General features: G+C 34.6%; 1 protein-coding gene across 1 annotated transcript; it reads right to left on the bottom strand.

Annotated features, from left to right (window-relative positions):
• Positions 1 to 1,790: 1,790 nt before the first annotated feature.
• Positions 1,791 to 24,979, bottom strand: LOC136797860 (myotubularin-like). Its single transcript, XM_067054440.1, has 26 exons — positions 24,936 to 24,979; positions 23,536 to 23,664; positions 22,934 to 23,107; positions 22,532 to 22,662; positions 21,928 to 22,085; positions 20,270 to 20,412; positions 19,603 to 19,677; positions 19,325 to 19,421; positions 18,764 to 18,814; positions 18,342 to 18,438; positions 16,631 to 16,813; positions 15,962 to 16,008; positions 15,507 to 15,609; positions 14,949 to 15,099; positions 13,993 to 14,052; positions 13,462 to 13,584; positions 12,596 to 12,646; positions 12,275 to 12,331; positions 11,172 to 11,287; positions 9,763 to 9,832; positions 8,784 to 8,849; positions 6,415 to 6,730; positions 5,500 to 5,598; positions 4,986 to 5,060; positions 4,105 to 4,184; positions 1,791 to 3,371 (listed from the first exon to the last, which is right to left on the bottom strand). The coding sequence occupies exons 2-26, from the start codon at positions 23,611 to 23,613 to the stop codon at positions 3,159 to 3,161; spliced, it is 2,814 nt and encodes a 937-aa protein (XP_066910541.1). The 5' UTR covers positions 23,614 to 23,664; positions 24,936 to 24,979; the 3' UTR covers positions 1,791 to 3,158.
• Between the last annotated feature and the right edge of the window lie 36,240 nt (positions 24,980 to 61,219).

The raw sequence follows: 61,219 nt of genomic DNA, 5'->3' as shown, positions 1-61,219 counted from the left end.
AATAGTGACGATCTATTAAAATTAGTCGTTTGTTTCTTATAAAAAAACACGTTTAGAAACCAAAATTTCATACTCTTGAAGAATTCTTTCATATTCAAGACTTCGAGTGCAAAAAAACATCTCATCAAAAAATTCAGTAATTTTAAGAACATCGATGTATGCTTACAGTGATTCTTATAGATAAATATGCGTTTTTTGAGCTGAAAATTCTTTTTTTACGAAAATCTGCTGAAGCCATCTTTTACCTACTTTCATGCAAAAAGTCAGAAAACAACAAGTCCAAAAAACCCTTTTTTATCCGTTTTTTAGCTGAAATTTACCCCAAAATTTTTTTCCAAAAATCTAGCAACGTCACATTCGAGGGTTTATAGTTATGCATCTTTGTGCAAAAAAATCATAAAGAATGAAAGAGCCAATCTCGAGAAACGCTAATACCTAAGTAATTGATAGTGTGCTTATAAAAAAATATCGAATTTGGCAAGTTTCTCTATAAAAACAAGTCAAACAACCAAAATTTCATGTCTAAACACATATATTCTTTAAAAGTAAGCCCTCATGAGCAAAAAAAACATCTATCTAATAAAAAAAATTGAGTAATTTGACTAAGAACATTGATGTATGCTTATTAATAGTGATTCTTATAGATAAACATGCGCTTTTTGAGCCAACAAATTTTTTTTGCAAAAATTTGCTTAAGACATCTTTTACCTACGCTGGTACCCTACTTTCATGCAAAAAATCAGAAAAAATTAACGACTTAATTTTTCACAAAGTCCAAAAAACCCGTTTTTTAGCCGTTTTTTGGCCCAAATTCGCCCATAAAATTTTTTTTTGAAAATTAGGCTCCGTCACATTCGAGGGTTTATAGTTATGCATCTTTGTGCAAAAAATCATAAAGAATGAAAGAGCCAATCTCGAGAAACGCTAATACCTAAGTAATTGATAGTGTGCTTATAAAAAAATATCGAATTTGGCCAGTTTTTCTATAAAAACAAGCCAAACAACCAAAATTTCATGTCTAAACACATATATTCTTTAAAAGTAAGCCCTCATGAGCAAAAAAAAACATCTATCTCATAAATAAAATTGAGTAATTTGACTAAGAACATTGATGTATGCTTATTAATAGTGATTCTTATAGATAAACATGCGTTTTTTGAGCCAACAAAATTTTTTTGCAAAAATTCGCTTAAGCCATCTTTTACCTACGATGATACCCTACTTTCATGCAAAAAATCAGAAAAAATTAACGACCTAATTTTTCACAAAGTCCAAAAAACCCGTTTTTTAGCCGTGCAAAAAATCAGAAAAAACTAACGAGCCAATCATGAGGAAAGCTAATAACGAACGAACGAACAGACGAACAGACGAACGAACGGACAAAGGTTAATTTATAGGACCTCTACCGGGGTAGGTCCAAAAGATTTGATTTATTTGATTTACATATTGATGTATTCAAGAGGATGAGCAGAAAATCTTCTCAATATTTTCTCCTTTATAAAGATCGACTTTCGATTTTTGGCTCAAAAATCCTGTCACCTAAGTGAACCTTATATTGCCCCTAAATTTTCTCTAATAGCTTTGCAGCTCATAACTTGTGGCATGAAATCTTGTAGCTTTAGAAAAAAAGTTTTTATATCATCGGAAAAATATTTCGACTTTGGAGTTGATTTTGAAGATTTGGAGTCCCCCGAAGCCCCCCCCCTCGTGTATTGGCTAATTTTTAATAAAACACGTCATCCGGATTTGAAGGGTAAAGACCGAAATCTATTTATATCATTTACTTTTTGATATGTGTCTCCGATATATTTGTAATAAATTTACTAATTTTAAGTTTAATCCCTATAAGTTTGAATGATAATCAAACATGATGAAGAAGTTTACAAAAAAAATCCACAAAATTTTACATCAAAAGTATAACAATAACAGTTCATATTTACAATTTAATAAAATTACATTTTTAGAGCTATTTGTACCCTAGCTCCTAAGAAAGCAGTCCAAAACACCATTCATGTCATTCATTAATCCTCTCTCGCCTTCACATGTAGAGTGTCCGGTATCCGAAAAAGCGGGACAGATTTTATACGAAGAAAAACCCTCAAAACGCATTATTCTCGCTGGAGTTTAGAATTTTGTAGTAATAACGATAACGATGCAATTTCTTCGTCCAACAAAAGATATCCAATCCCTAAGGTAATGTTGCCACGGAAAGTCATGTGATATGCTTTTCAACCAATAAGATTAAAATATTGCGAGGGGAAAACAAATACTATGGTTTAACTCACTAAAAGATTTTGTTTAATGATCACACATAATTATCTTTAGTGAGTGTTCTGTTTTCCCCAATTTTGACGTCATGCCGTGGCAAAGAATAAATCTTATCTATCTTGAAAGGTATTATTTTTCATTATATCGTTTTCCCTCAAGAACAACGTTTAAAAAAGTACGGCTTGTCCAGTTTTTAGTGGGACCGTTCATAACCCTTTACAAATTTGCGAACCCTGTTAGCGTTTAATCTATTGAGAGATCTGTACTCGGAATGTTGTTGGCTATCTAACGAAACTTTCTTTCCCGTTAGAGCTTTGAATAACCGCGAGCCTACCATAGAACATGGGAGATCTAGACGCTCTTCGGAATGCAGAAACCAAATGTATACAAAAACCTTTGTACAAAAAATTATAATAAAAAATATGAAAAATCAGAAGATAAGCGTGTATAAAAATAGAATGAATGTGTATGAAAATAAATCTCTATCATATTACTATTACGGTCGAAAATCAAGTATTGATACATTGTAATTGAAATGAATATTTTCAGAGGAGCCTTAGATATCTCAAGGAAAATAATCATTCAAATCAAATTACCGTCGTTTTGTATAAGATTCCCATTTCCACACTAAGATTCTTGTTTTCACTTTTCCGGAATCTTTCCATTATTTTTTTCCGGGATAACCGGCATGAGATTGGAAATGGTTTGTTTCTAAAGGTACGGAAAATCTTGTGTTTACTCACGAAACTGCCTAACTTTCCGAAGCTTATTTTTCAACAACACGAAGTCCTGGTCTTTTTCCACTAGAAAAGTGGCAAAGGAATCTTAGTGCTGCAATGAGAATCTTAACAAAACGTCGGTACCAAACCAACATAGAAATTGCCAGCAAATCAAGTCGGTGCTAAACATGACACAGGAATTGAAAAACAAGTCATCCATAAGTTCATAGCTTTCTCACTCGGTGCCCGAATGTAATAAGTCCTATCGAACGTTCGTAAAATGAATGTATATTTGTCGTTTTTATTATTTGCATCATCCACGTATACGGATTGGATTCCCATATAACTGAAAGCTCCTTTCGGGTTTGTTGACTGTAAACAAGCCTAGAGACGAGAAATAAAAAGAAGAAGTGATAATTGGTAAAATTATGCATAGAGTTAGGCATTCCCTAATTTGATCTTTAAGGGACCAAGTATTCTTTTCGAATTATATAAAGGTTCAGACTAGGAGAGTTTATAAATAACTTTCAGGCTGAGGAAAGCATACAGTTTACAAATAGTTCTTTTATTCGAAATAAAATATTGGTCCCTTCAGCCGGAAAGTAATTAATTTAAACTACTCTGTAGTTATAATCTTTCTCTAATTCGAAGAAAATTTTTGATCCCGTGAAGATCGAATTAGAGAGAGAGTCAACTGTTTGCAACGAATTGCATAAAGATTCAAATAACAGAAGTTCAAATTAATAAGAGTTGACTTTATTCGTGATATAACTTCACGAAATTGGGTAGCTTTTCTAGTTGTTCAATAAACCAATTGTACTAACCCAATAACCAACCAATCAATACTCGATGCCGAGAGAATCATGCAAGATTGGAAAAGTACCTCACCCAAATGATAGTGAACCGTAAAAACACTTCAGGTCACGGCCACTCTTCCCAAAAGTTTACGAAGTACAAGAAAATAAACTGAACTTTTTTAAAGCTGATCAGTATTTCTTGAAATAAATAGATTCAATTAGCTTTGCTTAGTCTATGATTTGCGAAAAATAGTCTTTTAAGTATATTTGAGAAAATTCTGTCAAGTCTTCGGTAGTCAAAAAAATATTTTGTATAATACCGTTTCATCTTCGTAATAACCGACAAATTTTTTATTGAAATCGATTTGAAACCAACGGCGACGCCATGTCCTGTAATTGGCTAAAAGGTATATAAAATATATATGACGATAACAAAATCATTAACAAATACAAGATACAGCGTGTCCGAAAAAAGATCATCAAACCCTATTAACATAAATTAACCCACATCGAGAAGTGCTACCATTATGGTACAGCAAGTCACACTGACCTTTATATAACCCTGGACCAAGCAATATCTGCCATCTTTGATTGGAGTTTTTTTGGAATTGGTACCCGAGGAGAAGCCATTGCAATGTTAAAAATTAACGTCTAACGCCGCTACATCATCAAAAGAATTTGAGGAAAAGTAGACCTAGCGCTCTCGATGCATTTACACCGCTATCGAGTAGTGCCGCCATTAGGGTACCAATTTTCAAAAAACTCCGATCAAAGATTTTGCTTGGCTGGGATTGAGAAGCTTGGTCCAGGGTATATAAAGGTCAGTGGTCGGAAACTCTAAAACTTTTTGTCCAATACGTCAACGTAAGAAATACAAAAGGTGACGCATTTAGTGGGAGATTTCAGGGACTTTTCGGTGGTGAGTAGTCTTCAATACAAGACTTTGATGTTCACTTTTGCTGCGTTGGGATAATACTGGATGAAATAACAAAGTCTTTGGTGATGGTTATAGGATTCGGTTTCCTAGTAACAAATTATACTGTTTCAAAAGAGGTCCAACCATCTAAAAGATTGACCTGACTTACGCCCTTAGTATTACAGGTATTTTACAGGAGCATAACAGTTAGTTTCTGTCAAGCAATCCCTCTAGACTTTCAAAGAACTAGGAGTCCACGATTTTCAAACGTTTCACCGCCCTTACCGCCTTTCTTGGTTAGATAGCCGGAACACATCATTTTGGAAATTTCGACTTCTTTAACATCACTTGACTGGATACCTATTAAAGAGATAGTCAAGAGACAAAATCTAAAGTTTTCTTTATCAAGCCAAGACGCGAGTAGTAGCAAAACTTCTACCTTTTCTTCTTGAAACTGAAGAGTAACTCTCAGCACAATACCATTTGAGATTGTATATCTTTGGGAATATCAGTTTTACGCCGGCCCTTAGCAAACATCAGTTTCTTCTATGCTGTCTTTGAATTCGCCATTACCAAATTCAAAGCTTGAGCAAAGAAAGAATATCTAAACCAATATCTAAATGTCAGACTGCCGCATTGGTACAACGTCGAAACTTCCCTTAAAGACATCTCGCTAATTCGCGCAGGGTATTTAATTTATTCAAATAATATAAGTTAGAGTTAGAGTTAGCGAGGATTCCTGTAGTTCCTTTGTCAACACATGTTTCAAAAGGAAATTTTCGCGGAACAACAAAGGTACCTTCACTGATGAGATAATCGTCAAGCGAATGAAATCTTTCGGTAGATTTCCAATCTTGTGGCAGTTCTTCTTTCTTTAGTTCTTTTAATAAATCCATAGCTGAGGATGAAGAGGATAGATAAATATTGAATTAGAGTATTGATTGATAAAAACCACACCTACTCAACGGAGAAAATATTTGAAATAAGACTATCTAATAGACAAAATAGTTCATACAAAGGCTTAGAATCTTCACCGTTTTTGGTTTTCTATGGGCGACTTTTCCCCTAATATTGGTCTCTTTATTATGGTCAGGGTGCGGACATTCGATTCGCACAAAACCGATAGTCTCCCTCTTAAGGTTTATATTTAAATCTTAGAGCTTTGGATGACGCGTGTAATTCTCCTGTTATAGCTTTTCATAGATAGGTGAAACAAATATTGAATTAATGAAACGTATCCATGCCAATATCTATCACACACGATTAGGTTGCTAATTTAAATTCGGAATGTTCTGAATGAGTTATACAGTTTTATAAGAACGACAACATTTTTTAAGTCTTTGGGTATTCTTCACCTTCTTTAAGCCTAAAATTGTTCTTAATTTCAGCATTGTTTGATCATTTTAGCGTAATTTTCAAAGATATTGCATGTTCTAAAACCTGCGTGGCAAACAATGTTCTTAGAATGTACTCATATTTTTTTCCCGAACCTTATGTGCTTATAGTTTGAGCATATTTATAGATCCACTTTCTTGAACATGGTGTAGACGCTATGCCCTCAAAGGGGGGGGGGCAAATCAGCAAATTGGGGATTATATAAGAGCCACAATAATGCTTTGAATTAGAGGAAATAGAAATCTGCTTCTTATAGAAATTCCACTCTTTCCCCCGATATGATATCTTGTTAACAAAAAAAAACAAAATGAAAACTCACCACACATACTGTCTTCTTTCACTGCAGAATAAAAAGAACTTTGACCACATTTGGTGATCTCTGTTTTTGGTATGGGGTCAATAATATCAAACTCGTCACTGTGCAAACTCTCGCTGTCAACTGCAATAAGGTTTTCTATGGATTGTGCTTTGTTGCCAAGAGCTTCGTTGAATAGACCAAATTGTGGTGAATCTGGTGAATCTTTGGAGATGAGATCCGGTGAATGACAGAGTCGTGAGTTGAAAGATGAAACATTTGATGCAGCATCGATGTCGGAGAGTGAGGACAGAAGGCTTGTATGTTTCTCAAGTAATTCCTACAAAATTTGATACAAGGATTGCAACATTATACCACATCATACCATTATACCGATTACTTGAAAAAGTTCACGTGATATTATTTCCTTTTGGTTTAGCTACCAGACATAATGATTATATTTGGCTTGAAAATGCGCAACCTTGACAGATTACCATTTGCTGATAACAAACTGTGAAAAAAATCGAATTGTAAGGCAAGAATCATTGAGTAGAGATGAAACTATTGGATGGGGAATAAAGCTTCTTGATTCCCATCTGAAACGCGTCACTCACAAACACGCCGGATTTCCCAGTTATAAGGGTACACCTTTTCTTACCTGAGAAGGATTGCAGAATTTACTTTAATGCTAATAGGTACAGTGGACTTGTACTAATTCAAACTTCCATTATTCGAATCTTTCTTTAATTCGAACTTATTCTCAGACCCCGCAAAATGCTTTCTATAATGGGTTTTTCCAGAAAAAAACCGTGCACCCCCTGTTGAAGAGTCCATTTCCATTCCAAGGGGGTATGGTTTGAAATGCAGTGGAATTTCATAGCAGTAGACAAAAATCCGTCAAAAATAAGTGGATTTCCATGGGGGTAATGATTGAAAATCTGTAAAAATTCGGAATTCCAGAGGGGTATGATCCTAAAATTGCCTGGAATTCACAAAAGGTTGGAGCTCCTCAACAGGGGATGTACGGTTTTTTTCTGGAAAAGCCCAATTCAAATCTTTTTTCAATTCGAACAAATTAGACTTCCCGTTCGAATTCCAATTAACCCGATTAGTGATAACAGGGGTTGACAAAAGGGGAACTTCGTCAATCCCTAGTTAGAGCATTTTGTTAACCAACTATATGAATTAAAGACGACAACAAAAACAACATCTTACGTGACATTCATAAAGATAAGATCGATGACACTCTCGAGAAAATCAACACATTGAACCCAGAGTTTCTTAAATTCACCGTCGAACACGAATCTGACGATAAGATCGCGTTTCTTGACATGGAAATACACAGAACTGTTAACCGACTCCAGTCCACTTGATTTACCAAGTCGACCGATACGGGTTTGATGATGAACTATCTTGCCCTTGCCCCAATGAAATACAAGAGATCAGTTGTTTGTGGTATGATTCATCGAATTTTCAGAGCTTGCAGCAATTTAAAACTTTTCATGAAAGTATCGAAAAAGCAAAGGTGATTTTGGAGAGAATTCAGTACCCCAAAGAGTTCGTTGATAAAATTGTTGAGGAAACTTTAAATAAACTAGTTGGTAAACAGGAATCAGTTGAAAAAGAAACAACTGATGAGAATGATGAAACTGAAAAGCATTCGTTCAAAATTCAATATCGGGGAAAAATTTCTGATGAGTTCAAAAATTCTTTGGGAAAAATTAATGCTCCATGTCAAGTAGTTTTTAAAACTAAAAAATTAAAAACCGTTTTGCCAAGTTTAAAACCATCCGTCCCGACTTGGTTAAAAAGCTCTCTGGTTTATCAAATTAAATGTCCACTCTGCAGTGCGTGCTATGTCGGTTTCACACGCCGACATCTTATCAGCAGAGTAAAGGAACACGGAAAACCGAAAAAACCGGTGGCAAGACACATGGATGCTTGCAACCACACCCTAGATATGGTACGTCAGTATTTTAGCACGTAGCACTCGTACAAAAAACGTCGAGGCTCACTTATTGACTCTTGAGGCTCTTTTTATTGCACAATTAAAGCCTTCAATTAACACGAGAGACGAATACAAAAGCCATGAATTGGTCATAAAACTATTTTGATTTTTTTTTTTTTTTTTTTGTCACTTGAGAATTAGCTCTCATTTAATTAGGTTTTGTAGGTTTTTTTTCAATCGAATTTTTTCAATCAATTTTTTTTTTCTCTTTACAGTAGGTTATGTGTAGTTGTAGTGTGAGATGTATATGATGTTTTTACTCTAGAGTTTAATCTTGTTTTTATTCTAATTTTTAGCCTGATGATGATCTTAAAAATGATCGAAATATATTAAATAAAAATCAAAAGGATTGTTGGTTCCTCTTTATGAAACAAAAACAATGTACCTGATATTCTTTCTGTAATTTTTCCAACTCCATAGTTTCCAACATCGACGATACATAAAGTGTTTTCTACAAAACAAAGTAAAAGAAACTAAGAGTTAAGACACTTTGAAATTGAAATAAGTTAGAAGGGCGCAAAAAATGTTTACGTCATCAGCTGGCAATGCTTCCATCGTTAATGACAAACAATTAATGCATCCATAATTTAGTCATATTTTCCTTAAATATACTCTAATTAGGATTTATTTTTTAAAATACTTGCAAGCCTCGTTCGAAAGCAGAGAATTTCTTCAACAGCAATGATTTACCGTATTACTTCAGATAAACGCCCCCTTATTTTAAACGCCCCCTTATTTTAAACGCCCCCTAAAATAAACGCCCTTTTCTAATAAACGCCTCTCCTTTAAAAGGGCGCTTATTTGAAACAAGTAGCTGAAAGGAAGTATAATTAATAGGGGGCCAAGTCTCAGGTCCCGTGGCAGCTTTTATAGGAATAAACGAAACCTGTTCCATTTCAAAGTTTAGTATATAATTAGAATTTTTTTGAGACTTGGCCCCCTACTAAATATAAAAGAAAACTTAGATATACGATAATAATTGTGTTCTGATTTTGACCCGCTTCTACATCCCTAAATTGACGTATTTGATTAATGGAAAAGCATAATAAGGTTCCAATTCACACTATTTAAGTGACCTCGATTCTAAATCATTTAATAACCGCCCCTTCTTTAAAACGCCCCCTCAAATAAGCGCCTGTCCTAAAAATCAAAGAATTTAATTAACGCCTGGAGGATTTATTCGAAGTAAAACGATATGTGTTGTATTGTACGAATTTTATGCATTTAAAAATAGCGGTAATTCATGACAAAAATAAATTTTTAAAACAGTTATCAAAGGGATTGAAAACCCCTGGAAAAGCATAAAGGCACTTTGGTTTGCAAAGGAAATTTATAAAAATACAGACAAAAATAGAAGAACTTACATCTCTTCGATACCTGTTGAACCATGACCATATTTGGAGATGAGGTATACCAATTCTCGGCTGAAGAACACTATAAAAGAAATAAATATTGAAATTTCGGAGGAGAATTACCTCGTAAGAAAACGTGTCTCTTTCAATCTCTTTTTAAAGTAAATAAAATTAAGAGCTGAACATGTTGGGTCATAAATAATTACCTTGTCACATTAACATTTCTGACATTAAACTAAAAAGTATCTGGTGCTAAAGACTACCCCACTATAGGGACGAGCTCTCCTAGATTCGAACTCTTGTCAAAAAATCGTCCCGGTGATAAAAATACAGTTTGCTCTCACTGATGTGAATTGAATGGGAAATATAATTTATTCCAATTAAGGAGAGAATTATAGGAAGTTTATATTGATAAGAGTACGAATTAATGAGAGTCTACTGTATCGACTGACCTTTATATAACTCTGGACCAAGCAATATCTGCCATCTTTGATTGGAGTTTTTTTGGATTGGTACCCGAGGAGAAGCCATTGCAATGTTAAAAATTAACGTCTAACGTCGCTACATCATCAAAAGAATTTGAGGAAAAGTAGACCTAGCGCTCTCGATGCATTTACACCGCTATCGAGTAGTGCCGCCATTAGGGTACCAATTTTCGAAAAACTCCGATCAAAGATTTTGCTTGGCTGGGATTGAGAAGCTTCGTCCAGGGTATATAAAGGTCAGTGACTGTATGAGAAAATTTATTTTACCACTCATATGGTTATTAAATCATTCTCACCAGTTTACTTTGTCTACAGCTGATTTTAATAATACTTTTAAAATACAATTCATATCGCGAAGCAACCAAAGAACCAACTTGCCACTGGCCTTTATTATATACCCTAAGCCAAGCTATATCTGCTATCTTCCATCGGAGTTTTTTTAAGCGATACCCTCAAAGAAGCCATTGCAGTGTAAAATATTAACGTGCTATACCATCAAAAGTATTCAAAGAAAAGTAGATATAGCGCTCTCGATGCATTTACACCGCTATTGAGTAGTGCTACCAATGGGCTTTTCCAGAAATAGTTCGTGCCCCCCTGTTGAGGATATCGGATATCCAGGGGGTTAACGATTTTTGTTCAAAAGTGGATATCTAGGGGGTTAAATATCTACAAGGGAGCGGATAAAGTGTCTTTCAAGTAAAAAATACGATATCCAGGGGGTTGAGCATATTTTTAAGAGTGGATATCCAGGGGGTCTTTACTAATAAAGTAGAATATCCAGGGGGTTCGATAGTTCGAAAAATCAATATCCTCAACAGTTGGGGTAAAATTTTTTTCTGGAAAAGTCCACTTAGGGTACCACTTTCAAAAAACTCCGAATAAAGATTTTGCTTGGTCGGTATTGAGAAACTTGGTCCAGGCAATTATACATACCCTCGATTATGATGCTGATCGTAGTTATAATTCAACAAATGATCACTGACGGAGATTTTCAATTGAATGTATGACCAGATGGATAATGTGCTACCCGGCGTGTTTTCATCTGTTTCCTTAAAAGCAAAAAAAGAGCGAAAATGAAAATTCATTAAATGCACTTTAGGTCTGGTTGAAGTCATTTCATTTGTACACTTCATAGTTCGAGCGCTATGCTTATACTCATACATTCTTTTTTATAAGAAACAAGAAGCCCAGAGGGCATGAAGGCCCAGCGAATAAAAAAATGAACTGAACAAGACTTAAGTAACAGAGAGGATTTGAACCTAAAGTCGCTAGTACAAGCCAAAGGCGACTTAAACCAATCGCCTATCTCTTATTAGCAACAATGAGAAATAAATCAAAATATTTAATCTTATATACAGAAGTGTTTTGTTCCTAGCACGTGAACAACTGAACTGTTCACTGAACTGTTCACATGATAGAGAAATGTAAAAACAACTTTTTTAAAAGAACTAAATCACATTGTTTTTCTTAAAACGTACTACATCTGTTATATTCTTATAGTTTTAGTAGTTAATTGTATTTTCTCCTTTTATGTTTTAAACCAATAAAGACGATTGCAATTGTTTTTATTCTGCCAATCATGTTCTAAAGAGACATTGTTTCAGCCAATCAAATTTTTCACAATATGTACTAGCCTGTGCTTGAAATAAAACGCGTATCGCCTAGTAAATTGTTACACACTGACACCGGGCAGAATGCTAATGAAAAGCCCACTACGCTAAATCTAGCTGGGCCAAAAATATAAGAACAGAGGCTGAGAATTGGCCAAAACGTAACAACAGTTTAAGAACAGTCATGAGCCTCAGATTTCAGTAATTATTAAGAAAGTACTGATTTTAAACCCATTTAAAGGTTTTTAAAGTAAAAAAACAAAGCGTATTAAGAACATAGTAAGAACATTTAAGCATGAAAATTTCAAAAATTTCAGAACCTGTAAGAACCCTGCCCAACCTGTATGTAAAAAAAACAGCATCATAGACACAATTTTTAACGCAAGCCCCTTTTGCTAGATTAGCATCTATTTATTGAATTGTCACCTTTTCTTCATTTAGGAAGGTTCCAAATCGACCGGAATATGAATGTTCAGCCAGCATCTGAAATAAGAAAGTAAACATCAATAGAAGAAGAACTCTGAAACCGCTGAATTTTCCAAACTAATGACGAGCAAAGTTTTACCCAAGATGATGCACAGTGGGGTTCCCGGTCCCACCAAAAAAGAGGTCCCAGCACTATTACATCTACCTAAAATGTAAAAAATCTAAAGTCCCATCTATAGATTCGAAACCGAAATACAGGTTTATATATACTCCGAGCAAACATCTCAGTTTTGAGGTATGCTTATGAAATCAAAGTCTCACCTCCAAAAGTGATTCGCTGAACTCGAAAGATAGTGGGTATTGTTGTGTCAGCTGAAAAGAGAACATTAATAGGAAGTGGTACACAAAGGTGGGCATTATAGGAGCGATGGCACAGTGATCAAGGTACCACCGCTGAAAACAAGTGGTTCGCGGTTCGAATCCCCTCACATTCCAATGTTCCGTTTGGTTAATAGATAAGCGAGCCGGCTGGCCGTAGACCCCGTGAAAACATTCGAAAGACTGTCAAAGTCATTGCTTCCTAGTCCCTATAGCGTTCTATATTTTCGTTTCATAGAAGTAAAAATACAAGTTTTAGTAAATGTATCGCAAAAGGTTTCACATTTTCATATCTATTATATCCAATTAGAAAACTTAAAATGTAAAAGCAGCAAATTGGTAGAGCAGAACAATGAAGCGACTGCTTATGTAGAAACTTTTGTCCTCTTTACGTGAATTCATGAGCATATAGCTCAACAAAAAATCTTTTTGTTCCATTAGAATACTTTTATCGCCAATAAGAGTAATTCTAGACCAATTCATATGGATACACGAAACTACGAATAAAGCAATCTTTCCTGTTCAAATTCAACAAAAATTTAAAAGGAGCAAGTTTATGCTACGTTTCACTCCGAAACAAAATGGTCTACGCACTTGTACGCAGCAAAAAAGCTAATATGCAAGGAAAAAAAGCAGAAAGATCCCGGAAATACGCCAAGAGTATTTCCCCGGGAATGAGAAAGTTTAGCCATCCTACAGTAGTTACGGATGCCACTGAATAATCGAGAAAATACAATAATATTTTTTCGTTTATTACAGATAATAAAAAAGTTTCAAGCTTCTTAATAAAAAAGCTTCAAGCTTCTTACCTGCCAAACACAATCAAGAAATTGGAGAAACAAAGGAGATAGGTCTTCTTCACTGCTGAAGTCAACCAAGTTTCTTTTCTTGAAAGGAAAAGCTATCGAACACCACTCCTTTTGTAATAGAATCTGTAAACAAAAGAGGCAGAATTAAGCAAAATCACCGTCAAAACAGAAGCTGATAAAAGAGGCACAAAGATGATGGATATATAAGACTAGTGCGTGCATGTATGTGTATATCAAAATCAGCATTGATAAGAGTAGAATTCACGGAGAAAAATTCATAAGAATCAAGGTAAGCATCAAGAACAAAGTGGTTTACTCTTTGACTCGACTCCACTTAAATTTGTAAAGGTTTTGTTATCTACGCAAAAGCATTATTTTGAAGAAAACAAAATTTTATGCGTGAAACTTGTTCCAAAACAATAATCTGAAATTTCCCGAATGTTACTTCACGAGAATTTTTTTCCCTTGAACGTAACAAAAAGTTGATTCCCTTTAATCATTAAAAAAGACGTAGAAAACTGAAAGCCACACCTGGAAGCCATCCATAGTGCGGTAGAAAGGATCCATGATCAGTTGGACTAGACTGGAAAGCTGTAATAAAAAAGCTGGGATTAATGAACATTTTTACCATTAATTGGTATACTTTATCGGGGAAAAATGTCGGGGGAAAATGACGAAAACTTTGAGGGGGTGACGAAATTTTCCCTCGACGAACTATTTACCCGATATTACATCACCCGACCAAAACTTTTACCCGATTTATTTATCCCCGACCACAACTTTTACCTGATTTTTTCCCCTGCCCAAAACATTTACCCGGTTTTTTAAACCCCGACAAAGATTCTTTTACTTCAACAGAAAAAAGGAAATCCATCGTAGTTTTCTATTGTAAACGTTTCCAGGGACGTTTCTTAACATAATAAATAAAATGATTTTCTTTTAAAACGAGTGCTTTTGCCTAATAAACACAACAAACTAGTATAAAACTACAATGGTTTGATAAAAAATAACAATAGTAACACAATGTCGGTCGTCGGTCAAGTCTTTAAAAAAAATGTTTTTCCCCGATTTTGGTCGGGGAAAAGTGATGAATTTGAAAATTTTGGTCGGGGGAAAGCGACGAAAGTGCCTCTAGGTGACGAAATTTTTTACCGACGAAAAAAAACCCTGACTAAATAAAATTCCGACATTTTTTCCCCGATAAGGTATCTAACCAGTTAGAGAAGCGAACTTTTTCGCGCTGCGAGAATTGTCATAAAATGGGACAATCCATTAATCATTTTAAAGAGTCATTTTGTTCTAAGGTGACTTTGGGGAGGGGTGGTATGATGCTGGAAAGCTTTACTCTTGATGGAAAAGTTGCGAGTCGAGACAAGGGTTACAATGAATTCAGACCCTAAACTTAAATCGTTAAATTAAAACTTACATACATGTAATAGCCAAAGTGTTTAAAGTTAAGAGTTTAAGCCAATGGAATACTCCTATACCTGAGCTGCCCTTTCTACACCAGAGCCGATGGAGAGGAGAACGTGATTGAAATTCAGCGTGTTGACAACACACAATGCATAGTCCAACAAGAAATTCAGTTCTTGTAAATATCCTGTTTCTTCAACACATTTCATGTATTGCAAGTCGTCACTGGAAAATGGAAGAGTTTTATAGTCAGTATCAAGGTCACATATTCTAACATTTTCCCTTTCCTCTTAAACGTAGCCTGAAAAATTTCTTGAAGCTCTGTAGAAATTGACGTTTGCACGTTTGCAAGACCATGTAACTTTAGAATGTCATGATAGGAACCAATTTTACAAGAAATGAAACCTATGAATTTTTTACAAATGCCTGAAGAGTAAATTATATATTCAAATAAAAACAATTTACCCAAATGCGAGACATTACTTAGTGAGAAAAAAGGCATAGCATAAGTAAGCTCTTAATTAACAGAGAAGATTTGAGTGAGCTTACTAAAAATCTCAAAGATTTTTTTTTTTTTAACAAACATATCATAGTTCTTTAAACTCCTAACAAAATTATTTAGAAATTTATACCTTTTCTCGAGCACTTGATAAAGCCTTGTTGCAGATTGCTGAGTGGCAAGAATATCAGGTAGGTTATCCCAGATCTCCAATTCACAATTCGGATAAAATAAAGCTGAAACCAAAAATAATATATATTAGATAGGAGGAGGCTTCATCTCTCAATATAGAAATCTAGCTGAAAAGGGCAGGGAGCTACTTTTTCTTCTTGTATTTACCCTTGATCCGCCTTCAATTAATTCACCAACCATAAAGCTCCTCATAAGTACCATATATCAGATCTTCCGTATGACCCAGGCAGGAATTTAATAAACCGCCTTGAACATTGTAGCTAATTGTTCTACTTAAGGCCGCTAAATGTATAACTATCCTTGAGAGAAAATCGTTGTTAATGAAATCCTAGTCTAGAATTTGCACTTATTTTGGTGCAATACAGTACTAGAACGTAAGTTAACTTGGATTCATACGTTCTTTGACTTTGAAGAAACTTCCATTGATGCATAAAGCTGTTTTACTGAAAAATAAATGAAAATGATCAATATTAAAATATGGTATCCTATCGGAAGTTTGTCTTATGATTGCTTTCAGGATCTTGACCACTGACCTTTATATCCCTGGACCAAGTTACTCAATACCTGCCAAGCAAAATATTGTGATCGGAGTTTATTTGAAATTGGTACCTGCGGAGAGAGCGCTAGATCTAGTTTCGCTTGTACACTAATGATGTAGCGCCGTTTGTCGTTAGGCAAAGTTTCAAACACTACAATGGCTTCTGTGCGGGTACAAACTTTCAAAAACACTTCGATCAAAGATGACGGATATAGCTTGGTCCAGGGATATATAAAGGTCAGTGGTCTTTACAAACCAGTTCAATAAAACGTAAAGGGTGTGGGGATTCGGGTTAGGGACTCTTTGTTTCTGAAGAAGACGGATCGGCCATCGTTCAATACATTAGTAATTCTATTATAGAATAAGTTTTCAGGTTTTGCCACAGTCACGTAACTTAAGGAAAATCCTTCATTTTGGAAGCAAAACGTTTGAACTGGTAAAGGAGTAAGAAGTCAACCTCGAACATTCACTTCCATAATGACGAAAGTTACATAAATTAGTGAACTTGAAAAATCTTCATATCTCACCTATCCGTATAAATGATTAATTTTCTTAGGTTCGGACACTCGTTGGAGACGCTTTTAATGATGTCTTCATCAACAATACATCTATTGTCTTTGTTTCCACGTGACATTAAAGAAACTGAAGACCTCAAGAGAAGTGCTTTCGATTGCGCGTTCCTCCAGACGAGTAATGGGTAGCAGTTGTCTCTGTAGAAAACAGGAAGATGAAGCAGAAGAAGTCTACACGTTATTTTACGAGAAAAACTATATAAGAACATATAGCTTCGATGGCCAAAATATTAAGAACGAGTTAAGAACATTTTAAGGCTTCACGGACATCCAATTGGATATTACACAAAATATTCAAAAAATAGTAAAAATTTTTGAACAACATTTTTCGGCTTAACTTGAAAAGTAAGAACAACCGAAGGCTTGAAATATTTTGGATGTTTTCATAAAAAATGTGTATTGATCGAAAAAATGTGCATTTTTTTGCCGTACATGATTTTAAGTCAAGCCAACCAAGTTTCCGCGTATTATTGGCTTTATGCTGCATAGTGTGCACCCCCCCAGAATAGTGGGGGGGGGGGGGTTTGTTGATTTGGGTCGAAAATTTTCAGGTGGGATTTGGGGTTTTCCAGGTTTTAGGTGGGAGAAACAAGTTAAGGTGGGAGTTAATTTCTTTAGGTGGGACTTTGGGTGTTTTGGAAAAAGTTAAAGTAAAATTTCTTATTTTCAGATTTTATGATATATTTTTTTATATATATTTCATAAATAATTTTTTACCATGCTAAACTTTTCTTTTTATTATTACAGGTCATTTGATGTGTGAATGAATATCTTTAAGAATGATTTTTTTTTACTTTTGCTTACCTTATTACACTTATATAACTAGTCAAGTAAAAGTACGCGGTTAAAAATGAGTGCGAGAATTTACTAACGCGAAAGGCGGGGTTTTCGAAAATAACCACGGCTCGAATTTTGTTTAAACATTTGTAATTAACGCGAGGTAAGCAATTCGCATTAATAACATGAGTAGTTATATAAGTGTAATAAGGTATTTTAAGAAGCACCAAAATGTAAGAAATGGAACTATACATATACGAATAATTACCACAGTAAAATAATGATAAAAACTAGATTTACATAATGTGAACAATACGCAAGAAATATTTTTGCTCTTATTTTTAACAATCATAATCGTATATTGACGAACAATATATTGCATCTTCATATTACGGTAAAGAAATTTTGTTTTGTTCCTCGAATTAGAATATTTTTTTATTTTTAGCTGGGATCTGGGAGTCTGGGCTGAAGGTGGGAATTTTAGGATAAGGTGGGACCTGAATTTTCAGGTGGAACCCTTGCACACTATGTGCTGCTATTAGCACCAGATAATAACTCTGGCATCAAACAGTAACATAAAAAAAGCCTGGGGTACACAGGGAAGAGGTTCAAATTAAATTTGTTTTTTAATGTGTGATGTCCGGGACATACAACCAAGTCTTCTCCATGGATTTAATAATGAAGAACCTTAACTAACAATAGATCATTACGGCCATTCCAAAGGAAGGGGTACGTTACGTCAAGCTCATTTTTGACTGGACACCATTTGATAGCACCCATGGAGGCCGTTCAATCAGGCATAGAATGTCATTAATCGTAGTTGACAATTTCTTAATTTTGGCTAGTCTTAAATGTCCATAATACAAAAAAACACCATCAACAAACTTACTGATAATACTCGCTCCATTTACCCAAAGCATCTTCGTTATTCACAGCCATTTTCGGTAGAAACACCTGTTTAGGGTAGCTTGGACAAGTACATTGTTCTAAATATGAAAGATAATACAAATTCAAATCTTGTACCCGAGATGACGCTCTCCGATGCAGTTTTCAAAGAGAATTAGACTTTCATCGAATAAGGGAGAGTATCGAATCTAGTAGTGACGTTTATGAGAGTTTTGTGTGATTGGTGCTTTCAATCTTATCGAATAATGGAGCTTATTGAATAGTAGAACGTCGAATTAGAGAGCGTCAACTGCATTTGCGTTGTGCTTTTTAAAGGGTGCACACCACAAGAAGAATTTGTATCGAAAGAGATTTTCCTTTTAGATAGCGAAACTGCAGTTTTATTATCTACAACAATATTTTTACCTGATTTCTTCCAATCAGTTAACGTGTCCATACCAAGCCTTTCGCATTCCCCTGAATAATTCAATAAAGAAATACTATGCTAAAATCATTTTTTCAGTTTCTTTTGTATGCCAGATAACAAGGGTATGTATAGGACGGGGGTTCACAGTTAATAACGGAGAAAAAGCATATTCAGGTTAGATATAAAAATAGATACTCTCCATCAACATTCATTCATATACCGGGTGGTCCGAAAAAAGTTTCTATGAATTTCAAATTTTGACTTAGCCTCGCAACTTTACAAAGAATTAGTTTCTAATATTGAAATTGTGCCTTGAATTAAGTTAAAGTTAAGCCGTATGAAATTTGAAGTCGATAGCATAAATAGAGCACTCCACGTCAAGATTTTAGACTTATGGAAACTTTTTTTCGACCACCCGGTATAAAAAAATGCATTCTCTATCTCTATGTTAATTCATTACTAAAGACGCTCTTCTAGATGTGAATACAGGTTTCATGAAAACGAAATCATTTTAGGTTAAGTTTGTAGCAGTAATTGTTAGTTTGTAGGTTTCATCTTACTATCCAGTGTATAGACGTTAGAAGTATTGCGTTCTTCAACAGTTTTAAACGATGAAGGTATGTTTCCTTTGTGAACATATGCAAAAATATTGGAGCTCTGAAAACAGAAAGAATAAATGAAAATGAGCTAAAAGCTTAAAGTCACTGACATTTTAAAGAAGCAGAAGTGCTCACATAATTCAAGATACACAATTTCTGAAATTTAGGAATATTCACGAATCGATGTTTCAAAAGATTTCAAAGACATTCATTTCAAACTGTTTGTTTCTTCGACTTACCTTGACTTTGGTGTGTTTCAGTAATCGCAACAGTAGTTCATCAGCATCATAGGACTGCTCCTCGCCAAGACAAAGCTGAAATAAGGAAGAGAATATAAGGAATTCAGCAAAGAGTTTCTTAGTGATTATCAAATAAGATCAATATCAATCTTAAGCAAAAAATCATTACTGTGTTAAGAATCTATTAAGAATCTGTGAGGCTTTATAGTGTGAAAATAAAGGGATCAGAAAGACTATTCTAAGGGAGTAAAAAAATATAGTTATTTACAACAAGTTTTCCATCATTTTCAGATTATATGTATGCACATCTGTGTTCACGAGATTGGTGAAAAAGGAGTGGTGCATGATTTATAATGGAAGGGGTAGAGATCCTTTACACTATTTATACTCTTTGATGGAAAATACAGCCACTTATTTCAATTTAAAACGCGTGACTCGCGTGGTTTTCGCAAAAAAAACATTTAAAATTTAAAATCCATCGCCATATTTCCAAAAAAATATGCCACGTGAAAAGAAAGAAAGCCTTATATTCAATCCGTCAATCTAAAAACGGTGCAAATCTGAAAGTTTTACTACTTTTGCTTGAAAAAAGTCGAAGATTCCTCTCTGGCTCCTTCGGGGCTTTTTAAACTCGATGTTCTACATACTATGAATTAAAAAAACCCACCTTAACCGATAAGAAATTAGTTGTGATAATTTCAATGCCATCATTGAGCATCTGGAGTTTCTCTGTCCCTAAATGTTGTTTTGGAAACTTTCTGATGTCCAACAGGCTTAATATTGGTAATGTGATGATTACTTCGTTGTCACCTAGACATAAAAAAGTTTCACATTTTAAAGGGCCATTAAAGTAGTAAAATGTAAACATTGCGCGAACCACGTGCCTTTAAAGAGAACAATTAAAATCACGTATCCAAAACAAACTTGTAAAACAATTATAACAATCAAAATTAGCCACATTTGTTTTTATTTTTTATTTTGATATGTGATATTTGTTTTGATTTTGTATCCCACTGCATACGGTTTGTTTACAAATTTCGTCAGTACTTTTATGTCCCTTTAATGTTAGCGCTGAACCTGCTCTTGGCTTTATTCATTTGCCAATGATGACAAGAACTGTATTAGATTTGATCAGAAAGAGGTTACATATATTTCGAAAGGCTAGCAGAAAAGTTTAAGATTCATCAGCAGCTATGATGAAAGCGTAGCCTAAGCCCGGGGGGGGGCACTCATATGATCTGGCCTACGTCATGTGCCGCGCTTAAGGGTGGGGTTTTTCAGCATCCCAAAATGCAATGCAAGGGTGTGTTTCTGTGAGATTGCACTGCAAGGGTCGAATTTTAAAACAAATTCAAAATAATTGTTAACAAGCCACATGCTGAATGGACCTACCTAATGATGAAAGTTAGATAGCAAAAAAGAGAAAAATGAAAACAATCAGTCAGAAGATATAGTGTTTAGCGAAAATGCAAAACACATTAAATTCCATCATTTGATTGTTGACGGGGGAGAGAGAAGGCAGGGGAGCAGGGAAGTAGAAATGAAAGTTCCGGTTGCAAAAATCAGTTTTTTTGACAATTGAATCATGGGTTTGATGGAGGACATTGTTATCAATAATGTTTTTGTGTGAAAAAAACAAAGAAATGTAAGGAAAAGGTCCAATGAAAATCTGCAAAAACGGCGATTTTGGGCATATTTCCGGTATTTTCGGCCAAAATAAAAATTTTCTCAAAAAGCAGACTCGACCATGTTTTGGGCATTGCTAATACGCATCTTTGTGCAAAAAATCTGAAAAAACTAATGAGCCAATCTCGAGAAAAGCTGGTAACAGACGAATGGACGGACGGGTGGACGAACGAACGAACGGACAACAGTTGATTTATAGGACCTCCAGGTAGGTCCAAAAAGAAAGCTTTTTACTTCTCGTTTGTTTGAAAAAGTTTCTATTGTCTAATAATTACAGCCGACAAGAATAATTTTCTCAGTTTTTCTTTGGAACAGAAAATTTCCCAAACTTCTTCTTTCACGCAGATTTACAGCTGAGAAATATAGTGCACTATATAAGGGTTGGGTAAATCAAGAAAAAATGCACTGAAAGGGTACCTTTTCAGTCATATTGAACTGCACTGTAAGGGTACGATTTTGAAGAGCAGATTTTGCGCAGCACATACCGTCGTTTCGAAATCGAGCGGCCCCCCCTTGATACAAAGAGTTCTAGGAAGACTTGAATGAAAAAAGGTTGTATCGTGGAAAACTGAAGGACACATTTATACAGAGAAACGGACATTCATCATGTAACCACTTATGATAAAAAAGTTGCAGTACCGGTGAATTTATTTCTTGCATTTTTCCTGAAATTCTTTGGTGAAGACTCGTTGTTGATTACATGAATTGAGTCAGGTGTTAAAGAATGCCGTGGTAAAAGTTTATTGCTGGTCCATTTGACTTCGTCATTCTTTGATTTTCGTAACACTTTTAGTGACCTTTTTCAATGAATAAAGAAAGGAGAATATATATCGTAGTGTAAACATCTGATTATACGATAGTTTAAGAATCAATTATTTGTTTGTGTCCGTTTTGCGTGCACATAGAAAAAATATTGAAAGTAAACAAACATTTTTATTAGATGATAGATGAATAGATTCAATATTTTACGAGGATAGCCGAGTTATTTAGGAATTTTAGAAAGTCTTTTCATTGTTTTCACGGAGTCCACGTCCAGCCGACTTGGTTATTCATAAACCATGTACTGAACAGAACATTGGGACCAGGGATTTGAACCGTGAACCATTGATTTGTCACGCTGACGCCTTTGACTACTTGGTCATCGCTACTTATATGTTAAAATGGTCTAAAGTTTTCAACCAAACGCTGTATGTGGGGTCTTAGTAAAATTAACAAGATGATGAATAAATAAAAGAAAAATTACTTAGATTTTCCAGGCAATCGCTCTCTAATGCTATTGGAAACATGTTGTAGCATTGTCTTCTTTTCTTGATATCGATAACCAAGTTTTGATAGGCGATTGTCATCCATAACCAGTATACTGGAATTGAACTTCTAGAATTTCAAAGAAAATATATCAGGTAGCTTACAGGAATGACACTTCAAACTTGAATAACCAATACCTATTGTTTGGATGAGTGTTAAACGACTTATTGAGTGTGGTGATTAGCTAAAGTAAAATAACCATAAAAAGACCAAATAAAACATTAGAGCATCGTTGTATGAGCTTCTGTATCCAAGCAAAAGTTAATGCGTTTTTTTCGTTGAACAACCAGATCCGATCGTCACATTCGCTTCATCCCTAAAATTTTCATATTTTTCTTACTTGCATGAATTCACCAGTGAAAATGATGCGGTAGTTAGTCAAATGTAGTGCCCCAGTGGCTGCTCTCCAAAGTGTATTGACACAAGTGACTTTGTCCTGTTGCAATATCAATGTCTCTCCTGGCAACAGGACTGGTGGTGTTATTATAACATTGTGGTTTTTTGTTAATAGAGGCTGAAATAAATAAATTACACTTTAATAGAAAGCTACAAAACAACATGCGATTTTATAAAGTGAATATAATTCTAAAAATTTTGCGACTTGTGTTTCACTTGTATCTAATTTTTCTAGATTCCTTTGAAGTAAGCTTTTTTAATTAAATCATTATAAATTTCGTAAAATTTCACAAAATTTAACCCTGAAGAAGTCACAAAATCAAGTAATAAATGCAAAGATATCTAAGGTCACTGTAACTTTATCAAACACAGCTATATTCTTCATAGTAAACTGATTAATTTCCATGAAATCAAAATACCGAGTGTCCCAAAAAACTTTTCATGTCTTCAAATGCTAATATTATGACGTATTTTTGTTAAAACACTTCGAAATTTTAAGGGTTTCTCAAGAATTCATATTTATATCTTTATATAAATGTCAAATACCTGAGAATATTTCCCTTGTCTCTCTTCAACGAGTGATAAGAGCTTGCTTGGCTTTCGATTTCTTTCCTCTTCATCCATTTATTTTGCAATCTATGGACATCTCTTCATCTATTCCAAATTATAGCATCTCTAGAAAGACAAACTATTTTTAAAATAGTAATCAAACAAATGAGTCAGATATTCCAATATCCTTCATTACCTCACTGAAAGAATTTTGACTAAATATTCGACACTAATTTAGCTGAATCCCCTAAATACTTTTTTTCAAGGATTTAAAAAAAATTCCCAAGTTCAATTATTTTTACATTCAGTCAAATGTCTTCAAAGTATTAAATCAATGAAACAGCATTGTTTAAAAGTATCAATTTTTGCAAAAAATGAATATTATGTTGCAAAATCAGCACTTTTGAAAAGTCCCGTTTAGCTGAATCCCCTAAATACTTTTTTTCAAGGATTTAAAAAAAATTCCCAAGTTCAATTATTTTTACATTCATTCAAATGTCTTCAAAGTTTTAAAACAATGAAACAGCATTGTTTAAAAGTATCAATTTTTGCAAAAAATGAATATTATGTTGCAAAATCAGCACTTTTGAAAAGTCCCGTTTAGCTGAATCCCCTAAATACTTTTTTTCAAGGATTTTAAAAAAAATTCCCAAGTTCAATTATTTTTACATTCATTCAAATGTCTTCAAAGTTTTAAAACAATGAAACAGCATTGTTTAAAAGTATCAATTTTTGCAAAAAATGAATATTATGTTGCAAAATCAGCACTTTTGGAAAGTCCCGTTTAGCTGAATCCCCTAAATATTTTTTCAAGGATTTTAAAAAAAATTCCCAAGTTCAATTATTTTTACATTCAGTCAAATGTCTTCAAAGTATTAAATCAATGAAACAGCATTGTTTAAAAGTATCAATTTTTGCAAAAAATGAATCATATGTTGCAAAATCAGCACTTTTGGAAAGTCCCGAGAAGACAAAGTTTGTCCTGAAAAGACCAAAATTGGGTGTATTTTGAGTCTAAATGTCCCTGAAAATTTTAGTACATTGGTAAAAAAATACCATTTAAAATACCTGGGATGGGATGGTGGTATGCAAAAAATTATCAAAAAACCTTTTAGTACTCATATATGTCTGAAATTTTAGACCTGCCCCCCCCCTGTTCAAGCAATTAAAAGAACCTGATCTCAACCAGACTTGACCCGTTGCAGATGGTCCAGAATGTTTTATTTGTCCCAGCCACCAATTTTACTGACCAATGTGTTTTCTAGTGACTGGTTCTTTTTTTAAGCTGACCAGTCAAACAGACCGGTCTGAATATGTCCAAGAAGATGCTACAAAATGACTGTTCAAGTAAATCAGACCCTTAGTGGTATATTGGTAAATTATTACCCATCATTTACCTGCTATTAGCCCTCCAACTCATCTATTCTTTGGAGCAGAAACATCTACCCCTAAAAAAAGGGAACCAATAATTTCTAATTATGTGTAAATGGAAATTTTGACTCCTGAGGCTGAGGGAAAGCTGTTATGTTTAGATTTGGATGGATTTTTAAATCAACAAATTTTTTAGTGGATGTGATATCATGTAGCATCTTAATTTTTTATTTGTATCTCCTACACTCAAGGGTTTCCAGGTCCAATAGGCAATTTTGCCAAAACCTAGGAACAAATTATTTACAATCTGAGCCTCAGATTTCAAGAATTACTTATTATAAGCATATTCAGGCTCAATTCTTGCAAAAACTAAGGCTTTGCCTAAGCATATGCTTGGCCTCAATTTAAACAAATTTCAAAGCTATATATCCCACAAATTACAAAAAAACACCCATATGTTCAAAAATTGAACTATCAAATAAGTATAGCAATGCATATTCAACCAAGACTCAAAAAATTAATTTTGCTAACATTAGTAAATGAGGCTCGCACAAAAGTTTACCACCATGCTTATAAAAACCATGTATGATTTAAAACCGGTTAAAGTTCCTTTTATTGATGTACAATAAAAGTTTGAAAAATAAATACTCACTTTCATATGCAAATTCTCTGCTCCAATTTTCAAGTGTTCAAATTCATTTGTCAATTTCTTTCGACTTTTTGGTGGTTGTATGGTTCCTTTTGACAGCCTTTTTAACTTTGTCCTCACATATTTCTGCTCGGCTACTTGCCTACCTCTCTGGAATTTTACCTCTCTTTACCCCTCGTTTTTTAATGTCAGTATCGATAGATCTATTACAATTTTCACAAATAATTCGAAGTCTGTTGTTTGTTTGATTGTGATACTTAAACACTGTTCAAGATCTTTACATGGTTAGTCTTTCGATCATTCTCGAACAAGCAATGACGACGTTTTGAAACTATATCTTTTTGACATAGAATACATATGCTATGAGCACTCGGAGATAACGATCTGATATATTTCTTTGGAGTTTCGACTGCTTCTTCAACTTCCATAATCACAATCTCAACATCTCTCACTCCAAGCACTTCAACATTTTACTTTTGCTCTTTTTCAAGTCTTTCCAAAGTTAGAAAAAAATTTTATTTGATAGCAAATTCTCTGAAAAACTACATAGTTTATCACCTTTCTTTTGTCTTAATTTTTTCAAATAATTGTTATCACTATTAGCAACAAACAGATTTCTCCTTTTAATATGTTAAGCCAATGAAAACGCAAAATTGATTTTCTCTCAGCCAATAAAAACGCGAGACATTGTCTCTCTTCGCCAATCATATACAACAAAATATATAAACAAATAAAAATTTCAGCCAATGAGAATTTCTAAGTGAAAGAAAAAAAAAAAAAACCAAAACAAACCAACAAGACCCCCTGAAAATGTTATCCAAAAACATGAAAAAAGAGAATGTTTATGAAAAGTTTGTTGTGCACAAAATATTCTAGACGACTATATTGATGCTCCTGTCAAGTTTTCTACTTCCTATTTTTTACTGAGTTAAGTCGTCTAGCATGCTAGACTATGTGATAACTAATTTATTGTCGACTCAAAAAAATTGTCCTGAGATAAATTTCTTTTTGTTTTTGTTTTAAAACTTACTTCCGCCTTGCTTCTTTCTTTCTGTGTAGTTTCGAATGTTTTTATTCGAAAATCTAATTCGAACGTTAGATATGAACATTCGATATGTTCCCGCCGAAAATATTCACAAGAAAACAAAACAGAGAAGCATTTTCGATCATTTTCGATCCAGAAGTTTTGTTTTGAAGAGTTGTAGATTTTTCAGAGATGTATTTAATTCAAAATGCAGATGGTGTACTTTCGATAAAGAAGAAACCCTTCACCATTGGATTAATCAGATTGATAACATTCAGTCTTTTTCTATGTTTTTGTTTCGATGCATGGAAAAGTATAGCAGAGGAAAGGAGTTCCATGATGGAAATGTATGCTTGTAATAATGGTTAAAGAACAACATTTTTTCAAGAGCAAAACAATTTGGATACTTTCTTGATTATCGTCAAGCTTTAAATGTTTCGAATTTTAGAAGGAACATGTAATGATTGTTGTGTTGAGTTGAAAATTCAAGGACGTACCTCGTTGAGAACGAGAATTAGGAGAGAACTTTTATAAAAATCACTCGTCATTTGGTTTAATACAAGACATTTCACTTCCCTTGGTATGTTATGAGAAATCTTATTGGCAAACATTCAAGAATCTCAAGTTCATTCAAATCTTTGCGTTTTTCCCCTTGACTTCCAAGTTAATTTCTCTTAAAGTCAGTTCTTTTCGGCTGTTTTGTTTTGGTTTTTCTCCCGCCGCTTACCCAGTCCCCCAAAAGTCAACGCGGTCATATTTCCATACTAGAGAAATATGAAATATCAAAACGCTGATATTCTTTTGGGTCGGCGATAATAAATAAAATAAAGATGAAACATGAAAAGGGACTAATATTTTTATAAATTTTTTCCACGTTTTTTTCCATTTTTTTGAATTTTTCTAAATATATAAATCAAACCAATCAAACATTCTGTCAACCAGTCAAGAAATGAGAATTTTATGCGAAAAAGAACCAACAAACCGATAGACATAAAGTTTAAAAACCCAAGCAGAAAAACAAAACAGCAATCACATAAACACAAACACCAAAAACCACTCAAAAACCCAACCAATGCAATCTGGAGTCCCCGACTTGCGACAGGTGCAGCGGCTTTAAACATGTTTTAAGGACGTCCAACACTCAGCCTCCCCTAGATTTCATAATCCTGAACCAACCCGCAGTCCAGCCAAACTAACAAACATAGAAAAATAAAAAAAAACTCGCACACAAATACAAAGAAACAAAAAAGGGTTAAACAACAAAATACAAGTATCAAAAAAGAATAATTTTCAAAAAGTAGGCCCAGAACCCGGTTCGACACCTAAAGTCCGTTCAGCCTTCTGCACGGGAAAGAACGAAAAAGAAAATGACTCTAAACTAACATACAACATTTATATATATAGTGAAGATATGTAATATCTGTCATTTTAAAAAAAGAAAAGTATTGATATATAAATAACTCAAACTGATAAAAACGAAAAAAGTTAAGAATATTTTTGTTAATTCTGTGTATTTACGATTTTTTTGGTATTTTTTATTTTTTAATCATTCCGAAACAGAGGGTAATTTAGCAAAAAGTTAAAGGGAATTTAAATAGTGGTATATTTATATATATCTTCCAGAAACACAAAGACTATCAAAAAATGTTTCCTACTTCTGGTCAACCAGCTCGTTTGTATGGAACAGCGAAAACCCATAAATTTGAATCAATCGAAGATATTGACATGGAAAACTTAAAGGGATAATCAGATGGTTTGAGATATTTTGCCTATAGATAGCTTCTAGGATTTTAGGAAAAATTTCAAAATCTTTCGGTGTACTTATTTTCCTAACTCAAGTTATACCACTTTGAAATTTTGAACCTTTGCTTGAAAACAATAGAAAAAAGTGTGAAAAGTCACTGAAAAGTCCCATTTTTCGAGATTTCAAATTGGCATAACTTGAGTTAAGAAAATAAATACATCGAAAAATTTAGAGGTTTTTCCTAAAATCCTAGAAGCTATCTGCAGGCAAAATATCTCAGACCATCTGATTATCCCTTTAAAGTTCAGACCAATCATTGCCCAAACTGGCACATATACGTATGGTGCAGCCCAAGTGATTGCAGAATATCTCAAACCACTTTGCAGTGAAAATTCGTATATTATCAGAAATACTCAAGATTTTCCATCTATCCTTAAAGAACAAGAAACCCTTTCACCTAACGAAGAATACGTATCGTATGACGTTGAATCGCTATTCACGAACATTCCAGTTAAAGATACCATTACATACATCCTTGACGAAATTTACCTACGAGATAAATTACCACAGATAGGAAAGAGATTCATCGTCGAACGACTCTTACTTAAACTGACAACAGAAAATACCTTTATTTTTAACTCTAAATTTTACAAACAAATTGTACCATGGGAGGTCCGTTATCCGTAATCCTGGCAGATATATACATGACCAAGATAGAAAACGAAATTGTCCGACCCCTCAACCCATCTTTCTACTACCGTTATGTCGATGATATAATAACCAAACGAAAGAAAAATCGTCGTGACAATCTCTAAAAAAACTAAATTCTAAGAAATCAAAACTGAAATTTACTTGTGAGATTGACCCCACTAAATTTCTCGATACCACAATAATCAAACAAGACGACAATAGTTATGAGACATCTGTTCACCGTAAAGAAACCAAAGTTCCTACACATTGGTCTTCTAAAGTACCTAAAAAGTATAAACGGAATGCCATTCGTAGTGATCTAAGTCATGCTTACCGAATCTCTTCCAATTTCCATAGAGAGAAAGAAATTATTCATGAGAAGTTCAAGAAAGTCGACTTTCCTGTACCGTTTATCAACAGTGTCTTCAAACAATTTTCTGACAAGAAAAACAACCCAACAGATCCAACATCCGATAATGACCCGAAAGACACTGTCAAAATTTCGATTCCATTCTGCGAAAACAACGAAAATGCCTCGAAAAAGTTCCTCCGAAGATTCCATCAACTCACCGACAATCGTTATCAAGTTTCTATTATTTGGAAAACTAAGAAAGTTAAAAACTTATTCTTTTTAAAAGATAAGAATCCCCACATGGCATGCCAAATTTATGAGGGAGTATGTTCATGCGGCCAAAATTATATCGGTGAAACAGAGAGAAATGTTACGACAAGATGGGCTGAACACGAAAATGTCAATCACAATTCTGAGCCCGCAAAACATTTAAAGGAAAACCCCACCCACCATTTCCAATGATGCATTTTAAAAGCTCCAATTAACGATAAGGAAAGGAAATTTCTGGAAGCCTCATTTATTGCTACTATGGGACCATCATTAAACAACCAAATAGAAACAAAACAATTGCAACTTTTTAGAAATGGCATCACTTGATTTACTCCACGGAATAAAATAAAATTTTATTACCCATTATGTTTTTTAACGAATTTTTTATCAAGCGCTTATTAATGACTTTTTTATTTGTAGATAATTAGGCAATTTTTTCAACATTTTAGATACAAATTTGTGATTTTTTACCATTCTTGTATACTGACGATGGCGTAAGCCGAAAAGCTTCTATTTTTATGTAGTGAAATAAATTTTGATTTTCTATAACATACAATAAACCAGCTGCGCTGGAAGCTCCGGCTTAAGAGATTAAAAGATGTGAAAGATGAGCTTGTTGAGTTGGTTGTGTTAGAACGTTGCCCACAAACTGCTAATCAGAACAGATCAGGAAGCAAAGTAATAGTTCTATTGCAGAGCGAGTATGAGAAATAATCTTAACGAATAAATAAACCAGCTGGAAGTTTAGATCTTCTAAGTGATTACACATATACTTTCTTACCTAAAGAACCAACCCCACCCACCCCCCCGCCAACTCATCCTCGACTAAAAAGTTCAAAATTGGAGCTAAATGAGATAAACATTTAAAAGTCAGTCAATATTTCCAAGTTCATGATTTGATTGTCCAGATAAAATTTCAGGGAGAAAAATAGCCAAATTAGAGGCCACGGGCTTTTAGCTAAGCATTATTTTTTCTGTTGGGATAATACTTGGGGGAGAGTAGGATAAACCAAATAAAATGGTACAAAAGTGTGTATGTAATAAATAGTGGTATATTTGGAAAAAACCTGTTTCGGGTTTGAAAAATCTTCAAAAGGAACGGTCGCCCAAGCCAATGAAATTACGACAAAGTCCAAAGAATATCATTTTCAGTTATAACACTGTGAAAATTTCTCCGATCTTGTTCAAATTTACACAGGAATTGTGTTTTAGTATCCTTTACTGAATTCTCATAGTGATATGTTTGTGAAAAATCTGTGCCGGGTTTGAAAAATCAAAAGGAAGGGTCGCCAGCCGCGATGAAATTACCGTCAACTGCTCCAACTTGGGACTATCTTACGCAACATGGGAGGGCCATTCCACCAACATTTCACCGAACCTCAAAAGTTATTAGATTTGAGTTTAATGAACCGCATATTAAAAAATACACGATTTCTCTTTCGATTTTACAGTAAGTGAAAATACAGACCAGATATCAACAAGTCCCATGTTGCGTACACTCGTCCCAAGTTGGAGCAGTTGACGGTACGATACAAAGTCCAAAAACGATCATTTTCAGCCATAATACTGTGAAAATTTCTCCTATCTTGTTTAAATTTACACAGGAATTGTGTTTTAGTATCCTTTACTGAATTCTCATAGTGATATGTTTGTAAAATATCTGTGTCAGGTTTGAAAAATCAAAAGGAACGGTCGCTAGCCGCAATGAAATTACGACAAAGTCCAAAAACGATCATTTTCAGCCATAACACTGTAAAAATTTCTCCGATCTTGTTCAAATTTAAAAAGGAATTGTGTTTTCGTATCCTTTACTGAATTCTCATAGCGATATGTTTGTAAAATATCTGTGTCAGGTTTGAAAAATCAAAAGGAACGGTCGAATGATGAATACAAAACAGGATCATTTTCAGCCATACACATAACACCACAAAAACTGCTCAGATCGTTTTTAAAATTGCACTGTCATGTTGTAATTTTAGTATTCTCTTTCGAATTCCAATGGATGTGTGTTTGAAAGTTTCATTCCATTGTCAAGTTACAGAGTCTTATGGTTTTGTGCGTCCATAAAACTAGAGAAGTTAGCCATATGCAAGATTTTAAGCACTCGAGCAGCTTACGATTCATGGCCAAAATTTCTCCAAAGTCTTTCCACATTGTTATAGACCAGTATGCATCAAACTTCTCATAAATCATGTCCAAAACATCATGAATAATGATGAAAATGATATCTTTCACTGAGATTTGCAGCAAGCCCACTTTCGGCAGCCATCTTATACTTTCGCAATATTATCGAAATCCAGATAATCCGTTTTTATTAAATCGGAATAGATCATCGGATTAGATAAACAAAAAAAATGTATTGACCTTGAACGTCGTTGTTGTCGGAAGAGAGAATTAAAGGCTCCTAGGCCGGAGCAATAAACTAAACTAACATAATATAAAAAATGTTTCAATTTTTCAAAAATGCACTTGTGCTAAAAAACCATTTAAAGATTCTCCGAATTTCTTAAAAGTCTCTGGAAATCTATCAAAACACTTTACAATTTGTTTTCACAAGAAAGATCTTTCAGCTCCCTGATTGAGACACGGCCTTTTGGCGCAACTCTTTCAGATTCGGGCGCATGCGCGATTCGACCATATTTTCGAGATCGATTTTGTGCCCACGTGATCGGCTGGGAAATTCCAGAAATTTCTGTTTTTGCTCTCCCATTCTAACAAGCGTGAAGAAACGTGTGGCAGTGGACTAGGGTCGCAGGCTGAGAATAAACCTTTCCTTTGGTTGTTTCAAGAAGAATTTGCTTTATTGAGTCCATTAAACTCCACAAAATGGCTTTTTATGACAGAATACTTGATTTTTATAAGATAAGATAAGATAAGATAAATCTCTTCTCGTTTTTAAGATATGTACAGTGAATAAAAAACTAAGAACGATTAGCTCATAAATACTAAGCTTTCAAAGCCGTTCATTAGTATAAAGGATAACCAATCTAGATAGCTATAATATATGGATCATAAATACTACTACTGACTACCAATATTAGTGATATTAGTAGACTAAGGTTTTTGGTTTATACATTTATATACAAAATGGACTACAAGATTTAAAATAGCACACGTTTTATGATAAAAATGGGAATATAAGAAAATGGAAAACGGACGAAATATTTTTACTGTGTTAGGGCCAAGCCCTTTTTTAGATTATGACTCATAGTATGAATAGAGAATTTAGTGGTTTTGTAGCAATCAAACTGGTGCCAAGCTAAGGGGGCGTTGTACATAACAGAACAGTCAGTTTGATCAAAATGGGTTACAGCCACACTGTTGCTACTGTCTCTTCTAGTTGGATGGTTGATGTCATGGATACGGGGATGACGAGTGAATAAATCTGAAGATGATTTGTTTAATGTACCATTCAAGAATTTATATACAAGTTTACATGCTTCAAGTTTAAATAAATTTTGGATACTCAACGGTTTGAAATTGACCTGGTTTACATTAGGATTATCATTAGTTTTGTTGTTTATGAATTTACTACATTTAATGATTAATTTGTTTACCTGATTTAGCCCAGCAGTCTCAGGACCACCCCATGATGTAATACAATATGTTAGGTGGGATTGAATGAGTGAGTAATACAACGATATCAGGTTTCTCTTTGCAAGAAACCTACCTATTTTATGTATCATACCTACTCCTCGTTTGATTTTGGTGCCTACCATGGTGACTTGCTGTTTCCAATTGAGTTTATCATCAATGAGGACTCCAAGGTATTTACAGCTGTTTGTGTTTTGGAGTCTCTGACCTGAAATAGTCAAGTTAAAGTCTTTAATTTTGTTATGTTTGCCATAGAACAGGATGAAGTTTGATTTGGAGACATTAAGAGTAAGTTTGTTGGTTGTGAGCCAATTAGAGATCTTATCTAATTCTTGATTGAGAGTGTTTTTAAGTTGATTAGGATCTTTGTCACTAAGGAAAAGACAAGTGTCATCTGCAAAAAGGATACTAGATAAAGATGTATTCAGGGCTAAGTCATTGATGTAAATTAGAAAGAGCAGAGGACCAAGTACGGATCCTTGTGGCACTCCATGTGACATTTCAAGAGGATCTGATTTGACTTGGTCTATTATAACAGATTGTAAACGGTTTGTTAGATAGCTTTTAAACCATCTGAGAGTGGGGCCTCTAACTCCAAGGTTGTTGAGTTTTTGGAGAAGAATGGTGTGGTTCACAGTATCAAAGGCTTTAGCCAAGTCAAGAAAGATGGCACACCCATATTCTTTCTTTTTAAGAGATCTTTTAACGCGCCTGCTAAGGTGGAGAACAGCAGATGAGGTTGACTTACCTTTTTGAAATCCATGTTGGTTGACCTCTAGATAGTTATGTTCATCAAGAAATTTAATTAGCCTGTTATGCATTGCTTTTTCAAAGATTTTATCAAAAATTGGCAGTACTGAGATGGGCCTGTAATTTTTTATATCTTCTCTAGGACCAGATTTAAAAAGAGGTGTGACCTTGGCATGTTTCAGAGTATTTGGAAATATGCCCTTCTGTATAGAATGGTTGATAAGATGAGACAAGGGTTCAGCAAGTAGATCAGCTGATGCCTTTATAACGTTAATAGGAAAATCATACAAGTCCTTGGCCTTTTTTGCATCTAGATTGTTCAAGAGGGTTAGGATTTCGTATCTGGTTGTTTTATTGAAAAAGAAGCTTGATGGACTTGCAGCTGTGGTTTTTAGGAGTGTTGTTTGAAGGATTTTTTAAGTTTTTGATGAGGTTTGAAGCTACCTCAGAATAGTGCCTGTTGAAAGTTTGTGCAATGTCAATCTTTTTGGTAAAAGTTTTCTTATTGTATTTCATTGTGTTGGGAAAAGAGGAGGTCTTTTTTCTCCCAAAGAATGTATTTATGTTTTTCCAAAATTTTTTGATATTCTTACTACAGTTTGAAAATTTTGTTTTTAGGTGATTAAATTTTAATTTATTTGTTTCGCATGTAATATCTTTTTTTGCAATGAGGTATTCTTTTTCTAATTCTAAGCACTTTTTTCTCATATATTGGTCATATACAAAATTTTTGTATTTTATTTTTTTAATCATTTTTTTAGTCATCCAAGGTTTATCTTCTTTCCTCAGTTCTTTTTATGTGGTAAGCCTGTGAGGAGCATGCATTTCAAATAAAATATTTAAGCCACTGTGAAAATAGTCTTATTTTTTGTTTACGTCATTGATGTTTAATATTTTTTGAGTAAAATCTATCTGTTGTAAATTTGCCCTGAATTCTAGGATGTCAAAATTGGAAAAGTCACGCTTGAGTCTTTTAGATCTTGTGGGTTTTGATTTAATTGTTGGTATCATTAAAAAGTTTGGTAAATGGTCCGTGACATGTGGAATAAGGTTTCCACTAAGGCATTCATAGGAAATACTATTATAATAAATATTGTCAATCAGTGTGTGTGTTTTACCTGTAAATCTAGTTGGTTGAGTTATATAAGGAAGCATTGAGTTCAGTAACATATTATCTAGAAAAATGTCAGTGTTTCGATGAGAATTGCTGTTAATTAAGTTTATATTGAAATCTCCCATAATAATGATTTTTTTCCTTGTATTTCGAATTTTTTTTAAGATTTTTGTGTCAAAAATTTGATTGAATTCCTTAACACAACCACTAGGGTGTCTGTAGACAACCCCAACAAGGACATGCTCAGACCCTAAGTTTATATCCAAGAATAAGGATTCGAATTCGCAATTCTTACCTGAGAATGAAACTGAGAGGTCTTCTCTTCTTGAAAAATCAAGTGTGTCATTGATAAAAAAACCAACACCCGAGTTTTGACTTGATCCATGAAGACTTTCAAATGGATGGTATCCACTGATGCTGTGATCACGTAGGTCGTGGAGAGCAGTATTCCAGGTCTCTGATAACCCTATAATGTCAAACTTAAATTTTAAGATAAATAATAAGTCAGAACAAGCCGTATATATATAAAAGTTGCGAAGCGATCCAGAGGCTCCTCGATTCGCAAGTTGCAAGCAAGAAATTTAAGACATACAAACACTGTATATTCAATGGCATTTGTGAAGTTTTACTTAATACATTCGCTGCAGTCTTTCCGAATATCCTATCATTCGCAAAAATTTTATAGTCCCTCTCTATAAAAATGACATCTGTAGATTCTCTCATTGATGAAAAATGAAGCTTCAACCGTTCTATTTGTCATTTTCTAGAATAAATAGCAAAAAGTTTAAAGAAACAACAATATAAGAAAAGTAAGATGAAAACACTTCAGTAACACATTCAGGGCATTTTGAATTTAAAAAAATAAAAAACAAACTGTACCCTTATAATCACAAAGGTTGGTGAGTCCAGTCAGAACACAGATTTGATCTGTAGCGTCACGCTTCACCTTCACAAAAAATTTCATAATTAAAAAAAAAGTCATTTTGCATTATCATAATATACTAATAATGTTAAAAAAAGGAAAAAACTTTCAAAACAGGACAAAGCAATTTCATATTCATAATTTCCAACAGATTGCAAGGAGGGAAAAAAATCTTATGGGAAACATTTTTGTAATCTGAAAGAATGACCTTCAAAGGGAAAAAAACGTATGTCGAAGAAAACTTCAAGTCGACAACAAAAGTTTCCCATACTCTTGGGTACCTAATACCGTAAGTTGGTCTAATATCGACATGCCATAAAAAGGGTGTCGGAATTAGAGGAGGGATTTTGACATTAGACCAAGTTACGGTAGCCGGGGGATGGGGCTGCTAATTAATTTTTCCGAAATTCTCCGACCCCCCTCGCTTATTAAATTTTGAGATTTCTTCCAACCCCCCTGCACCCTGCTTATTCCAAACATCCCGACTAACCAAGAGTATTAGACAAACGTGGAAGAAAATTACCAAATTGACAGCTTTCCACATTTAAAACACAATTATATACCGTGAGATGGGGTAACTTGCATCAGTGGAGGCTAACATGCATAGCCCTCAAATGAATGACCTGACTGGTCATTAAAACACAAAGTTAAATCAAAACAAATTTGTAAGGTATGCGAACAAAAAGGAGAAAAGAATCTGTTTTAATCTAACGTTTCCGGTCCATCTAAAAAGAACGACAAATATCTATTAAAAGCAACAAAAAAAGAACAACAAACCCTAACTAGAATCAAAGAACAACATATTTTGCCATTCACAACCCCGACCGAAAAATACTGTACCACCCCTACAGATTCATTCATCATTTTTTGTAACAGGAATTAACTACATATGGTTTAAAAGAACGCAAAATTATGCATGCGAATAAGTCTCTATTTGGGTGAGCTGGAAAGATTAGATGAACTAACTCATAAACAACAAAGGTTTTTCAAAGTTTTTATAGTTGACGGCAAAAGGCATGTCAAAGAAGGTTCAAAAGTTCACGGCAAAAATTAAGAGAATTTTCAAGTATGTTGACAACAAAACTTTTCCACATTCAAAATGCACAAAGAACATTTCAAAGTAAGTTCTGCAGAAGCTGGGTTCTTGGTTCACCTCGATTCAGCCGGTTTACCAGATGAGTTCATCTCGGTTCCATCCCCCGGTTCACCTTTTTCTAATTTATGTTTTCACTTGCTAGTTAAGTCGTTGTAGAAGAAGAAGAACTCAGTGAAATCCAATTATCAATCAGTCCATCTTGCTCCAAGGTTGAGTTAAAACTAACCTAAGTCAGTGAAAGTTATAAAATTGTCCTGTTTTCGCAATCAAGAAATTGAATCTCTCAACCATCAAAATGGAAACAAATTTAGATTCCCTAGTAATGCATTTTCAAAATGAGTTTCAATATTGAGGTTGGGAACTAGTTTTCTTGAAGTGTTTGATGCCTGATCATAGCAAAATATTTTTAGTGAGACAATCAAATATTCAGATATGTTGATAATTGTTTTACTTTTCGTAGCTATTGTGTGAGATGGACAATTTGCAGAATCATACAAGTCTTGAAGCAACTGTCCATGTGGGTCATTAACTAATCTTGAAACTTCATTTTTTATTGAATGATGGTTAAAACGATTAGGAAACTCAATATGACAGATAGTTTCATATGTAGTTTTCTCTGAAGCATTATAACATGTTTGACATAATATACACTCTAAGCTAGATATGGTAAAAACAGATAGATTTAAATCATAAATTTGGTACAGCAAATATATAAGACATTTTTGAACATCAAACTGTTGAAAGTGACTGTGATCATAATCCCGCCCAAGACAAAAAGAAGGAATCAAATGGTATGTTTCAATCGGTGCATTTGACATATCGATAAACAATTCTCTAATCATTAACTTTCCTGAGTTACCACAGTTAATGTCAAAATTATATACAAAGTCACGAAAACTTTCGACAGAATATTAATGCTTGAATAACAAAATTAAAAAAAGCAGACATTTTGGCCCAAATTTTTTGGCCCCTAGTGGAAAAAGTCTTGATTGTCCTGACATTTTGACGAACACGATGAGAGAAATATAGAAATAGTGGATATTTAGGACTGTTCTGTTTTAGTCGGACGTCAAATTTTTTATTTAAAAAGTGTCGGTGTTGATATTTCTTAATCAGATCAGATAGTTACAGACAGATAGGATGCTGGGAAATTTAACTCTTGTGTCAAGAAAACTTCTCTCAAGTGAAAAGAAAACTATGACTGTAAAACGTGGAGTGCAATTTCCTTCCCACTGCTAAAAGTGAGGAAAAAGTCAACAAATATATACTTCCCTGTTGGTGCACAAAGTTATGTGTTGTGTTTTGTTGAATCCAAAATGCTATGGTGGATAAAACTGATTATATGATTTTTTTAAATGATAATCGCCACAGCAGAGCAATAAATTCACTAAACTGGTAGCTAGTTGGTAGAGATTTCCAAAAGCTTCCAGGTCGATAAAATTCTTCCAGTAAATATTCTTCGAATAAAAAATTCACAAAATGGTTTCGATAAATAAAAATAAAAAGATCAAAACCATAACAACGAAAATATCAACCAATCAGTTGTCTGATAGTACGAAAATATCAACCAATCAGCTGTCTCATAGGTGAAGGAAGAGATACAAAATATACGGAAACAACGAAATGTCTCTTTTGGAAAAAAGCCCTAACTCGGACAATTTCGGTGCCGTAAAGATCAACTTTATTAACGAAACCATCTACCAAACCGAGATTGATAACTATATTTGGACGAGAAACACAACCTTGAACGAAATACTTATCTACATTTAACAGATGGGAACTAAATTTCATTTTCCTTCTGCGCTCCCCTGGTATATAGAGTTTAAAGGTACGCACACACTATAGCAAAACTGCTACGCTCATACTTATTCGCTTCGCAAAAAGAGTCAATGTTTTTGTTGAATGAGCGAATGTTGCTGTGAAGTACTGAAAGAATATTTGTGTTGGGTGATTGTTTCAGCTTCATGAAATCATCAATCTGGTAATATTCAAAGTTTAGTAACTCGTTGTTCGAGTTAGTGTTGTCAAGGTTTATGTTTAGTTTATCCAGATGCTTAAACTGTTCAAAAGATATTGTCTTATTTTTAGTTTTATAAATATGGTTTGTAGTGAGAATGTCATCGAACAAGACTTCATCAAGATCTGAAAAGGGAAAGCTTAGACAATCCTTACAGGACCATATTTTATAGTTTAGTTGTGATTTATCTGGAATGTCTGTACATGATAGGTGGAATGGGTTTGGATGGTTACCAAGCTGACAATGAATGAATTTGTTGGTGGTTATCATTTGGTCACATTTGTGACATTGTTGAAGTTTAGGTTTAATATAGTTAGAGTTAAAATTATCTTTTTTAAGATTATTAATTGTTATGTTTAAGAATGGAAGCTCTTTGGATATACATGTATGACAGAAGAATGGCAATGGTGAGTCGGGTAATTGTTTATAATGTTTTTGATTTATTTTCATGCATTTGATATGGAGCCAGGTGTGACAAAGCTCACAAAAAACACCACTATTTAATACTAAAAGGTTGCAGGTGTGGCAAATTGAAGATTCCTTCAAAATATCTATGTCAGAGCTCATATGAGTTTGATTGAAAAATGGATATGGTACAGCACCTGACCCCGAGAATGTAGGTTTCTCGTTTTTTAGCATGGTAGCCCTAACGATAGTTCAACTTCATAAAAAGTTATTTCAGAGCATACTGTTACATATTACTGATTATTTCTAGACATAAAATTTTAACTTGAATTGATTTTTTCAGGCCAAAATCTGAATCGAAGTTGATTGGATACTACTCGAATTGAGACATTTTTTAAATAAATCCTCTCTAAATCGAAATCTATTGGAATTAAGTTATGATGAGAGGGTATTTTCTTATCCATAATGAACTAAGGAAATGTGAAAAATAGTCCATTTCAATATTTATTGTTCTAAGTTAGATATTTTAACGAAAATGTTTGACCTACCTTTTGGGGTTAGTTGACCTACAATTTGGGAGCCTTCATAACCCGACATAAAAAGTCTGTCAAATTATATAAAACTTTTTTGTTTTACTTTCATAACATGAAAGTATTATTTTTTTTTTTTTTATTTTATAGCAATATATTTCGCAGGTCTATTGACCTCTATGAAACAGAACTTATGATTTTGCATTTTATAAAGTTTTTTCTCTTATTCTTTTATCAAACGCTCTTTGAAGACTGGTAAGGACGGTGCTTCAACAATATCTTCTTCTAGATCATTCCAAGGTTTCACACTTCTGTAAAAAAGAGAGTTGCTTTGGTAGCCTCTCATACCGTCATTAGCAAAGTTCCTTTGAAGCTCGTAATCGTGCTGACGTCGTGGTCGTGTTCGAGGAGTAAATTTCTCTGATCTTATAGACTCGTCATAAATGTGGAGGTTCTTGAAAACTTCCACCATATCACCAACTTGCCGCCTGGTCTTTAGGCTAGGTAGATTGATGAGTCGTAGCCGATCTTCTTTCTATAGCAACTAACTAGCCTTGTAGCTCTTCGTTGGACGCCCTCGATTGCATTGATATGTTTGATTAGCCTTGGAGACCATACTACATGTGCATATTCCAAATGGGGTCTGACAAATGCAATGAAAAGCGTTCGAAACATATCTGGTGAGAGAAATTCGAAGCTCCTGCTAATCAAGCCAACGATAGAGTTAGCTTTCTTGATTTTACTGAATATATGGGCTTCAAAGGTCAGGTCACTATCGATTATCACTCCTAGATCTTTTTCTTGGTCAACATGTTCTAGAACAGATCCTGCTATGGTATAGGGATGGGCATATTTGATGTTCCAAAATTTACCCAGTGTTAAAACATGACACTTGTTCGGATGAAATTCTAAAAGCCAGTCCTTTGACCATTTTTCCATGGCATCAATGTCCTCCTGTAGCCTGAGCGCATCTTCGGCGTTGTTTATTTCTTCCACCAGTTTTGTATCGTCAGCAAACAGGAACATTTCTGCTTTCGTAGCCTCTGGTAAATCATTGATGTACAAAACAAAAAGTAGTGGACCAAGTACACTTCCTTGTGGAACTCCACTCATAACTTTACATCTTCTCGACAATGTTCCGTTTACCTTTACATATTGATAACGGTCAACGAGGAAGGACTGTATCCAGTTGAGCTCCGATCCTCTGACTCCATAAGCATTCAGCTTTTTCAGCAGCCTGCGGTGTGGTACAGTGTCAAAGGCCTTCGCGAAGTCAAAATAAATCACATCAACTACTTTATTATTTGATATCGAATCCGCACATTTATCAAGGTATGTAAGTAATTGTGTTACCGTTGATCTCTTTGGCATGAACCCATGTTGTTTACTAGATAATAGTTTTTCATCTACCAGATGTTTCATAATTTGGTCCCTTAGCGCTCTTTCCATCAGTCTGCAAGCGATGGATGTAAGACTGACTGGTCTGTAATTTTCAGCTAGATTTTTGCTCCCTTTTTTATATATTGGTGACACATGTGCAACCTTCTATCCGTCTGGCAGAGTACTTTCATCAGATTTAGTCATGATTGTGTGGAGCGGGACAGCTATGTAGTCCGCTAGCTCCTTCAAAATAATTGGATGAATTTCGTCCGGACCAATTGACTTATTTGGGTTGAGACCTTTAAGTTCTTTTTTGACCATTTCAAAAGTGAGATTAAACTCTACTTTAGAATCGGTACGTGATTGAAACTCCGGAAGACTATCATCGGGCTCTTTCGTGAATACACTACAGAACTGATCCTGTAGTATATCAGCTTTGTCTTCGTCCGTATAGTGAAGAGAGGATTTATCCGTTGGGTTGCGCAGGAGAGGCGAGATCCCAGATTTTGTTTTCATGGAGTTACGAACATGTCTCCAAAATCTTTTTGGACTCCTCTTTGCTTGCCCACATATCCGTTTTTCAAGTTCCCTTTTTACTTGTGTTATCTTTCTGTTAGCTTCGTTCCGTGCAATCACATACTCAACTCTAGACAGTTCCTCTCTACTGGTACCGATCGATCGTATCCACTTTCGATGAAGACGCCGCTTTTCTTTAAGTTATTGTTGGATTTCCTGATTTATTGCAAATCTTCCTCTTTTCCCATAGACTCGTTTCGTTGCTGAAAGTGGGACAAATTCGGCCCTTAGTTCCAGTAGTTTTTCTTGAAACATCTTCCAGCAACCATTCACTTGATGGTTTTCAGCTCGGACCTTGAAATCGTCTACCCATCCTGAAGACTCCAGGTGTCTTTTCATCGCCGCAAAATCTGCTTTATTATAATTGAACCTCTCAGTTAACACTTCTGGGTCGAGATAGCATTCAAATGAAAATGAGAGTACGCTATGGTCACTTTTGCAAAGAGGAGCTAAGTAGTTGATTTTATTGACTTGGTCTTCTTCATTAGTGAGTATCAAATCGATTAACGATGGTTCATCTGTTCCTCTTGCTCTAGTCGGCTCATCAACGTGCTGGAAGAAGAATGTGTCCCTCAAGGCATCGAGAAACTGTTCATCTTCCTTTGTTTCGTCGTGGGGTGTCGACCAATACTCCCAGTTGATGTCTTTGTAATTGAAATCTCCAACAATGCATTTATGAGTATACTTATTGTTCATGCCAATTTCCCTAAGTAGTAGGTTGAGTGAAGCATTATTTTTGGCAGATGTCTCTGTGTTGGTAGGACTTCTATACATGCACCCAAATAACAAAGTGTCATTACCTTGTAACTTAATTTCGACCATGCAAGCTTCTTGGAATTCAGTCTCGAATCTTATTTCGACAACAAGATCTTTTATCGATTCATGTGTTAGAATGACGATTCCACGGCCAACTTTATTTAGTGCATTCGTTTCGAAAGGTGCTGAATATCCCTGAATGGAAAAGTCCTCAATGAGACGTTCTCTCTTCCAATTTTTCGGTTTTACTTCGCATATTGCTATGATGTGAGGTTTTGATTTGGTAACTATCTCAACAAGTTCTTTCTTCTTTTTCTTCGTGAGCTGATCGGCGTTCGTGTATATGATGTTTAGGTTTTTTCGAACTTCCTTTTTCTGTAACTTCTTTTTAGGTTTTTCCGTATTTTTAATGTTTTTTTGTTTGTGATTACGGGATTTAGTGGTTTTGATTTCGTGGGAACTTCTTGTGGTAATACCCGTTTTTTGAATCCCCTCTAACGCGCCAAACCCACTCAGGATCATCCAAGTTGAGTTCTTTTGCTTTATCTGCCCATTCTTTGAGCACTAGCCTCTCTGTTTGTGTAAGGTCTTCAGTCACACTGACTCCTTTGTATTTTTGGTTATCTTTTAAAGGAGCCAAATTACGAAGGAAAAGTCATTTTTTCTTTTTCCGATCCAAGGACAACTTTTATTGGTCTTTTCTTATCTTCGGCCTTTCTTCCAATCCTCGAAACACTCTTAATACTTGGTGTTTGAATCTTGATCGTTTTGACAAGTGCGTCTAAGAATTTTTTGTCTCCATCACTGGTTCCTTCGTCCTCTTGCTCGTCTACACCATGGATTACAATATTCTTTTGACGTTGGTCATGGTCTTTTTTTTCTTTGATCTCCTCATATCTGGCTTCCTTGACGATGGATTTTAAGCCACTCGTTAACATCGGAGTGTTTGAAGCTTTTGTTACATTGGCATACGATTTCTCAACTTGCGACTCAACCTTCGTTAGGGAAGATTGAATTTCTTCTAAGATAGATGATTTGATGGTCTCCCCGAGTTCACTGATCTGCGATTCGATCCTTTTGTTTAAGTTATCAAGCAAATGTTTCTCAAGTCCTCTTTCTCTCATGAGCTTCTTCATGGTTTTATTGCTTTCGCTTAGTTTGGTTTTACTTTCTTCGATTTTCTCGATTTTTTGATCACGTCTTTGGATGATCTTTTTGAGATCTTCTTCTTCGTTACTACATAAGGAGGAAACGTCTTTCGAAACTTCAACACAGTTAACGCAAATGAAGGTACCTTTAACTTTGGTGGAAGCGCGTTTAGTTTGATTATTTAGATGGATCTGGACTTGGTAGGCTGGTAACTTGGTACACTTGAAATGAACAAGCCGTAAACATTTTGTGTTGGTACATTTTAGCGAAGATTTTTCTTCCGGGTCGTAGCAATTGTTGACAGTACAAGTTGGCAGTGTTTCGACTGTAGATATGTCAATCGACGAAATATCGCTGTTTGGTATGTCGTCATCCATCGGTGTTGATTTGGACGTTGTGTAATTCTTTTGTAGAGAGCCTTGTTTTTAGGAAAAATACCCGATTTTTTAGTATTTTTTAAAGTTTTTTTGAGAAATTGTGAATTTTGCAGTATTTTGTTCAAGGCTCTTCTACAAAAAAATTTGACGTCTGATCTCGTTGACGTCAGATGAAGAATGATATATGGTATATTATAGTATTACCTGAGAGATGATTAATGTTGGTATTTTAAGCTTTTACGACGTGTCCCAGACCCGCTGGGACCCCAGCCTAATCAGAAAAGTTTGGAACAATAGAATTTCTACCCCCATTGGGAATTTAGTAGAATTTTTGACCCGACGTGGGAAAAGTTCCAACGGGGCTGCGAGGCAGGGGTGTTGTTACATTATTCACATATTTTAACACAGAATCTTCAACCTACAAAATAAAAACAACTTTCTTGTCTCTTCTTTCCGTCCTTTCTTTTACTTTTCATGATTTGTAGCACGATAAAATTAATATCTTTGTAAATTTTTTGTCAGATTATATTTCGAAAGTATGAATTTCACTTAGAGAACAAAAATTTCCGATGAATACTGAAATTTCGCTCTCAGCAACCGAATCTTTTCACCTACATTCTGGGGGTTAAAAAGTGAAAAAATCCAATTTTCAGAATAACAAAAGCTCTTTAGAATATTGTTTTGGCATAAAATATTTCTAAAATTTCCTGTTATAATTAATTCAATCGAAAAAATATCAACATTTTACTATTACTAGATTTAAAGCCATAAAACCAAACCTACATTCTGGGGGTTATAACGAAAACTTCAGGGACCAAAAAAATTAGCCTATCTATCAAAAGTAATGAAACAAACCCCTGGGAAAGAATTTTGGGAGTTCAAAATTTCGTTTAAAACATTCAATATTTTTTTAAATGCAAATCTACATCTCTCAGGTTTGATTCAAATTTCACCTACATTCTCGGGGTCAGGTGTAGCCTGGATATCCAAGCTCAAAATTTTAGAAAAAAAAAGCTTTACCTCAGCCAGACAAAATTCTAAAATTATAGAGCTTGGTTCACCTAGAAATCAGGCGAACCTCTGTTGACAGATTTTCCTGCATGAATCCCATGGCTGCAAATAAATATATGCACATAATGACATAATTTCAAGATGGTACCCCAGCAGTGATAAATCAATTTAGAATGTCAGCCTTTACCATAAAATATAGACAGTGTGGTGGAAAGTCTGTTAGACAGAAAGTGCAAAGTGATTTTTGGAGAAATTTTTTTCTTCAAAATCAAACCCAAAACAGCAATACAAAATTGGCAAACAAAAAAGAAGAATTGAAGCAAAATAAGATATACCTTTAGTTCTTTACACGATGCAACCAAGTCATTGAGAAGATTAAAACAAGAATATCTAAGCAAGTAATTGAAAAGAAAACAACCAGAACATCTAAAAATTCCCATGTTTTTATCTTCACACTTCTTCCCTACCATTATTGTTATTTTTATTTGGATGCGTTGTCAAACACCCAAGGGAGATAATTAGCTATTCTATTGTTATTTGCTTCGAAAAAGAAAAATCAGGGAGATTTGCAAAGCAGCGTACGCGCCTTGCTGATCGCCCGCGCGGTCCATCCAAATACTTAGGCAACCACTTCAAGTCGGCTCGCATAATTTCTTATACGCGCGCCACCATTCAGATCTCTGATTCGCTTGGACCAACCAATCAGAATATCCGCATAATCATCCTCAGATGAGAATGCAGACGATCTAGGTAAACCAGACCGTAAACATAAGAAATATCAAAATCAAGAAAAAAGTTTACGGGCTGGATATCCAGGCTAGGTCAGGTGCTGTAGCTATGATAATAAAATATATACATAAAAAATATAAATAAAAAAACAAACATAATAAACAACAAAGAAAGTGAGAAATAAGTTATTTTTTGCTTTTGTTTGTTTTGTCTTGATGGGGAGCTTTTGGTACCAATTTAAAAATGTCATTCTTTGTTCTAATGATGACTTTTTCACTCTTGTGTTCTTTGTTGAAGGTTCTCCATGCACAAGTTATACCATTTTCTGTAGTTACACGATCAAAGTGACCAGGGATTTTCAAATTGTCCCATGTTGTTTTAAAGATAGACCTGTTGTGTTCAGTTAAGCTTTCGTTAAAGTAGAGTTATTTGAGTCAAAACCGAAATCTGATGCTTTTAGATTTTTAAGTTTGTAGCGAAAATTCCACACTTCATCTCTTGTACGTCTCGAGTTAAATTTAACAATTATTGGTGCATTGATCTTGGGAGAGGTGCGGTGGGTTACTTCAATATCATCAAGGTAGAGATCTATACCTAGTTTGTCAGTGATGTTGAATACAATCTTGTCTGTGTCTTCGTTGTTTTTCCTAGGGATGCCTGATATGTTGATCATTTCTCGTCGTCCATACTGTTCTAGCGCATTGATGTCAGATTTGTTTGATAAAAAAGAAGCTTCAGTAAGTTTCAGGCGTTCTTTCAGGTGGTTGATGGTCATCTCTTTATCACTGATGTCGGTACAGAGAGACTTGAACTTTTGAGTTGAACTTTTTGCTCTTCGTATTTTGTATCTAAAAATTGTTGCGATTTGATGGATTGATAAAGTTCTTCTTTCATATTCTTCATTGAGTCCACTATCTTCTCGATTCGTTGGTTTGTTTTATTTTCTAAGCAAGTGATCCTACTGAGGATTGTTTCATTTTGTTGGCTGATCAAATAGTTGGAGCGTATAAGTTCCTTTAAAAGCTCATCTGTAGATAGTGTTTTGTTTTGTAAGATATCAGAAAATTTTTTGTCCAGGTTGGCCACAGTTGGCGACTCCTGGGTATCACTCAGTGTATCATTGGGTAAGCTTGGAGTATCCATGATTGCTATTTTTGGTGATATGGCTGTTGGTGTTTGGCATTTAGATTTAGTTGCTGTATTTTGTTGGTTGTCAGGTGTCGTGTTTTCAGGAGTTTGTTTATTTTGTCTTCTTGTTTGTTTTTTGTACATGTTGGTAGAATAATTATAGTAGTGTTTGGTGTTTGATAGCATTCAGTAGTATTTAAATAGTTTGCTGATCTAGATGAATCCGTTGATTTTGTTGTTATTTTTGATTTTTGTCCATTCAGTGACGCCATCTTGAAAATCGTGTCTCTGCTCCGGACGCCATGGAAATGGTATGCTGAGCAGATGGCTGAAAACAAAAACTTGGAGGTTTTTACATGGAAAATATTTTTTGGAGTGAATCAAGGACATGTCAGGTTAGTAAAAAATAATAGGTTATACTTGGTCTTCAGCTCTCATTTTCAAGTTATTGGTTGGCTAAGATGAACCAAATTTACGCTTTTCGCAGAACAGGAAAATCCTTTCAGCCTTGTGCTACCTCAAAATTTTCATCATGTTTTGTGTGAAAAAGCTAGTTTGTTTTGATTGAAACACTTTGAAAGAGACTATAATACAACTAGGGAAAAAATTAAATGTTTCTTTGTAAACTTTATTCAATTTTCATGGAATCGTGTTGGTAAAACGCCCAAAATTATGTTTAAACTTTACAGTCCAACGTAGAAATTTTCTAAATTCGTCTAGCCTAGAAAATATTACTCAGAAACTAACTAAATAGGATCATATAGTCACCCAATATATGTAAAAAAATATTTAAAGCATTAGAAAATAAGAAACAAACAGCTCCTCCTGGCCAGACGTCCGCGCTCGATAGGATCGATCATCGGAACGGCTCGATGACGGATCAATATGTGATGGATGGATTACTTAACGATCCAGAAAGGAGATTGACAGAGGATCGATACTCAAGATGTTTTTAAGCTTATGATTAGTTATCGATTATTTATCGATCCATATCATCGATCTTATTGACCCTATCGACTCATACTCAATTTACGACCGATGACGAATCGATTAACGATCGATGACGAATCGATATACTCAATTGAAATACTAGCTCGATAATGGATCAACGAAGGATCGATACTCAAGACTTTTTAATGGCTGAATCTTCCATCGATCTCCTATCCGGATCGTTAAGTACTCCATCGATCACATATCAATCCGTCATCGAGCCGTTCCGATGATCGATCCTATCGAGCGCGGACGTCTGGTCCTGGGAACGTTACAATTTTTAAACACTAATACTAACCCGGTAGGATCCAGATGTGTAAAGACAATTTATTTCAATATAAGACGAGCTTCAAAACTGGGTGAAATTCAGCTTTTCCAAATAAAACATGAAGAGAGCTCAAGATAACTCATTGCATTTTAAGAGAAACAGGCACTGGAATATTGGATTGGGCCGTAAAAATCAACTATTGTATATCCAGACGGTGTCATTCTGACAAGTTCGAACGAAAAGCTTAATCGAACCAATCAAATATAATTGAACGCGGTCGAGTAATTGCGATTCTTTTGTACAACGCAATTGAATGGCCAATTCCTGGGTAATATTTTATTTATGATTGACACCGTTGGGCTCTATATAATTTTTGGTAAGAATTTTGTAAAAGTTTCAAATAGATTTTTAAACGACTCAAATTTCAAGGCTTTGGACACGCACCTTAAAACAGACAGAGCCTATGTATGAAATACTCTAGAAATAAATTAATGAAATCCTGAATAAAATAAGAGGTACAGTGAAGAAATAAAAATACTCTAATAAAATAAGGAATCCTGGTAGATTGTATAAAAAATTAAATTGAAGTGGATAAGTAGCTAACTATTTCGTTGACGCTTTCTATTCTCTCTTCTTTTCTCTTTTTGGCTCAGCTTCTTCCTTTTTCCCTTGGCAACTTTTGGTCTGCGTGTTGCTGTATGTGGACAGCCTTGTAAAAAATGTTCATCCAAAGTTGATTTTAGTCTTTCAGTGCCAACAGGCATGCCTACATAGTTTTTCTCAAAACCGTTATAAACTGCATGAAGGCTTTCCATACCCTGCTCGCCATAAATTCCAAACGCCATGTTCCATTTCCTCAAGAAGGAAATTAAGTGATCTTCAAGTAAATGCATCTTTGGAGTTATGCTTTCCTTCTGCCATGTTGCACGATAGTAGCTCATCAAATTTGTAATATGAGTTTCTAAACAAATAATTGAGCTTTAACCAGTCAGACTCTTTTGGTCATTTAAGGGGTATATAATGTATAGGCACGACTCATATTAGTCCGCATTTTATTTTCCCCCATACTTTTTGTGCAAAAAGAAAAGGAACCCAAAAATTAATTGAATTAAGGTATTCTGGAATCATAGCTTTTTTTCAAATAAAATGAGTAAATTAAAACAGACCTTTTTAATCATGATGTGATTTTTGATAATTTAGAAACTCCAGCATTAAAATGAATGATACATGATGATTTTTTAAAACGACCACTAAAGTTCTCCTATCATTGTTTTGATGCTGGAGTTTTAATAATTCAACAATACAGTGTAATTAGCAAAAGGTCTATTTTGAGCCAAGACTTACCCAATTCATTAATGTCATCTTCCCCAACTCCTTGTGATTGTCCAATAATGTTATGACAGTTTGCATAGAGGTGAAAAAGTTTTGCAAATTTCTTTGAAATGTTTTTCGCGTAATTGTGTATGTCTGAGTCAGCCAAACCTTTTGCTGCTACATTATCTGGTATGGATTGGCACAGTTTCATTATGCTCTCCTCCTAAAATAAAGTTTTAAGATTTTCAGATTGAATCAATAGATCTTGATATACTACACCATTGACACTGAACGAAATTGAAAATATCAATTACCTCCAACATCTTCTGGACATGATTCCCAATGAAACTTTTGCTGTGATATGCTTGTCGCTCAACATTTAATGACTGCAGTACATCATCAAGTGACACAGGGCCCTTTCAAGGTGATTTTGTTTTCTTTCATTAATTTTGCAATACGTGTTTGCTAAAAGAAGATTTTGAGAGAATTTATCTATTGGAAAAAGCCTTGAGAATTAGTCAATAGCCTTAGTTGTAAAGAACACCTTTCACTTATTGTCGTTTCTAAATGCTAAAATTTATTTTACCTTCTCAACTATTTTTTCATTGAAATGGTCGATTCTTGGCTTGTAGACATCAAGGATAGCTAGCTTGATGCTTCTTCGATTAAGTCTATTGTCTTAACATTGTCAGTGATTTTATCTTCTAGGTCTTGGATAATGTTGTATATATCCATGATGGTGGCTTCATCTCCATCTGTTGTTTTGGCATGTATTTTCAAATCAACAATTTGTGAAGAAGCTTCAAGCAAATTGAAGAACTTTAAATAGATTCCAAGAGATATATGTAGAGCAGGTAGAGCAACCTATGAATAGATCAAAATAATTTTTCAGTTAATTACCCTTTATTTAGTGCTTGATGCCATTTCCTGAAGAGAAACAGTCAATTTGGCTCAATATTACCATTGTTATTGATATAATTTTTTATTTGAGAATAAAAGATGTGATTGAATATACCTGGTCTAATGGAATATTAAAGAGGCGCTCTTTAATGACATTATTTGCCAATTTTGCATTTTTCTCCCTCAAACTTGTCCATAAATCTCTTCAGGTCCTCATCTAATGTTGCTAAAGTTCTTGGTGTTGCAGGCTCATTTCTTCCACTGGGTGGTTGTTGAAGCTGTTCTTTTGTTATGTGGCAAAACAAAGAAGAATGTCTCCCTGAATAGAAAAGGCAGGATAAAAAGGTAAAGAAATAATTTCTTTAAAACAGCTTCAAGAGGAAGAAGTTCCGAACAGTTTTGGTATTGTACAGTACAAGTTTATGGTTTTAGGAAGAAATTCTATAGTTCTCTTTCTGGGTAGAAGGCTAGACTAATTAGGGAATAAGGGGAATTACGAAAGGATATGCTCACCACTAGCACCAGTTAGCCCATAAGCTGCACATAGAAATTCATAATCACCAGTCAAGAACACACGAATGTATCTTCCCCTAAAATATGAATTGTACTTTTCTTACACACTCAAAATTGACTTTTGCATCTAATATTGTCCGAGTGCCTTTGTCTAAAAGAGATCATCAAGATTCAAGTATTCGAAATTCATCTTGTAATGACTATAATTAATGAAAATGTAGTTTACTCACTCCGACTTCGTTTCTTGTAGGTCATCAATTTTGTATCTCTGCAGACCAGTCACAAGGTTTGTCCTGTATTCTTTTGCTTCAAATAAGCTGAATACACACGTGTTGTTTTTATTATTTGGACACTCCCTATTCAAAACTTGGTAACATACCTTGAAGCTGTGACCTCCATGATCTCATCGTTCATCTCTGGTGGATGTTTTAGCATGTTGTACCTTAGAGAAATATTTTGAATAATTGTCAGAATATGTATCATAAAAGCATTTCCAGGCTCTCGAAAGATAATTTAGATCGTTTTAAAGAACAGGGAAACTGAATTTAAAGTTGGGCCCTGACAGTTGACACAAAAAAGAACATCTTACTTTTTTAAAGCATCGAGATAACTCAGAGTATGATTAGGTAGATCATCTATATAACCCCATGGTGCAGCCAGAACTTCATATTGTCCTTTATGGTTTTTCAGTGGAAAAAGAAATGGAGCATCTTCAACAATGTAATCATCTCCTCGCCAAAGCTTTGCTACCTTTCGTATCCTGCCTTCTGATACCAACTGGACATTACACGATTTGAACTATCTGAACAAAGAAATGTTAGGAAAAAGTTCATTATGATTATTGTAAAAGGTCAAACGCTTGGGCCTGGCTTGTGAAATGGATATTGTGCCATTACATATCATCGTCAATCATATTAATAGAATGAAAAATTTACTTAGTATCTAATTATTTAATTTGTATGAAGATTTTATTAATCCTAGTAATATTTTACGAGCTTACATTTCAACCTTTTGTCACATACCTCGCCATTGCTTTTATTTTTGACCATGGAAGGTTAAGGCTCGATTTCATAGCTACAACTTCTTCGGCGTCTATCCAAGATTCCGCTATATTCCCAACTTCGAGAATTGACTTTCTTTCGGTTGTCGTAAAGCTTTTCAAAAGTGCCCCAGTTTGAGCGAGCACTGAGTTGCAAGAAAGAGTGTCCATTTGTTCCTTTATGAACTTTGTCCTCTGTTGAATCGTCCTCTGACTTGCCTCGTCGGTTGCCTTGATTGCCTTTGGGGTATGTGTAACCACCGAGGGCTAAATATGAATTTAGAAAACGATGGCTTGTAAGTCAAACGAAATAATTAGCTTTGATTGTATGTATGTATTGTATGGTGTTATTTATTTTAATTCTAAAAGTGTTTATAGAGACTTCGTAATTCTCAATTAAAGTAGTCATTTTTCTTATAGTGTCAAAGGTTCATTTTACATCAACTCTCTGCAAAAAAAGCAAAAACTTGTGATTGTTTCTTATTATGAATTATGTATTTAGATTAATTTAAGATAAACTTTCACGAGAGCTACCAGTGTTTAATTCGACTGCCCTGTTGGGTAGTTTTGATTCGGCCATTTTTGTCTTGATGATTTTTTCTGCGGCTCTGACAGCTTCTTTGGTCAAGGGTGTACCAGCTGGTAGTTCGAGAATATCAATTAAAGTAAAAGCCTTTCCTTTACATATCTTCTCGTGTTTGACTTTTTCGTTGTATCGGCTTAAGTTGAACAATTTTCCACAGTCCTTGTTACATTTTGTCAGAATTGATGATAAAATTTTATCAGTGATTACACATGGCCCGACGTCAGATTCGTGTAAAGCTGAATGGTATTTTGAACATACAAGTTTGTTAAGTTCTTTACCCTCAATTAATGTGATCAAGCAGGAAAAGCAGAATAAATGTCCACATTTCTTTATCCTCAATGGATATGATGCGATTTTCTTGCACTCCTCGCAAAGTAAGGCCTCTATTTGAGGATTCAATTCAGTATCCAACTCGTTTGGAATCATTGGAACAATCGATTGTGGTATTTGCCCTCTCAATTCGTTTGATTTTTGCCTTGTCCACAATATTGACTTAGAAGGGGTCTGTTTTATTCTGCAACGACCACCACGGCTAAGACTTTGAACGCGAAGACAAATTTTGCAATCATTAACGTGAGGCTACCACGTGAATCGTTTTAAATCAGTGGTAGTTTTCCTATCTTTAACGTTTTTTATCCTATTGTAGCATTTTCTACGAATCTTTTTTGGTACATAGTCCAGTTTTATATCTTCACCAACATCAGTGTAATATGTTAACTTGATGTCATCTTTGTAAGTCTGGGCATTCAAAGGTTTTTTTCCAAGAAAATTTCAACACAGAAAACACAATTTTTCCAAGCCTTGAGCATGAACAAAATTTGCGGCCTCCATCTTTCTGACATAAATTTTTTTTCCCGCGCTTTTTTGTTTACATTTTTGACGTTCGAATTGCATTTTCGAACGCTGACGCAACAGAAATCAATATGGCGGCAGTAAAAACTGTCAGCCGACCAAGGGAATATTTTTGAAAATTGGCTCATTTGAAAGGGTTGTATTATAATTTAGAAGCCTGAAGACTACATAAAACCAGGTATTTTTGAAGTATTCAATGTCTCGTCTGTTGATTTCTGTAATTGCTTTTTTATCACAAAGCTTAATTATTTTTTCCTTGGCCACTGAAATCATATAGGTTTGGCTGGAAAACTACGTTAATTTTGTGCTCTATTGTCAATTTTACTTGGGTTGTTTGTGTAAAAATTGATGCACCTTATCATAATTTAGTCCCTTATTGTAAGTTGTCTCCATTTTTTGAGTCTTTTTGCTTTTTTATGTACTAAAAAGCTATTTTTGCTGAAAACCGCCAATACCACCCGCTTCGCCTAAATTTGACCGCCCGTTACATTTTGTTTACCCGCCCAAAATTCCGAATGGCGCGATTCCAAGCAAAATAAGTGGCCGTGGAGAATGCGCTTGAAAAGTTCTGAAATTTTGGGCAGAACATCTTCGAAAAGAAGAGTGCTTCTAGCAATGCGTAGGAGCTCAGAATATATAGAACTGTAAAAGATGATTGATGGTAAATTACTATCTTTATGTGAGCATTCTCACGATGAAAAAGGGAAAGGCGTCTCTCTTGTCAAACAATTTGTAGCGAAAGTTGTTATTTTCAATGCCTATATCTAGATCCAAAAACGTTGCATGTGTTCAATTTCAATTTTCGATTTCAAGTTTCTTTTAAGTTTTTAGTACTACATGTTTTTTTTTATAAGCAAGTGTATGCTCCTTGGTCAGGTTCGTGTATGCTTAAGTTCTCAAAGCATCCAGGTATAGTTTATGCTTAATTATATGCTTAAAAATCATGCTAATGATCTACCCCGAGCTAACCTGAGATCAGATTGTGGTTGTTTTCTGCCCACCACGCTGAGGCTCTAAAGGGATGGGTGAAAACATACAATCTGACGAATTAGCAATCTCGAAATCGTAAGGACCGCGTTCGTCTAAAAGGACTGGGGATGACAACAAAGTTGAGTGATTGTGTTTATGAATAGGGCGCCGTATTAATTTTTGACTTTCTGGCGCACAACAAGATTCTTGTTGTAAAATTTTCCGCGGGAGGACTATTTTCCTCAGATGTATAATTTTCAAGTGCCTTCAGAGGTTTACCGTGCACGTAAAAAATTATGAACAGCTGTTATCAGGTTACCCCGAGCCAAGTTTTTAATTAAATTTCAGAAATGTTGTAAAAATTTGTTCAGATTTTGGGAGCAGTGGAATGTTAGCGAGCAGTGGAATATCTTATTTTTTACTTGACCTCTACCAAACCTTTTTAAACAGATAAAAATGACCACTTGAAAAATATTTTAGGCTGACATATATGCTCATGTTATGCTTGGGAATTCTGCAAATCTGAGCCTTCGTATGCTTATAAGCGTTATGCTTATAAAAAAAAACATGTATATACAATATACAATAAATAGCGAGCTTTCTAAGCCACTCATCAGTCCAAATCCCTAGTTGTCAAATTCAATTGAACAAGTTAAATTTAAATGGAATATAGAGCAAAAATATATATAAAAACAACAAACAAACAAACAAACAAACAAACAAAACAACTAGCACAAGTTGAGGATAAATCTGGCCTAATTTAACTTGAGTCCCGCTCGGGACTGTCCCGATCTAGAACGACGTGATAAAGAATAATAATAATAATAATAATAATAATATCTTTCTTTAATGTTGGGGTACCGTAATTACAAATCAAGTAAATTTATAACTAATAAAATCCAACAATATCAAAATAATAAGTAAAAACGAAAAACGACGAGATCCTTAGGGCCAATTACCTACAGATGTTACATGAGCATTTAGAGCCAACGTTTTATCTCTGTTTTAAATTTGGCTAGAGTTTGAATGTCATGTAATTTCAACTTCTTAGGTAATTGGTTCCACACTAAAGATGCTCTAAAGGATAAACCATAAATACCGAAGGTATAGCGAGTAGCTTCAGGGAGAGTTAAGAGTTTTGTGGATCTTAGTTTGTATACCACTGTTTTTATTTGAAAAATTTCTGCCATGAAGCTTGGACTCAAACCTTTGATTGATTTGAAAATTTCCACCATCAAATATTGTAAATTTAGTCTAAAGAAAGGTTTGAATGTACCACACGTAAAGCCCGTTTATGCACTCTGTTTATTTCATCGTTGGATGCTCTTGAGGAAAACATCCAAATGAGGGGGCAATATTTAAGATGACAAAGGATGTATGAGTTACAGAGTGTGAGGGCTTTTTCGGGATTCAAATATTTCCTTATCCTCTGAAGAGCTGTAGTATTCCTCCTTACAGTAGAACATATTTTGTCTACATGTTGGTTAAAATTCAGTTTCTCATCAAAAATAATTCCTAGTAGCAAAACTGAATTTTTTGCTTTTATAGTAAAATTCTTATACTTGATTGAAATATTAGAGTTATCAATACTTTTTCCTAACAGCATCATTTGGAATTTTCCTGGGTTTGCAACAAGATAGTTGGATTCGAACCAAGATATTAAAATAGTTAAATCGTTTTGCAATTTTTTCAAGACGATATTTTCAGTGGTTCCGCAACTATCGATAGTGTTGTCATCAGCAAAATTGCAAATGTCGCATTGCTCTACAAATTTAATTATATCATTAATAAAAATATTGAATAGTAAAGGACCTAAGATTGAACCCTGTGGTACTCCTGAAAGTATCTCAAGCCATTCGCTGAAAATTGATCCAATTTTAACCCTTTGCTTTCGTTTTTTTAGGTAATTATAGATAAGAAGCAAAGCTGGACCCCCGATTCCATAGGTTTGTAACTTTGCAATAAGTAACTCATGGTTCAGACAATCATAAGCTTTTGACAGATCCATAAGGACAGTGCCTACAATCTCATTTTTATCTAAACATGCTTGCCATCTTTTGAGAAGGCGTAACATAGCATGTTGTGTGCTGTGACCTCTCCGAAATCCACAGAGAAGTTTGCTAAATTTAGGTTCGATAAATGTGTTAAGTTGATTGAAAAGCACACGTTCAAAAACTTTTGAGATTGCTGGCAATATGCTTATGGGTCTGTAATTCACTTTATCCATCTCGTCTTCTTTCTTAAAGACGGGACTGATGTCAGCAAATTTTAGTTCGTTTGGAAAAACGTTGCTTTGGATTGATGAATTAATAAAATCTTTTATAAAATCTAAATAAATATCGACTGATAATTTTAAGATATTAATCGGTAAATCACCACTCACAGATTTTCTTGGATTTAGCGAGAGGATGATTTTACGAACCTCATTATTATCTACACATCGAAATTGAAATATATCTTGGAGATTATCATTACAAGTCTCTGCTTTAATCTTAATGATACTGGGTGATCTGAAAAGTGATTAAGGGCTTCGAGAACTGGCTCAGAGAATTTATCAAAAGTTTTTCCAGTATGTTTAATGGGCAGAGTTCTTGTAATGTCTCTAAAGTATTTATTAAATATGTTAACAATCTTTTGATCGTCAGAAACAATGTCATTTTTCTCAGCTAGGACAATTTTGCCTTGGTAACAGCCTTTGTTGGTAAAATAAGGCTTGCACATATTCCAGAGGGATTTTTCTTTGGTAGTATCTATACTCTCAAAATAAGATTTTTTTTGTTTTTTATTTAATTTTACTACCAAATTCCTCTGTTTATGATAGGCTTGGATATCCTCAGGAAGTTTTGTTTTTCTTGAAATATTTTTTAAGCGAGAGCGCTTCATGATTTGCTTCCTAAGTTCCTTTGTCATGTGAGATTTGTCATTGCCTCTGATAGTCTTTTTCTTTAATGGGGCATATTTATCCAAAATATTAGTAAATATTAGCTCAAATTGACTATAATCTATCGGTTGGAATATTCTTAAGGTATGAGAAAGTTCTAAATTAAAATCAAAGCCTTTAAATTTAGAAAAATCTCGATATTGAATGGTTTGTGGAGGTAGACTTTCGTAGCCTTCTCTAAACATAGTTATTGGCATTAGATGAAAATCACTTAAATCAGTCTCAACAGCATGGGAATGTTGAAGGCTAGACTTGCAGTTTGTTAAAATAAGGTCAATGTAAGTTCCCTCTGGTTTTTTGAAGCAAGTTTTTTGTTGGATCAAATTTGATAAGTTATATCTATCCATGGATTGTTTTAAGTCAGTTTGAGACGGTTCAGTGTTGAAATCACCTAATACTAATAAACGATCAAATCTTCCTAAGAATTCATTCATGAGGTCCGACAGTTTTTCAATGAATTGCTTAATCTTAATTTTTGGATTTTTGTATATGGCTAGAATGAGCCAACTGTTTTTCTTAAGCCGTAATTCAAATATAATAATCTGCATGCCTTTGCTACTGTATATCTTCAGTTTTCGAGATACAAGACCCTCTCTTATATACACCAACATACCCTCTGATTTTTTATTTACATCAACTCGGTAAGGAAGCTTAAAATTGGGTTTTTTCAAGGAGGCGTTGGTTGAGGCAGCATCTAATTTTGTTTCTGCAATAACTAAGATGTCAAGAAGATGGCCAGTAAGGGCAAACAGGTTATCAGATTTGTTACGAAAAGAATTTATGTTTAGATATCCAATAGTCGGGTTTTTTGACTTCTTTCTTAGAGAAATTAATTTGTCTAAGTTTGTGTCTTTCGTGCGTCATTCCAAGTCCCTAATATATTTGATAAAATTTTGGGCAAGGCGAGAATTCCCATGATTGTTAAGATGAAGTTTACCTATTGAATGCTGGTTTTCTGTAATGTTACCGTTGTCTATAAGATCAAATTTCATATTTTCACACATTTCCTTCAAACCTGTATTCAAATTTGTAACTTTATCAGGACCATCTGGAGTATCAGTACGAACAACACAGTTTGAAATTACCAATTTCGTTCTTGGTGAGATCTTCTTTGCAATGCGATTTATAGCTTCCAAGTTTTTCGTTGTTTCACCATCACTCGTAAGGTCATTTGTTCCACCATGGATGATCATGACATCGGCCTTTTTCCTTCTCAAAATAGGCTTTATGTGATCGATCAAATCCTCCGTGTTAGCACCGGGGTGTGGTCTGATCTTTACATCATGTTGAAGTTTTCTAAATCCAACTTCTTTCTGGCCGTTCAGCATAAAGTCTCCAATAATATACACCTTTTTTCTTTCTCTCAAATTCTCTTCTGTGTTCTCTTCTGTATTCTCTCTTCTTTCATCTGGTTTCTCGTTTTTGCGTTTTTTAGAAAGGGCTTTCTCTTTTTTATCTTTTCTGTCATTTGTATTGTCTTTTTTATTACTTTCCTCTGTAACAGTGTTCTGACATTCTGATTTTTTATTACCATTAGTGTTTCCCTCATTACGAGATAACAGCATTTCGATTAGTTTATTTTTTGAGATCAACTCTTCTCTAAGAAAATCTATTTCTTTTGCAATGTGATGGATCAGGTCTTTGTGATCATAACTTTCTAAAGAAAAGGACTCCCTTCCAAAAGATGATTTTTTAAGTGGTGCAATACTTTCCATAACAAATTCATGAATGTCCTTTTTGATAGTTGATGCAATTTCGTCAACGATGCTTTCTTTAAAGTTCTCCTTGGCTTCTTTAGATATAATATACTCAGCCATATCGTCAATATATGCTTCAGCATCCCTCAGTGAGTTGTCATGATTCTCCATTTTCTTGTAAAAGTTCAAATTCAAGTTTGTAAAAGTTCAATTTCTTACGCCCACTTCGTACAAAGTCAAAACGCGAATGAATGAACGAATGAATTTCGAAGCCGAAATCGATGAAAAAAAATTGGTCGATGGTTTGATTTATCCTATATACTTTTACTTGAGTCCCAATTTTGCGTATGAAATGTTTGGATTCGGGAGTAAATTAAAATTTCCGATTTGGCCTACGAAATGGTTGAATTCGGGACTCAAGTAAAAGTATATATATATATAATACATATTTAATATCTGAGTCACTGAAAATATGGATATGGCGGCTTGAATTTGAAAATCCGGGAAGTGTGGGGCAGATCTTTATTTATACGAGATTATTATAGCTTGTCTTGAAAATGTCCGTTTCGGGACGGTCCCGATTCCGTCTATACAAAGGTTTGACTCGGGATGTTCCCAAATTGATTTACGAAAAGGTTGAATTCCGGACTCAAGTAAAAGTATATATAGCAAAGAGAAACTTTTAGTCCCTATTTACCTTACAAACATATTGAATTCGGGACTCAAGTAAAAGTATATATAATACATATTTAATATCTGAGTCACTGAAAAGATGGATACGGCGGCTTGAATTTGAAAATCAGGGAAGTGTGGGCAGATCATTATTTATACGGGTTAATTATAACACTTTTTTAAATAAATTTTTTCGGGACGGTCCCGAATCGGCCAACGACAATGTTGCTTTCGGGACAGTCCTAAATTGGCCTACGAAAAGGTTGGATTCGGGACTCAAGTTAAAGTATATATAGCAACGAGAAACCTTTAGTCCCGATTTACCTTACGTACATATTGGATTCGGGACTTAAGTAAAAGTATATATAATACATATTTAATATCTGAGTCACTGAAAAGATGGATATGGCGGCTTGAATTTGAAAATCAGGGAAGTGTGGGGCAGATCTTTATTTATACGGGCTAATTATAGCTTGTTTGAAAAAGTCCGTTTCGGGACGGTCCCGAATCTGTCTATACAAAGGTTTGACACGGGATGGTCCCGAATTGGTCTACGAAAAGATTTAATTCGGGACTCAAGTAAAAGTATATATAGCCTGGGAATCCATGCTATGATTTCTTCTTTGATAAACTGATGGCTAAATGTATAGCATGGTATGGGCTGAGAGTTTGAATTTCTCAGATCCTAATAACGGTTGAAGACATAGCCAATCAAATTTTGTTATTCTTTTACTGGTCACACTTTCTTAGAGAAAGCGCAACTTTCGAAATTTGGTTTTTATTTTAGTAAGTGAGGACAGCGCTAAATTCGAATTTCCCACAGCTCGAACGCGTCTTGTGTACATCAAATTATAAAAAAACACACGACGGTTCTCCTGTTTAAAGTATATATGGCAACGAGAAATTTTTATTCCCGATTTGCCTTATTTCAAAACTTCTAAAGAAGGCGAAATACTATATTGGAACAAAAATCCAAACAGTGTATTCCGCCTTCTTTAAAAAAATACTCTTTTGAATGTTTCTAAAGAAGGCAGAATACAGTACTATGGACGTTGTGTCCTAACATAGTATTCCGCCTTCTGTAAAAAAAATACATTTTCGAATGTTTCTAAAGAAGGCGGAATACACTACTATGGACTTTGTGCCCTAACATAGTATTCCGCCTTCATTAAAAAATACCCTTTCGAATGTTTCTAAAGAAGGCGGAATACACTACTATGGACTTACTGCCCTAACATAGTATTCAGCCTTCTTTAAAAATATACATTTTCGAGTGTTTCTAAAGCAGGTGGAATATACTAATATG

This window comes from Clytia hemisphaerica, unplaced genomic scaffold, assembly GCF_902728285.1.
Source record: "Clytia hemisphaerica strain Z4C2 unplaced genomic scaffold, Clytia hemisphaerica genome assembly, whole genome shotgun sequence".
NCBI classification, from domain to species: Eukaryota; Metazoa; Cnidaria; class Hydrozoa; order Leptothecata; family Clytiidae; genus Clytia; species Clytia hemisphaerica.
This window is presented reverse-complemented; position numbering and strand designations above follow the sequence as displayed.

What these genes read in the sequence shown, in the direction of transcription:
- LOC136797860 (XM_067054440.1), bottom strand. Translation starts at nt 23,613, where the DNA reads ATGGATGAAGAGGAAAGAAATCGAAAGCCAAGCAAGCTCTTATCACTC. An exon ending in AACTGATTGGAAGAAATCAG is followed by an intron (nt 18,439 to 18,763) that starts GTAAAAATATTG and finishes TTTCATATTTAG; the next exon opens with AACAATGTACTTGTCCAAGC. An exon ending in TTTCTTCAAAGTCAAAGAAC is followed by an intron (nt 15,610 to 15,961) that starts GTATGAATCCAA and finishes TTTTGGTTTCAG; the next exon opens with CTTTATTTTATCCGAATTGT.